We start from the raw sequence: 68,997 nt of genomic DNA on the forward strand, positions 1-68,997 counted from the left end.
TGAACAAGGCACACATCCTCAATTTTGGGCCTTTCACATGGGGATTCCATTCACTGTGGCTGGGGACTCAGGAAGAGCACCAGACTGGGTAGAAAAGCATGAGTTGCATTTTGGACATGTGAGTTGGACGCATCCAAGTGGAGATGTCTAGAATGCAGCTGGATAGAAGGGGCAGGAACTCTGAGGAGACGTCTGGGCTAGGGAAAGAGTGGGGCATTATGGAAAGCTCCAGGTGGCCCGGGGATGAGTCCACCTACAGACGTGTCTCACCTGCCCCTCCTCCCAAGTGTAGACATAGGCCTGGGGATGGGCCCCTAGTGGGAACAGGCAGTGGGGGGCGAGGTGCAGCTGGCTGCAGGTCGACCTCAGGCTGAGTAGCTGCCCTAGGCTGCTGGAAGGTGAGCCTCCCGTCCGCCAGGACACCTCGGAAAAGCTGGATAGCTCTCGCAGGTCCCTATGATTGGTGACCCTTCTGGCCACAGCCCCTGCTGCCCAAAGGAATGCCTGGAGACAGGACACTGCTGGCTGCTCTCCCAGCAGCCATTCGCCCTTACTTCTTTGCTCTGAGGACCCCTTTTTTGTTTAAGTGTCTGTCCCTCCCTCACACAGCTCAGGGCATGATAACCCCCAATCCCCAAATCCAGAAGCAGGTCTGATTGGTCCATGGCCAGCGGCGCATGGCATTCCTAGGGCAACTATTAGTGATCTGGGCAGCCCACCACCCAAAAGGCCCAGCAGGGTGGGAGGAGAGGACTCACATTCTGTGTGAAGAGGAGGGCTTCTCTTTCTTTGGGCAGGAAGCACGTGGTCCCAACTGCTGTTGACAGACCTTCCCCAGAGCACAGAGAGCAGCCTGACTCTGGAGCCAAGACTCGATGCTACAAGGAGGCTGGGTCGGGGCGCCTGGGGGGCTCAGTCGGTTGCGCGTCCGACTTCAGCTCAGGTCATGATCTTGTGGTTCACGAGTTTGAGCCCCGCGTCGGCCTCTGTGCTGACAGCTCGGAGCCTGGAGCCTGCTTCAGATTCTGTGTCTCATTCTCTCTCTGCCCCTCGCCCACTTGTGCTCTGTCTCCCTCTGTCTCTCAAAAATAAATAAATGCAAAAAAAAAAAAAAATTAAGAAGCAGGCTGGGTCTTGGGGCAGTGTAGCACCTAAGGACACAGAGTGGGGGGGGGGCATGAAGGGACAGTGGTAGGCACATTGGGAGGGTCAGTGAAGGGACGGGGTGGCCATACTGGAAGGGACAGTTGAGGGACAGTGGTGGCCACACTGAGGAAGGACAGCAAAGGAAAAGTGTTGGCTCCCCTCTGGGAGATTCAGCGGCCAGAGCAGCAATGCCATCATCGGCAAAGCCCCAGCTCCAGCCTGAGCTTCAAGCCCACAAAGGCCAAGGTGGGCTGTTTGGAAGGGAAGGTTTTGCTCCCTCCTGGCACCCAAGCCCGACGCCACTGCCCCCACCATCCTCGCTACGAGCGCCCCATCAAACCTCAGAGACCCCAAGGGTATGAGGACTGGCCCCCCCATGTGACATAACATCTCCCCCCGCACGAGCCACTCAGTGTTCTGACCCTCGCGCCGGGTAAGGAGCAGCCTCCGTGACCCGGCACACTGACTGCCACGCGCATTCCCAGCTACCGCACACCCCAGGGCCCCCGTCTCCCAGCAGGACGGTTTGGACCGCCCCCTCCTCTACCCGCAGGCTCCGCTCCATCCATGCCACCTTCACCACAGGGGTGCGCAGGTGCGGGGACCTGCCTAGAAACAGCTTGTGCTGTCCATCTGTCCACAAACCAACTCACCTCCCATGTCAATCCCGGGCTCTGTCTGTCACCCTCAGTTGGTGTCAAGGCTTCGCACGGGCCCCAGACCGCCCTCCTCCATGGGAGGAATGGGCTGGCAGAGCAGGTCGGCCACAGCGTAGGTGGCATGGGGGGCAGGGGCGGCGTCCTCCCGCAGGCACCACCCCAGGCCAGCCACCTGCGACTTTGTCCCACGGCCTTCTCGGGCCTGGCCTCCCTGCACCTGGCTCAGACCCCACCTTCCCCAGCGAGAGGTTCACTCACTTCCACTGATGACTTAGATTCCCCTGGACTCCTTCTTCAGTCCCCTTCCCCACTGGGGTCCCTGGGACCTGCTATCCTCAGGGCACCATCCCCTGCCTGCAGTGGGTGAGGCTGCCTCTCTCCAGGAAGGTTCACCCTCCTCCCACAATGAGGGGAGGCACATGGGAGGAGAGAGGGAGCAGGACGGCCCTGTGCCGGTCACTGTTGGAGCTGACCGGGGCGTCTACAGACTTTTGTCATATTACGCTCTCCGGGCTTGGCGTGTGTTTGAAACTCTTGGGAATAAAAAACTTGAAAAAAGGCTAGAAGGGAAATTTTCCTCCTGCTACGATGGTGGGCTTATCAGTTTCTCTTCGTAGGTCTATCACCTCTGCTTTAGGCATTCTGACGCTGTTCAGGCTAAGTGTATACTAATGCCACCACCACCGACGTGAGAAGCCCAAACAGTCGAACACAATGACACATCGTCCCTCTTTTCTTTGTTTTCACAGCCCTGTTACAACCATTCCACAGTGGGTGCTGGCACGCACTCCTAGAACCTGCTCCTGGCCTGCGGCTCTCACGCCCATCCTTCCATAAAGGTTGAATGTTCCAGGCCAAAGGGGCTACCTTCCCTGAGTCTGTCCCACCCTCTGCCATCCAATGACTACCAGCTGATGTGGGGCGGGAAGGCCCAGTCCCTTTCCCTCAGCAGGCTCAGCCCATTCCCTGGGATGTGGGTTTTCTGGGGCTGCTGCCGTGAGTTCCCACAAGCCAGGTGGCTTAAACCTCTAGGAGTGCACGCCCTCGTGGCTCTGGGGGCCAGAAGGCCAAACTTAAGGGTGTTAATAGGGCTGCGCTCCTTCCAAAAGCTGGGAGCAGGGGAGCGTCTTTCTCGCCTCTCCCGGTCTCGTGGGGCTCTCAGCATTCCTGGACTCGTGGCCGCACGCCTCCATCCTCTGTCTACGCCTCCGTGCGGGCTTCTCTCCGTGTGTCTCTTCTGTCTCTCACAAGGACCCGTGTCATTGGATTTAGGGCACACCTGCAGAACCCAGGATGACCTCCAGATTCTTAACCTCATCACACCTGCAAAGACCCTTTTTCCAAAAAAGGTCACAGTCACAGGTTCCAGGAGTTAGGATGTGACACATCTTTTCAGGGGCCACCGTACACCCAACTAGACCTCAAGAGCCCAGGCCCAGGCCTGCCCAGCCAGTCTCCCCGTGGGAGGGTCAGAGCCCGCAGCGAAGGACCACAGGGGACTCTTCTGCCTCTGTTCCGGAGAAGGGCCCCCAAAGCTGTGTTGCCCTTGGCCTCCTGCAAGGCCTGCTCCCTGCAGCCAGAAGTACCCTGAATGAGTGTCCCAGCTCTCCCCCTGAGCCAGGGGCAAGTAGCTGAAGGCCTCTGGCTGCATACCAAGGCTCTCCTGGCCAGGGCCTAGGGCCATTTGAAAACAAGAGATGCCCGAGCTCTGCTTTTGTGAGGAGGGGTACAGCTCAGAGGCGGAAAGGGTGCCCACCTCATACTCACTTCCCAGCCCCCCGCCCCGGCGGGGGGGTGAAGGGGGTGCTGGGTGGGTGAGACACGCAGTTCAGTTCGCCGGTTCTTCCTCGTTGCTTTTCTTTGCCAGCCTCTTTCATAGTCCTGACCTCAAGTAACCCATTATCAGTGGAGCAAGTGTCCCGAGTCAGCCCTGGATTCCAATCCTGGCTCTGCCACATGGACGGTGGTCTGTCGGAAAATGGAGACCCCGGTGCCCAACCTGCAGCCCAGCTCAATGGTCACGAAAAGGTCTGGGGGGCAGGGGCGGCAGATGGAAAACGGGTGCGGCTCTTTCCTTCATCTGTCTGCACACGGACTTCCCCAAGGTCCCGCCTCAGTGCACCCCCTTTTCTCCTCTTTGCCCTCCTGGCTTAAGTGCGTTGGTCTCTTACTGGATGCCCCACGGCGTCCCATGGATCCCCGATGGATGAACAGATGACTGGATGGACGCAAAACCCCTGCGGTCTGACCCACGGGAGGTGCTCGGCCAATGCCGCCCCTCCCCTGGCCCCTTGGGGTGGGGGGTGGGGGGACCACGGCGGGCGGGCCACTGCTACTCAAGTCCTGGAAGCAGCGCAGATGGGAAGCAGAAGTGCCCCTGGGTGCGCTGGCAATCAGGTCAGATCCCCCCGTGGGGAGCGCTGGGACCCGCGCGGGGCCCAGCCGCCCTCCCGCTGCGACGCGCATGCTCCATGCCCCCCACCCGCCGCGCCTGGTTCCCACGCCGCCCCGCCGCCCCGCCGCCGCCCCGGCCCCGGCCCCGCCCGCTCCCCGCCCGCCTCCCGGCCCTGCTCCTGGCTCTAGACAGAAGACGACGGACAGCCTCGCAGAACGCGCCTCCTGAGAGCGGCGCCCAGGGACCAGGTCGAGACCGGGCGGGGAATCCCGCCATCTCCTGGGGCCGCTGTCCCCGAGGGCTTCTCGGAGGCGGCAGCCTTGGCCTTGGGCCTGCCGGGGGCGGGGGGCGGGGGGGCAGGGGGTGGGGGTTGGGACCGACAGCCTGGCGGCGGCCCGCGGAGCCCAGGTACGCGGCCTGGCAGGACTGTGGCGGCCCAGAGCGGGACGGGGTGGAGGCGGGGCGGGGGGGGGGGCATCTCGGCAGGCAGGTGGCCATGGGGCGAGGGAGAGGGCCCCTGGAAAGCAGCCTATGTTTGTTGACTGCGATTCGCCTCTGATCCTGGAGCTGGCAAGGGAGCCCCCGACGGGTAAGTTTGGATTTTGCGCCCCTGTGTGTGGGTGCGCTGGGCAGGCTGGCAATGCGAGGTGGCGGCACTCCTGCTCAGGGGCACCTGGCGAACTCAGCAGGCACAGGCGGTAAGGGTCCCAGACGAGTCCTGGCCGCTAGCTATCAAGGGGGCAGGGGGGCGGTGGTGCTCCCCTTTGGTGAGACCGCTGGTGGTGAGGAGCTCCCCAGAAGAAGGTGTAAGAAGAGGAAGCCAGGGGTGGGATGGAGGGCCCGCAAGATCAAGAGAGGGAGGGAGCGAGCTGAGCAGGGAAGGAGCTCCAGCAGTCCTCCGGTCCCACAGATGTGTGCCTGGCAGCCCCTGCGGGCCAGGCCCCTGCAGGCGTTGGCGATATGGCAGGGAAGAAAATGGCAAAACTCGCCCCACGTGGGTCCAGGCCTAGTGGCAGGGCGCACACGACAGGACAGCAAACATCTTAAATGAAGGATGATAGAGTGTGTTCATCGGTGGTAAGTGCCCTGGGGAAACTAGAGCAGAGGGAAGGAGGTGAGGGGTTGGGTCGCAAGTCTGAGCAGATGAGGGTATTTCAGAAAACCTCGAAGGAGATGAGAGTGTGTACCGGGCAGAGGGAACAACCAGTGCAAAGGGCCTGAGGTATGAGTGGACTGATGTGTGGAAGGGAATGCTCAGAGGGTGGTGTGGCAGGAGCAGAGGGAGCAAGCAGGTGGGAGGGGGGCAGGGCGAGGCCAGGAGGGGCCACATGGGTCTACTCTGAGTCAGATGGGCACCCCGGGGAGGGCCGTGAGCAGGCAAGGACAGAACCCCATTAGGAGGTGGCCCTGTTTACCATCAGTTCAGCCTCTGCCCCTCCCCCACCCCCCACCGCCCAGGACAGGGGAGACCCCAGTTGCAAGGCTGATCCTTAGATGATCCTTAGAGGGCTTTGTTGGGTGGAGCAGCGTGGAAGGCCCTGGGGTGACCTGCGGCCTCCCTAGGCCCAGGGCCCTGGGGCCGACCCACCCAGAGGGCTGCAAGCGCTGCGGTCCCCAGGGAAGGCTGCCGGAGCCAGGAGGAGGCAGCCGGGGTCTCCAAGTGCCAGGCCTCAGAGGAAGTCCGCCAGGAAGGAAGAAGCCTGACTGCAAGAGGCCTGGAGCCACTCCTCCTCACAGATGAAGAAGCCCCAGTTCCTGATCCCGCCTGTATGGGGTCGCCTCCTGCCTTTCCTGGGGTTTGTGTTCTGTGTTCTTTTCCCGGGGAAATAGCCCCATCTCCTGGTCTTCTGTAGGCACCAGCACGAAGCCCACTCACTGGCTGCCTCCTTTTTTTTTTTTTTTTTTTTTTTTTTTTTTTCAATTTTGTTGAAATCTTTCTCTATTTTTGAGAGGGACAGAGAGCCACAGAGCGCAAGCAGGGGAGGGACACAGAGAGAGGGAGACACAGAATCCGAAGCAGGCTCCAGGCTCTGAGCTGTCAGCACAGAGCCCGATGCGGGGCTCGAACTCACGAACCGTGAGATCATGACCTGAGCCCAAGTCGGAGGCTTAACCGACTGAGCCACCCGGGTGCCCCTCCCTTTTCATTTTGAACACCGGCAAGCAAACAGACGAAATCGAGAGGACAGTCTAAGGCAGCGCAGGTGCCCACCCCCCGGGGCTAGCGGCGGCCTCCAGCTTGCCTTGTTTGCTTGTTTCTCTCTTTCTCAGTTTCTCCCTCCCTTTGTCCTTCTATCCTTCGCTCCCTGCTTTTCTCGCTCTCTCGCTCTCTCTTTCTCTCTCTCCTTTTCCCTTTCCTTTGTTTTTGCTGAAACAGTTTACAGGAAGCGTGCATACCATTTTCTCCCTACGTGCTTCAAGAAGGAAGGACATTTCCTCCCATGACCCAGTGCCGTTATCCATCCAACCCATGCCCAGCGCGGGCGCCTGCTGTCGTCTGAGAGCCGCTGCACAGTCACCCTCCAGGCCCCCACTGCCTTTGACTCCTCCTTCCTTCACACCAGCATCTCATCAAGGACTTCGTTACACTTGACCATTGGCCGTCTGGTTATCCTTTCATCTGAAGCAGCCTCTCTCCCCAGCCTCGTCTTTTCCCCCTGACGCTGAGACACGCAGGAGACCGGGAACAGCCCACCTTCTGGATTGGGCCGGTTGCTCCCTTGTAGCTAGTGTCTTGAAGTGGTCCCTCTGTCCCCAGTATCCTTTATAAACTGGGTGTGGGGGCACAAGGCTGCATTAGAATTGGGTCAAGCTTTGGCAAGAGCCTTCCTTGTGCCCTCCCTGGGGTGGCATCGTCACAGCAGGCGTGTCCGACCTCTGTCCAACAGCCATTCGCTTAGCTTTCTGTCTCGTGACCAGCGGTAAGCAGGGGAAGACATCTTGACATCGTGTGGCTATCCACGCCTCCTAGGTCTGTCACCCGGCGGTTTTCGTGTCCACTCCGCCTTAAGGGATTCTTTCTATCTGATTAATGTAAATGTCGCCATCAGACACATGAGTTTATTTCTTCTGGGCTAGTGTTGATTGACAGCTCGTCACTGGCGATAAGGGACCTTCTTGCGGCAATTTAAATGCTCCAGGACCCCGTCCCCCCATCCTCTCTCCTGTAGCGTGAGTAAGCTGTAGTCACCCACGCAGCAAAAGCATCCTGGGCCCGCTCCCCACCAGCCACTGCCTGGCTCTTCTGCTTCCCCACCGGGGAATTGAACATTCTGGCCTCCAGCTGGGTGCGGAGCACATCCTTGGAGCAAACTTTCTTTGGCCCCGCTGTTTCCTGGCACTGAGAACCGATGCGGAGGAACCAGACACTGCCCACTCTGTCCATGACATACTCTTCCTGCCCTTGGTGTGAGCCCCCGCTCCCTCCTGTCCCCAAGGCGCACACGTGGTCTCTCCCCTTTTGCACCCCCACCCCGGCCCCAGTCTCAGCCCCGGGACCGCCCGGCTTGGGCCCACCCAAGGGCCAGATATGAGCCATGCCCTTAGCCTGCTACTCTCTTTGCTCACCCGCAGCCTTCAGCTCTCAGCCTGAACGTGACTCCTTCAGAGAGCACCCCTCCCCTAGCTACTGTGGCTCCCTCCATAGTGCGTTTCACTAGCCTGGTCTTCCTCTTTTCCTTGACAGTGAGGCTGTTTACAGGTGGAATGGTATGTGTGTGTTGGGAGGTTTTCTGTAAGGACCCTGACCTGAGAGGAAAAGGGGTCAGCAGTGGAGCTTCCGGGGATGGCTGGAAAGTCGGGGTGCAGGGGTCCTGCCCCCATGGGAAGAAAGGAATGAGAAAGAGGAAGCCAAGGCTCGCCGGAGGTGGGCAGGACTCCCTGTCTGGCGGCCCACCGCCCAGGTGAGGGGAGAGGGCGGCAGCTCGGTCTGGGAAAGTGTTATGGGTTGGATTGTGTCCCCCAAGAAAGATGTGTTCGAGTCTTGCCCGCCAGCAGCTGTGACTGGGACCTAACCTGGATGAGGTGGTGCTGGACTAGGGCGGGCCTCATCTCGCACTTGGCTTTTGCCAATCCCCTTAGCTTGTTTGTACCCCCGCGGTGGCAGCCGTTCTCTTGAAGGCCGGACCCAAGGTGAGCGGGGCTCCCTGACCGTCTCCATCCGCCCCCTCATCATGCCCCAGCCTCACAAGTCTGGCAACCCCGAGTCTCCCCTTAGCTGCTGAGTTCTCTGAGTCCCCACCCCCACCCCCACCCCACGTTTGGTAGCCGCTCGCCCATCCTGCGACCCATGGGGGTGAATTCCCCTGCGGCCCCAGGAATTTCTCATTTTAGGTGCCGGTATCGTTTGAAGACGTGTCCATGTACTTCATCAAGACAGAATGGAAGCTTCTGGACCTCAGTCAAAGGATCCTCTACAAGAGAGTGTTGCTGGAGAACTACCGCCATTTGGTGTCACTGGGTAAGGACCTCACACCCACGTCCAGTCGCCGCTACTGGATCTCTGAACGGAATCGCTTGTTGGTTACTGTAAGCCCGAGAATACCTGCATTGACCCGTAAGTGGTAACCGCATGGGCCCCCATCATAGTACTTTTGCATAGAAAGTCGTGGGTTGACTAGACCTCTTCTACCCAAAAGGTGGACGCACGTTATCCTTGAATGTGTATGTGCGCTCTTTGAGACTTCATTTATTTTTATCAAGGCTGCACTGTACAGAGTTTAGCAGTTTCTGTTCCTTGAGCCAAGCCAGGCGAAGAGGCCCAGGAGAAGTGCGTTGGGTTTTGCAGCATGAATCAATCCAGAAAGGAGCTGGGGTGGGCCCCCCCCTCCCCGCACTGCGACTCACTGCAACTCACTGTGACTCACTGAGACCCACTGCCTGCGGGGCTGCAGGGGGCCTGTTTCCTCCATTTCTTCTCTCCAGATTTAAACTCTATAATCTAACCACACACAGGAGGACTACTTTCTTCCCCTTGGTTCCTTCTGACCCTCACTGGGCAGATGCAGGGTTCACAGCGCAGTTCTGGAATCGTCAGTCCATGCCACATGTCCCAGCAGCCTCCTGACCTCCCTGCAGGCCAAGGAATAACACCGTTATCCTGCTGGCCCCAATCACCACCTGCTTGGGGCTCCCCGGGGCCTGCCTGGCCCCCATGCATCCAAAGTCCTTTGCTTCCTTAAAGGGACTCTGCACTTTATCGGGACCTTCCCGGGGCAATCTCTAGAGAGTTCTTTGTTCTCTGTTCTTGAAGATGCTGACGCTGGGCTGAGTTCAGGAGTGACTGATCTGCTTCGTTTCCATGGACAGGACTTTTAGCCTCCAAGCCTCACCTGGTCTCCTGGCTGGAGCAAGGGGACGGGCCCCAGGCAGCAGACATCCACGGGACACGGGCTGCTGCGGGGGTGAGGACGGGTGAGTGAGGGCTGCGAGGCCGGCTCGCCTGAGCCTTTTGGCAAGAGTGGCCACCCGAGCAGGGCAGTGCGGCCACCTCGGGTGGGAAGTTCCCGTTTGTGCCAGACTTTACTCTCCCGAGGAGTCCCTGTTGAGGCGCCAGATGGAAGGAGCGCCTCCTGCTGCGTCACACCAGTTCTGGTACTTCCAGCTTGTTCCCACCACTTCCCCTCTTGCCCTCCTGTCCGCTGACGGTCGTCTTGCCTCTTCCCCCATGTCCTCGTCTCCCCCATTCATTCCTTCTCGGGTTTGGTGTGAGGGTGACAACAACAGACCCTAAACAGAGCTCCGGGGAGAGGGTGACACTGTTTGGTGTCTCTGTCTCTGTAGGTGACGGGATAGAGAACAGGACGTCGACTTCAAAGCAGAAGCATCGCCCCCAAGAGCTCCCGAGGACTGACCCTTGGGGCGGTAATAAGAGCCAGGTGGCCCGGCCAACAGGGGAGACCGCTAATCGCACAGGGAAACATGCTCGTTCCCCACAGACAGGTTCTGGCAGGGGTGACCAGCCTGGGGAGAGAGGTCAAGGCGGCTCCTCCGACGAGGGAAGAGCGATGAGCTAGAGAAGACAGGATGGTGTGAGGCGGGATTAGGGTCTCGGGCCGCGAGCTGCGCCGGGCGCCGACAAGCGGCACCTGTGTCCGCAGTGTGGGAAATCCTTCAGTCGCGGCTCCAACCTCCTCAAGCACCGGCGCACCCACAGTGGCCACAAGCCCTACACGTGCGGCTAGTGTCTCAAGGCCTTCAAGGGCGCGTCCCAGTTCATTCGCCGCCAGCGCGTCCACAGCGGGGAGAAGCCGTTCGCGTGCCAAGAGTGCGGGAAGGCGTTCCGGGGACGCTCTGGTGTCAGCCTGCACCGCCGGGCGCACGGCGGCGCGAGCGGCCCTACGCGCGCGGCGAGTGCGGGAAGGCCTTTGGAGGCGCTCCCCCCTCTTCAAGCGCCGGGCGACTCGCGGCGAGGGGCGGCCCTGTGGGCGTCCGCACTGCGGGAGGGTGTTCCGGAGCCGCTTGTCCCTCCCGGAGCACCGGCGCGCCCCGGGCGGCCAGCGCCGCCTAGCCTGTGAGGGGACGGTGTGGCGCGGCGGCCCCCACGACAGCCGCAGGGGTGGGAAGCCCTCGGAGAAGAGCGACGGGGGAAAGGCGCCGGCCTCTTTGGGTGCGAGGGCCAGAAAGTCCGGGGACACCGCGAACGCGCAGCCACTGGCAGTGCAGCCTGCTGGCCTGGGAGAGGGCCCGCTTTAAAGCCTGGGGCCTCCCGCTCCCCTCTGCCTTTGATCGCTGAGGACGCGACTGAAGCACAGAGACCTCAGGACAGATCCACGTTCTGTGCTGGAACTGCCCAGATGCCCCTCCCCGACGCGGGTCAGCGCCGCGCTCCAGCAGGGCCCTGTTGTGGGCACAGCCGCCTCCGATGAGGGACGAGCAGTCTCTCTCGTGTCGTGGGACCATCCGCTTCGCCCCAAGACTTCTTGGTGTTTCCAGGTAAAAGCACTAAAAGCACTTTAATCTTTTCAGAGCTCATAAACGGGGGGGACGTGACGGAATTCTACAACTAGACTGTGGCCGGCCCGTGACATCACCTCAAATGCATCAAGAAACCGTCCGAAAACGGCCTTGGGCGAACACATTCGTGGACAGCTCACGCCCAGGTGCCAGGCTGCGGGAAGCGGTGTCTCCTCTCTAAGCCCGCAGCTCCACGGGAAGAAACGGGACACGCTGCCATCATGCTGACTGGTGACCTGCTCTTTTTCCAGGCCCTCTGTCCCCGTGCCAGAGAGGCGCAGGCTTCTCCTTTGAGAAGCAGCCCCCTGGGCCCATATTCTCGGAGCCCTGGGGCGGGGCAGGGGAGTCGGGGGACACTCTGGTCCCTCGCAGGAGCGGGCTCCGGGCAAGACCCCGCACCAGCTGGCCTGCTGCTATCCGTCTCCTCCTGCCCGGTCTCCCGGGCTCACCCTACTCACTGCCGTCTGCCTCCCACACCCCAGCAGCAGAGACCAGCCTGGCCTCTCTGCCCCTCCTCCCCACCCTCAGTGCCTAAAGCTTCATACTTAGCTGCTCTTCCTCAAGCGGCCACCTCTTGTGGCTGGTGCCGATCAGGAACAAAACGAGACGGGCTACGAATTTGCACAGAGCATGCCCAGTGATGGCTCTCTCATCGGACCTTTCGTATGATATTTCTTACAATGCTGCACGTTCACTTGCTTTCAGCATTTTTGTATTCAGGAGTAACGTAAGCTAGAGATTTGGGCCATATAAGGAAGGGTGTTGGTGAATCGCTCCTGAAATAAGAATCCCGCCAACCCTCTGAGAAGACCTCAGGCAGGAGAAAGAGACACCCGATGGGTGTGGTGGTGAGCCTGGCCGCTCTTCTCCCTCCTCCCCCTGAGCCCCATGGAAACAGGGTGGCCCCTTCCAATGGCACTTTCCTGCAGCCTCCTGCTGGCCAGGGGGTGGCGGCTGCTGGCAGGCTCTGCCCTGTTCTGTCCGCACCGTCCCCAGAGCCAGGTTCAGGAGTTCGGCCCCTGGGTGCTCTCAGCCCAGCGTCCTGGTTGGCTTGCCTCCTCCTTCCAGCCCCCTCCACTGCCGGGACCTCTGGCGGGCAACTGGTAGGTATGCTGGGCACCCCCTATGGGCCTCCGAGGATCGTGTGTGCCTTCCCTGCCACACAGTGAGAGGCTCAAAGCACCCTCAGGACAGTGTGGGGAAGATCTGGAAATACAGGATTTCTTCCGAGCATGCTTGTTGGAGCTCCAGTCAGTAGGATGACTCCAGGAGCAAGAGATACAGATAGATAGATAGAAACACATTGACATAGAAGTTTTATATAGCTATATTAAAATGATTTTTAGACACGACTTACGGAAAGTTCTAGAGTTCTTGCAACTTGCTTTTATCTCAGAGCCCTTTCACAGGGCCTGTGTCCCCTTGTCCTTCTGCTCTTTGTGTCACGTTCATCTTTGTCGGCACTGCAGAAACAGGAAGTATTAAGGCCACTGTCTCTGAAGTCCACGGACAGGGCATGTGGAAGCGCGTGTTTTTATGAGGCGCTATCTTTGCCAGGGCTGGGGTGGATTCAGGAAGCCAATCCCCAGTGCAGAACAAGAGACAGTGGCAGGAGGCATTGGGGCGACAGCTGCCACGCGGTGGTGGGAACTAGAAAGAGATCAGATCCCGGGGCTCTGATGTCTGTTTCCATCACCATAGTAAGTGAGCCGTCTCAACTCTGCAGGCCAGTCAGTAACCGGCTTCACTAAAGAAGAGTCGTAGCCCCCCGTGGAATGTCATCCCATGGGTTCTACTGGATGAGCCACCTTGATTTTGTGGTTTTCTTTCTAATGTGCTCTGAAATTGGGCTCCCACAGAACTGGATGCAAAAGCTCACGCTACTGAAGGACATCCTGCCGGCTTTCCAGTCCCTTCCCCAAGAACTTCCCTGGACATCGGCCCCGTCGCGCTTCTCGACTGGTGTGCTTCAGGGATGGCCCCGTAAGACACGGTGCCAGCGCACAGTGTGTCTGACGTTGAGACCACTCGCCCTGTGAAACTGTGCAGACTTTCCAAGAGCCATTTAAATGCCGTGGCAGTGCCTCCACGTAACTGGTGAATTGCCCCGGCCGCATTCATTTACTTTGGGCGCGAGCAAATGAGGGTCTAAGAGTGCTGGCCTTAAAGGAGCCCTCTCGTGGTGTCAAGTAACCAGATGGCAGTTGGGCCAAAGGTCCCAGGAAAAACTCTAAGAGTGGAATCGTGGGGGGAAGCCAAGACAGTACGTTGGCGTGAAGGGAAGGCAGAAACCCTGGAGGGCGAGACACATGGGCATCCAGAGCTGCCACTCCCGGCCGGTGGGACACCGTGACTCAGATCAGGAAGGACAGAGTGGCGCATCAGTTCCCCGAGAGACCCAGCTGTGTCTTCCTCCCAGTTGCTTCTTCAGGCAACATGGCGGCACGCACACTCACTCAGGTGGGTGCCCCGTCCAGCCCCGTGCGGGCCTGTATAGAAGGTGGCTCCACCTTCACCCTTCCGTGGTTTGCTTCGTGGCCTCCCGCTGTGGGGGGACTCCAGGGTGGACACCTGTCTGTACTATAGGCCCTGCGACCTCTCCATCTCTGTCTTCCCCCAGCCATGTTTGAGGTCCTCGGCCCTTTCCTCTGTCCTTTATCTCTGATGGTCATTGAGCCACCAGATCCCATCCGCCCTCGATTATGGTTGCCCCAGCTGTGCCTGCCTGCATGCGGCCGTGTTTGAGTTGCAAGGGCGGTCCTGCAGTTGTCACCTGACTGACGGAAGCATCCTTGTCTGGGGCTTTACGTAGGCCCGGGAACATAGCTCTCTGCAAAACGGACCATGTCTACAACCTTGCTCGGATTGTAGCTCGCGAGACTAGCTCTGCTTTGCGAAGCTGGCAGGTGCTCCAAACAAAGAGATAGGGAAAGCTGTGTTCCCTGTGACTGTGTGGCTGTAATCCCAGACTTGCCCCCAAGGGACGGAAAAACAGGCCTGGAAAGGGGGCTCTCAGGATTGTGTTGCCATTGTCGCCAAACATCCGTAGCTTCTACATGTTTGCTTTGCTCTCGCTCCCGAGGTTGGTTCTGCTGGTGTTATGGCAGCAGGGGCGCAGCGGGATGCCTACGGCACGGCTGATTCTCCGTGAACGTCTCAGGACGGGCCAGGACCTTCACTCCTTTCCTCAGCCGGAGTTGCACAGCAGGCTTTCAGGTGGGGATGCTACATGTATGTCTTGTCAGGCGGCAGAGACAAGTGCGTCTTGAAGCCACGGCCAGAGCGAGCAGGAGGGGAGCTCTTGAAACGGGAAGGAGAGGTCGAGGGATTTCAGGCAGGGTAGGGGGAAGAAGAGGGGGCACATGGTGTGGTCAGGAACCCCCAAAGAGCAGAAGGACTTTGGTAGGACTGTTGGGGGGCAGATGGTCATGAGAAGCAGAGTGCAGAAAGCCTCGGATGCCAGACGAAGAACTTTCATCTCCACCTGCTTCCTGATGAGGAGCGATTTTTTTTTTAACATGAAAGAATTATTCTAACATTGAGGAGGGGACGTTAGTGTATATTATAACCGCTAGAGCGCGTGACTTTCAAGGCTGGCCACCAAGTATACACACGACAGTCAGCCAGATGCTTCTGATGTTCATTAGGTGTTGACCTGGGATGCTTTGACGTGAGCACCTCAAATGACGTTCCCAGAAATTGCCACTTGCTGTGGGCTCACTAGCTCATCCCCTCTCATGCTCCTACTGATGTGTCTATGACTTCACAACACAGGGACCCCCCCCCCCCAGGATTTGCAGGTCGCCGATTCATCTTTTTTTGACCGCCTCATGTAGAAGTATCATCCTGCGTGGGCGACAAGACCTGTTGAATGCTTGCTAGTGGACATTTGGGTTGTTTCCAGCCCGGGGCCATGACAAATAAAGCTGCTATGAGCACTTGAGTGCAGTTTGTGTGTGTGTGTGTGTGTGTGTGTGGATATGTCTTCATTTCTCCTGGGCGTATGGCTAGCAGTGGGGTAGGTCTCATGGTAACTCTACGTGTAACTTGCTGACGAGCCGCCAGACTAAGTTTTCCTAAACACCTGCCCCGTTTTACATCCCTACCAGCAGCGTCTGCGGGTTCCGGTTACGACACGTCGTCCTTAACGCTTATCTGTCCTCTTCATTCCAGCCATCCTGGGGGAGGGGTGGGCGGGGGCGATGAAATGGTATTTAATTGTAGTTTTGATTTTTATTTCTCTCGTGGCTAATGATGTTGAGCGTCTTTTCCTGTCCTTCTGAGCCACTCATATATCTTCTTTGGTAAACAGTCTGTTCAAATCTTTTGCCCATTTTTAATTGATTTATTTGTCTTATCATTTAGTTGTAAGAGTTCTAGATACAAGTCCTTTGTCAGGTATGGTTTGCAAATACTTTCTTCCAGACTGGGGCTTTGCATTTCTATTTTCATAACAGTGAGGGTTTGTTTTGTTTTTGTTTTTGTTTTTGTTTATTTTTTTTTGAAGAGCAGAAGTTGGTTTATTTGACGAAGCCCAATGTCTGGATTTCTTAAATTTTATAGTTTGCACAGTTAAGAAGTCTCTACAAAACTCAACTCCGTACAATTTGATCCTGTTTTCTTGTAGAAGTTGTAGGGTTTTTGCTCCTACATTTAGGACTATGATCCATTTTGAGGTAATTTTTGTGTGTAGTGTGAGGTGAATTCACAATTTATTTATTGTTTCTATACGGAGATCCAGTTTCTCTAGCCCTGTCTGTTGTAAAGATGATCTTTTCCCCAATTGAGTGGCCTTGACATCTTTTTAATTTTTTTATTTTTTTTTATTTTTTTAACATTTCTTTATTATTGAGAGAGAGACACAGAGCGTGAGCAGGGGAGGGGCAGAGAGAGGGGGAGACACAGAATCCGAAGCAGGCTCCAGTCTCCGAGCTGTCAGCACAGAGCCCGATGCGGGCCTCAAACTCACAAAGTGCGAGATCACGACCTGAGCCGAAGTCGGTCGCCCAACCAACTGAGCCACCCAGGCGCCCCAAATTGGACATCTTGCTTGAAAATCAATTGGCTGTGTGAAAGTCTACTTCTGGACTCATTGTGGTGCCCCATCAATTGGCTTGTCTATTTTTATGTTACTTTTTTTTTTTTTTTTTTTTGGTTACTGTCGCTTTATAAATAGTCTTGAAATCGGGTAATGTGAATCCTCTGATATGCTTCTTTTTCAGACTTGTTTTGTCTATCTAAAGTGTGTCTCACTTCTGCATGAGTTTTAGAATACCTTGTCCATTCCTGTGCGGGTGGGGGTGGGAAGCCTGCTGGGATTTTGATTGGGATTGCATCGAATGTATACATCCTTTTGGGGAGGACAGACATCTGAACACCCTGAGGCCTTCAGTCTGTGAACCTAACATAGCTCCTCATTCAGGGGCCTTCCCTCCTTCCTCTCGACAGCAGCTTGCGATTTCAGTGTCCAAGCCCTGCACACGTGTTAGCATTTCTTGATTCCCGTGTTGTTGCAAAGGCCCTTTTTGTAAATAAGGTCGCATTCTGAGGTACTGGGGGCTAGGACCCCAACATAGCTTTTGGGGGGACATGATCCACCTCATAGCATCACCCAGTATCCATTCCAGCCTTCTTCTCTGGGGATAAGATCCCAGTTTTGTTCAGGGCATCAGTAGGCTCAGCCTCAAGTGACAGGTCATGACAATCCTGTATCCAGCTTTCCCCAGCCTCTCTTCCAGCTAAGGGGGGCGGGGGGCATGTGATCCACTGTGACTGAGACTTAAGTGGAAGTCTGCTGGGAAAGTTTCTGGAAAAACTGTTGCTTTCTTGATACAAGAGGACAGGTGTGGTTATCCTTGCCCTTTCCCCCTTCTGTCCTTGAATGTATATGTGATGGCTGGAGCTTCAGCAGCCATTTTGTGATCATGAATCAGCACACATTTGTTCCTATGATGCCTTTGCGTAGCCCAGCCCATATTTGATAACAGCCTCAGCTATAATATGAAACAGAACTGTGCATCCCATGTTCGTGGTTCTGAGAACCCATTGTTCCAAGATTTAAAAAAAAAAAAAAAAACACCTTTCTGGCAAAGACTTCTAACAGGAAAACAAAATCAAATTGAAACAAGGAAGTAAGAATCAAATTAAGCTTTTGTCTTTTTTTTCTTTCAGTTAAAATATTCCTCGCTTAATATATAACTTACTTTCTCCCATATTCTGGCTAGTTCAGTGGGAACAAGGTGAAAGGAGGTGGAGAGAGAATGAGTCAGGCAGGCAGAGAAGAGGTGGGGAGAGAAAGAGACAGGAGGAAAGAGAAAAGCAAGGTTGAGGAGGAGAATAGAGGAGATCTCGGCTGTCTCCTCAGACTATGAGGGTGGAATAAAGAAACAAACAAATGCAGTGTATCAGGAAAGTGGCCACAAGTACAGGTGACCACTGTGTGTTAAATACAGATTTTCTCTGTGTTGAATACAATTCAGGACTGTAAATGTCCTTTCTCTTCCTTGCGATTTTCTTAATAACATTCTCTGTTCTCCAGCTTACTTTTTTGGAAGAATGCAGTATATAATACACGTAACATCCAAAATATATGTGTTCGCCGACTGTCTATGTTATTGGTGAGGCTTCTGGTCAACAGTCAGCTATTAGAAGTTAAGGTCTGAGGAGTCAAAGTTACACATGGATTTTCAGCTGTGCAGGCGGCCAGCACCCCTAACTCCCATGCTATTCGAGGATCATCTGTAATAGAAAACCTGACTGTGGTGATTAAATCCAAGTTTAATTTTCTTATGTAAGGAATCTGGAGGGTAGCTTGCTCGTTCAGCAGCAGGGCATTGGTGAGGCCCAGTATCTAATTAGCTTAGCTTTGCCTCGTGATCACAAAATGGCTGCTGAAGCTCCAGCCATCACATATACATTCAAGGACAGAAGGGGGAAAGGGCAAGGATAACCACACCTGTCCTCTTGTACCAAGAAAGCAACAGTTTTTCCAGAAACTTTCCCAGCAGACTTCCACTTAAGTCCCAGTCACAAGCAGATCACATCTCCCCCGCCCCCCTTAGCTGGAAGAGAGGCTGGGGAAAGCTGGATACAGGATTGTCATGACCTGTCACTTGAGGCTGAGCCTACTGATGCCCTGAACAAAACTGGGATCTTATCCCCAGAGAAGAAGGCTGGAATGGATACTGGGTGATGCTATGAGGTGGATCATGTCCCCCCAAAAGCTATGTTGGGGTCCTAGCCCCCAGTACCTCAGAATGCGACCTTATTTACAAAAAGGGCCTTTGCAGATATAACTAGTGAAGATGAGGCCATACTGGGAGAGGGTGGACCTTTCATTCAGTGTGACTGGTGTCCTGCGAGAGAACACCACGTGAAGACCCAGACACGGGGAGAAAATGGCCGCATGAGGATGGAGGTAGAGACTGGAGTGACACGGCCACAAGTCAAAGAATTTCTGGGGCCTCTGGCAGCTGGAAGAGCTGAGGACTGATCCTCCTCTAGAGCCTCTGGAGGGTATGCAGTCCTGCTGACCCCTTCCTTTGTGCCGGTCCTGCCTGAGTGCCCTCCCACGTGGCTGCTGCCGAGGTGGGTGCTATCCTGACCCCAGACCCCGGGACACCAGCACCACGGCTCTTTCCACTGTGGCCGACTCTGTTCTCGAAACTAGAGGGCACCCGGCTGGCCGCCTCGGTTTCCCAACTTTGCCCCCCTTGGGGATGGCTGCTCGCAGTTCCCTCCGTCACTAACAACCGGTCGTGTGTCGTGTGGCGGGCCGTGCGCCTAACTTTTCTTCCTGCGAAACTGAGGTTCTTTCACAGACGCAGGTTGTGATAAAGGGGAAGAGAGCCTGCGTACTTTCAGTCAACGGATCGACACTGAGGCCACGGTGAGCAAGAGAACATCCCTGCCCTTGTGGAGCCGGCCTTCTCTCCAGGGACTGGGCTGCTGTGTGCAGGGCGGGGGTGGGCTGGAATACGGCCGGGAGCAGGGGAGAGACAGTGAGAGGTGGTGGAAATGGCGGCTCGGGAGAGTGGACGTTGAAGCAGGGACCTGGTTGAGGGGGGTGTCTGGAAAAGCAGTCCGGGCGGAGGGCACAGCCAGTGCAAAGGTCCTGGGGCAGTGTGTTGGCCTCCTGGGGCTGCTGTAACCAGTACCACAAATCGGGTGGCTTAAAACAATAGATATTTAGTGTCTCACAGTCCTCACCTCTTCCGCCTGCTGCCGGTCCCCTGCATTCCTTGGCTTGTGGCTACATCATTCTAATCCTTGCCTCCGATGTCACCTGGCCTTCTCTGTGTCTGTGTCCCTCCCCTTCTGTCTCTTATAAGGGCACTTGCCATTGGATTTAGGACCTGGGCAGGTAAGTCTGGCTGATCGCATCTCAAAATCATCTCAAACGTAACTGTATCTGCAAAGACCAAATAAGGTCATATTCACAGGGTCCAGGGATTAGGACGCGGACGGACCTTGCGCATGGCCCCCATTCGGCCCACCACGGATGGGAACGTTTGTGTCGCATTGTTCCGTGTGGCTGGAGCTCAAGGAGCCGGAAGAAAGGATGACGGGGGCCGCGCCAAGAGTACGTGCTCAACACCTAATCACCTTCCGGCCACGCTGCGCTGTCGCCGTTTACAGACGAAGGAAGCTGAAGCCAACCTGTTAGGTGACCCCAGCTGGTCACAGAGTTGGGGAACAGGGAGCGGAGGGGCAGGACCCAGCACCCAGGCCCTGCCGCTGCACAGCCCACGCCGGGTCCCTTCTCACCGCCCCCCTGGGGCCCAGACCAGAGTAGGCACGTGGCGGGGGGGGGGGGCGGGGGGGGGGGGGGGGGGAGGTCAATGCCTCGTTGCTCTTTGTCGGTGAGCAGGCTCTCCAGGTTCTCAACCTCTCAGGCACCGGACGGTGCTCCATGTACCCCAGTTGCCGGGGTCTGAGAACAGGTTTCTAGCCGTCAACGGGAGAAGTGGCCAGAAAGTCTGCGCCCAGCCCCGTACCAGCCGGCCTCCTCCTGCCCTCCTGCCTGGTGGGCCACCAGCCCTTCCCTGCCGCCATCACACCCGTCATCCTGCGCCAGTGGCCCCACGCTTCCTGCCTTCTCTTCCCGGCCCGTGTGTCAGGCCCAGGGCAGCCAAACAAGCGCTTCCCCAGACTCCTCGTTTGGCCAAGTTGGTGGAGGTGAGAAGAGGCAGGGAGCCAGTAGGGGAGCTTGCCGGGGAGGGGACAACCCACCTAGGCATTTGAGAGGCCACGCGCCGAGTGTGCGGACAAGCTGACCCTGGCATCCGGCAGACAGCGGCCCTCACGAGCGTCTGAGCAGGGCCGTGCACTGAAGGGCACTCCGGACCTGCGGCCTACACCGCGGGGCTGCGCCCGGGGCGCCGCCTCGCTCAGCCTGGAAGCCTCGGCCTGCTGGAAAGGCCGATCAAATGCAAATGTGGCACGAGATTCCCCATTGGGAGACCTTTCTCTTGTCCCTTCCTCAGAGCACCTAGGTGAGAACCCTAAATAAGCCTCTGGCCAGCCTTTCAGCCCAGGAAAGTTCTTCTTAAGGGCCCCTTTGAAATGCAAACCCCGAGGAAAGTAGGCCCCTAGCGCCGGCTGCACTGAAAAAGCTGTCATTGTCCTTAGGATAAAGGGAATGCGAGGGCACAGAAGGCCCCCCTGACTACCAGGTGAACTGGCCGCCAGCTAGGACGGCGATCTTGAGAAGTGTGCAAGGTATTGTACACTAATTATACCCCAATAAAGCTGGGATGAAAAAATTTCATTTTAGGGGCGGCTGAGTGGCTCAGTCGGTTACGCATCCGACTTCGGCTCAGGTCATGATCTCACAGTCCGTGAGTTCGACCCCGTGTAGGGCTCTGTGCTGACAACTCAGAGCCTGGAGCCTGCTTCGGATTCCGTGTCTCCCTCTCGCTCTCTACCCCTCCCCCACTCGTGCTCTGTCTCTCTGTCTCTCGAAAATAATAAACACTTAAAAAATTAATGAAAACAAGTTTTTTCATTTTAAATTAAATTAAAAGAGACAAGCCCGGGGTGGCAGCTAGGAGACAAAAAATAAAGAGCAGGCTCCGAAAGGAAGCAAGGTAACACGTGAGTAAAGAAAACCTCGCTGAGGAGACCAAGGCCCCTCGGCTGCTCCAGCCCAGACCCGGGAAGCAGGTGGTGCCTGGTGAACGTTGCTGGGCTCCCCGGAGAATGGGAACATCTCAGAAGCCTCCAAACAAAAGGGAGCGGCCACAGCAGAAGCGGATATAGGTGGGCAGCTCCCCAGGCAACTCTAGAAGCTGGAGGCTGGGGAAGTGGCAGCAGCCAGGTGCACTGCAGCCTGCGAGCCCCACTCCCAGCCGAAGGCACTCACCGGGCAGGGGAAGGGGAGCAAAAATTTGGAAACTATGTCCTAGAGGCTGTTATGCCCAGAATTCGTGATCCCCAAAGACCACCAGGGAGCCGAGTCCGATGCAAAAGCAAAAGAGCCTTTATTCGAGCTAGCTCGAGCTCAATCCCCTACCTGCACTGACGCAGCGGTGAGATGCCGGGAGAGAGAGCGAGTTTCAAAAGCACAAAGGTTTTATTGGGGTCTATGGGCAGTTGGTGAGGTAATGGCTGTGGCCTCGGCCGATTGGCTGGGGAAGGGTCGGAGTCCTGTTATGCAGGCCGCCGGGCGTGTTTTGATCGGGAAGTTTGAACGGGTGAGCGGGAGGTTACTCAAGGGGAGGAGGCGTGGTCAAGGTGAAGGACACAGAACAAGATGGGGTCGGCCAGTGTAGGTCTGCCCTTTCAGAGGCCTCGGGAAGCAGTGGCGGGCCATCGAACTGGGCAGTGCTGTCTCAGTGAGTGACAGAAGGCCCAGGGAACAAAGCCCGGAGAACAGGCATTGCGCTGCTTTGTTCTCTGGGTCACCTTGGCTAGGCTAGGGTACCCACTTTTTGGACAAACGTGACTGTAAGCGTCACCGTGAAGGGACTGTTTCGGATGGATGGACACCGAAATCAGTAGACCCTGAGGAAAGCAGATCAGCCTCCATGGCTCTTTCCTGCGTCTCCAGCCCCCAAAACCGTGTGAGCCAGTTTCTTGTACTTATATCCCGCTGGTTCCATTTCTCAGGAGAATCCTGACGGATATGGTCCTCGAGCCATAAGCACGAACACACAGGAACTACACGCATAGAAACTGCAAGGCGGGCAGGCAGATGTCAATAGCATGCCATCATAACAGCATATTTTCATATAATGGCCTAGAACGGGATCGATGTCATAGTCCAAAACAAGTCAAAACGGAAAGGAGCCAAATAGCACAATTGTCGAACGAGATTCTGGAGGAATATAGATAAGTGCACATGTCTTAAGGAGACACACATTGTCACAATCTGTGCAACGTGTTTTCAAAGTTATTTATACACTTGGCCCCTGTTATGGGTTGAGTGGTGTCCCCTCCACGAAAACGACATGTCGGGGTCCTAACCGCCAACACCTGTGGAGCGGACCTTATTTGCAGACGGGGTCTGCACAGAGATGATCAAGTTACCGTGCGATCATTAGCACGGGCCCCAATCCCGTAGGACTGGGTCCTCACGAAAAGGGGTAGTTTGGACGCAGAGACACGCACACGGGGAGAAGGTCACGTGAAGATCAAGGCCGAGATCCGGGCGATGCTTCCACAGGCCGAGCGACGCCGCAGATGGCCGGGAAGAGCCAGAAACCGGAGGAGAGGCCCGGAGCGGACTCTCTCTCGGAGTCGCCGGAAGGAGCCAACCCGGCCCACGCCCGGACCTCAGACTCCTCGTAAGCCAAGGAGTTTCTCTTGTGTGAGCCACTCAGCGTGTGGTGCTGTTACAGCCGCCCTACGAAACTCACACAGCCCCCAACAACCTTAAGCAACACATCCTCAGACCACTATCCAATACAATTAGAAATACATAGTAAGAGATGGTCACAAAGTCTTGGCAACTCAGAAATTAAGCTAAATTCTATTCTGCAAGCATCAGCTCAGGGAAAAAAATGAAAGCGAAAGGAGAAACATTTGTAACACAAAGCAAAGAGGAATGTTTCATAGCAAACCATAGAGACACAGAAGATCTCACTGGCAGAAAAGTTAGTCTTTGGCCTTAGTTATTCGAGATAGAAGACAAGAAAGATATGAGTCTTCCCCTTAAGAAATTAGAAAAAAAAAAAAAAAAAAACAGAAGAAAAAGTAAACCCAAAGAAAATAGACAGATGGATTTAATAAAGATAGAAGTTGAAGCTAATGAAGCAGAAAACCAGAGGGAGAGAGAGAGAGAGGATGATCAAAATCCTGCGGTTTTTTTCTTTGAAAAGCCCAATGAAATGTACAAATGAGAAAGGAGAAATCGCTGCAAACGCTGAAGAAACAGGAAGAATTATGGTATCGCACCTGAACGCCTGGCAGAAAGTGACTTTATAGAAACAATGAAGACATGCTTGTGATATTTGTAAGCAGAATCTAATGAGATCCACTCATGCAGAATCATAAGCACGTGTGTGTGAATGGGGCGCATCTAAGTATGTGGGGGGGCGTCTTGAGGGGTGTGTCTGCACACCCGTGTGAGTCGGTGTGTGGGTGTGAACGGGGAGGAACGTGTGGTGGCGGGGTGCATGCGTGGGAGCTGAGGTGCAGAGAGCAGGGTCCCCACGATGCCGACACTGCTCTCAGGGACAGGGATCCACAATATGAATTTCTTTTCCACACACTCGTGTGCCCCGTATGGATCCCATACAAGGCCAAGCATCGTTTAGAGAAAACACAAACAGCGGGTACCTTCCCTGAAGAAACAATGGCAGGAGGGCCGGCCGTGTCCTGTCTCCAGCTTTCTGCTCGAGGCTCGAGGTTCGGCTCGTGGTGGCCCGCTTCACACTTTGCCCTCATCACCTTGTTTCCTGCACAAAGACAAGCTGAAAATGCTCCTGGCCTTGTTGTTTGGGTTCTCATCCCTCTGCATGGATAATTCCGTTTTCAGTTGGCTTGCGTCGTGTCCCCCAGGAATGCTCCTGGTCACAGACACATCCCTATTGGCAGACACTGATGTGGCTTCGAAGCCAGTGACACATCTTGACAACAGGCAGGTGGCTGGCCAGGGTGAGCTGGAGTAGTGGTGTTGTTTCTCTGGGTCTGTCCCCTTTCAAGCCGCGTAGTTACTGTGAGTGCCCCCCCCCCCACAACCTGCTGTGTCTCAAACGCTCGCTGTCACTGTTCAGTGGGGTGCCGTGGTACAGATGTGCTGCTGAGGGACACTTGGGTTCTTTCCAGTCTGGGACTGCTGTGAATAAAGCCGCCATGAACCGTCACGTGCAAGTCTCTGTGTGGACACATAAGGTCATCTCTGTTGGGTAAGTAAATACCTAGGAATGGAATCACTGGGGCATTATGGGAGGTGCACGTCTCACATTTTAAGACACGGCCAAACTGTTTTCCAAAGTGCTTGTATCATCTTACATTGCCACCAGTTCTGCCACATCCTCGTCAGCACTTGGGATGGGCAGTTTTATATTTTAGCCATTCTAATAAACGCTAAACGTTCAGGAATTTGGGGAGCTGATTGGGAAACACCACCATTATTAGAAATGAAATTATATGAACTCCCACTCACATTATATTACAAACAAAGGAGAGACTAAAACCCCATCACGTCTTATTTCGCTGCACTCTACTGTTATGGATGCATTGACGTCCATTTGGGAGGGACGTACATTAATCAGCATACACAACAAACCAGGGCTTGGTCCATTATTATTTGTTGATTGTGTAAACTCGAGCCTGTAGTCAGTACATTGTGACTAGCAAAAAAAAAAAAAAAAAAAAAAAAAAGAGGAAATACTCTTCCAATAGCAGAAACTATTATCCAATTCAGCTTTGGTGCTGTGTCTCTGTTTCACTTCCTCTTACTCATTGAGATAAATGAAAATAGCAACCGACATTTACGTGGGAACCACGCTCGTTCACCAGCTGCAATCACGGGTTGGGTGTAGATACAAAAGTTCAGCAAAAGTCAATGAAGGGATTTGGTAAGCATGTTGCAAGATTTGTAAGGGATTTTGCAAAACTTTGGCCATATGGAACTTATAAATAGCATATTGTGCATTTTATTGTATATTTTGCATGTGTGTAGTATTTTATTATTTGTAAATTGTGTGTTCACATTCTTCATATCGATAAAACTTATAATGAAGTTATTCATGTATGTACGTGTGTGTATACACACACACACACACACACACACACACATATATATATAGAGAGAGAGAGAGAGAGAGAGAGAGAAACAGATATACCTACGTACACAGATACACGCATTCATGGGTTTACATTTACTTCCCGGGAAAGCTGCTGTCACCCCCTTCTGAGCACATTGCTGCTTTCCAGCAGCAGCACGGCAGCCCTAGCCTGGCTGTGTGACACACAAGGCATGACGTTCGGCCTGGCCCGCCAAGCATGGGCCTAAGGAGGGTGCCTGAGGCCAGGCCACCAAGAGGTCAGGGGAGCCCAGAGTGCTGAGACAGACGCACCTGGGCCCAGAGACCACTCTGGCCACAGACCCTGCCCACCCGGGCCTGGACTCGAGCCCCTCCTGACTTGCCCGGCGAGTGAGAAGGGAGCCTCGTGGCATCACCGCCTCTGCGAGTCGGTGGCCTGGAGCCTGGCCAGCTAGATAATGGACACCTGGATCTGCTTGGGCACCAGAGGACCTGAGCGTCCCTGGCTGCCTCGAGCCTGGTGGCGTCCCCTACTCTTTCAGCTCCTGCCTGGTGAAGGCTCTTGGACTGAGGACCCACTCGGGCCCGGCCTCGGGGCATCCTTCCAGGTGGGTGCCCGCGGGGGCAGGGGGCCAACCAGCCTTCCTCGGGAAGTTCAATGGCGCACAGACCACACTCCGCAACTAGCCCCCTACAGGTCTTCCCCTTACCGCGTACCCTCCCCCACCCCCACCATTCTGTCCTTGGCCGGGCCAGTGGCGCTCCCTGCAATAGAGCCCCAACCCCACTGCTCCTCTCTCCCTCGGTTGCCAACCTCCCGGTCCGAGGCCTGCTTTAGTCCATCCTCCACAAAGGACCCCGACAGGCACTGTGAAAACTTAAACCGGATTTTGCCCCTCTCCTGCCGACAACTGTCTGTGCCTCCTCATCGCCCCCAGGGTCAGTGCAGATGCCCTGGCCCAGGCAATGGGAATGACCCGACGGGGCCACTGCCTGTGTTCTGATGTCACCATTCTTCTACCTTCCACGTTGCAGTGGCTCTAGTCACTCTGACCTAGTTAGAGTGTCCTGAATGGGCTCAAGGCTTCACTCAAGCGAGTCACGCGGGTGTGGCGCCCCACCCACCCCACCCCTTCTCACCTGCTCTGTCTCCCGGATGTCCCGCCCCTGCCTTGCCCCATCGTTTGGTCACACAGGTGGGGCTCCCGAGGCAGGTTAGCTGGCTCCTCAAAGCCCAGCAGAAGCAGCTGCTGAGAAGCTGTCCTCCCCACAGGGCAGCCTCCTGGCCCTCCTCAGGCCAAGCCACAGGGGCCCAGGACAACCTCCTTCCTAGGTATCACCCCCACTGCACCGGCCACCCCACCTCTGCTATGCACCCCCCCTGCTGCAGGCCCTCCTGGAGCTTGACCTGCACATATAAGGCCCCTTCTGCATACATGTCTGTGTGCGAATGGGGGCGCTTCCCATCTTGTTTCATCCTGTCGTCACCTTGCAGGGCAGGGACAGGGGCTCCAGGAGAGGAAGGAGATGCCCAGGGCCCACAGGGGCGAGGACTGGAGCTAGCCTTTGCACCATCTCCCTCCCCAGCACAGACTCGGGACCAAGGCACATGTTCCTGAGGCCCCGTGCACTCATTTCTTGGGCCTCCGGGGTGACAATGCAGGGAGGGGACGATAGGCCAGGCAGCAGCAGACCAGCCAGGGAGGAGGCCCACGGCCCCCACCTGACAGTCACCCACTGGGTTCTCAGCAAGGAACGGCCACAAGGAGGCGGCCCCAGGGGGCTCTGCTCCGGCCCCTGGCCTGGCTCCCTGCCTGCTCCCTCTGGGCAGGGTGGAGAGGGAAACTGGAGGTTCAACTGCTGAGTACTCGTCCATGTTTATTGAGAGGCCAGGTGAGGGGTGGCCGGCAGGGAGCTCTGGGGCTACAAGGCTGGGCAGGCCCGGGCAGGGAGAAGGCCCGGCAGGTGCGCAGGCCCAGGGCCAGCCAGCTCAGAGGATGGGGAGAGGGACAGTGGGACACCGGTCCGCTGTCGGCTCCGGGCCCCAGGGCCCGACTGAATGGTCAGAGCTGGCGCTGCCCACGGTGCTGGGGGCGGGCCTCACGCCCCTGGGCGGTGGCGTCACCGAGCCCCCCGGCATTCAGGCTTCAACGCTCGGACCATCGGGTGGCTCGTACATGGGCTCGATGCGGGCCCAGCTCCGGGCCTGCTCGTCTGCCCAGCTGAGCAGCTCAGCGGCGCGGTGCAGAAAGACCATGAGCAGGGTATGTACGTCGCCCTCGGCTGAGTGGGCGGCACTCGGCTCGGCGTGGAAGTAGCGGCGGAAGAGGCTGCCCAGGCTGTAACCCTTAAAGCCCTGGGCCCGGGTGCCATGGCTGTGGGCGCGGTCCAGGCCCCGAAGCGCAGGCAGTGTATCCAGGCAGATGGTGTCCGGGGGCAGGTGGGCGCCCAGGCGCCGCAGCTCTGTGCACAGCAGGGGGAAGTCGTAATCGAATCCATTATGGGCCACGAGGCAGACGGGGCCCTCCTGGCGGCTCAGGAAGGCCTGTAGAGTCCGCACGACGGAGCTGTCAAAGCCAGCCTTCCGGCACCGGGCCAGGCTGTCACTGCTCAAGCCGGTGATCTCGCTGGCCTTTGCGGTGAAAGGACGCTCTGGGCTCATGCACAGCGTGAGTTTGTCCAGGACCCGGGGCAGCACGGGGACACCAGACTCATCTCGGTCTGGGTTCTCCAGGGAGGAGCGGTGCACCGCGAACAGAGATATCTCGGCCACCTCGGGATCTATACTGGGGAGCCCAGTGGCTTCCAGGTCCAGGAAGACGAAAGTCTCAGCCCGGGGCACCTCGGACATGGTGATGTGCTCGCGGGGACAGCAAAGCCTAAAGCTGCCAGAGCAAAAGGCACAAAACCTGAGGGCCGAAGTGATGGGGATGCCTGGGCCCAGCCACACACAGCCGACCCCGTGGCCAATGCTCCAACCCCTTTGTCGACGGTGAGGCCTCCTAGGGCCGCGCCACCCTCTCCATTCTGTGCCCCAGTCCCTCCCTGGCCATCATCACCACCACCAGCTAGTCAACGGCAAAAGGCAGGCCTGATGTGCCCGGATCCCGGCCCAGAGGCCTCGGCTGCCTGCCTCCAGGTACAGGAGACACAAAGTGAGCCACATCCACGTCATCAGGGACCCGGGAGGTGCTAGCCCAGGATGGCATCTTCACTGAGACACCTTAGCGAGGAGCCTCAGGCACAGCACCCTGCGCCTGCAACCCTAGGGTCAGCTGTCGGGAGGCAGGCAGCCAAGCCTCCCTGGTTTGGCCTCCTCTGGCCTTCTCCCTTGCACACAGGTGCCTTCCCCGACCTGGTCACCTGCGTCTGGGCTCCCAGCAGCTGTCCTCACCAACCCTGCTGGCCGGCTTACCTGGGGCGGCTGCTGGCCGGCTTCCTGGGCTGCTGGGCACCTGTCTCCACACAGGCTGCTCCAGGCGGCCTTTAATCAGTGGCCACGGCCCGCCCCCAGCCGCCTGTTGGGCAACGAGGAGGCCTAAGGCCGCAGGACCTGTGCGGCCGGCTTGCCACCCCCTCGCTCACTCACAGCTGCTGAGACATACACCCCATGTTTACAGATTGGAAAGCAGGCTCCCGGGCCACACGCAAGGCTCCCCACAAGCTGGAAGAACGTGTCATCACAGGCACGAGGAGGAAACGCGAGTCTGAGCAGGGCCAGGACACGGCAGCCGAGCCGAGGCCCCTCCCGCCAAGGTGGCAAGCCTTCCCCTCCAGGGCACCGCTCCACCTGGGTCACAGGGGACCCAGCAGCCCCTCGTGAGGCTAAAGGGGGCCTAGGAGCAGCAAAGAGGTGCTTGCACAAGCCATGCTCGGCCAGTAAAGGGAAGGGTGCATTCAGGATGGGACCTCAGTGTCGCCCCAGTGATCTTGGGGCGGCTTCCGTGCTGCCTGGCCGTGGCTCGCACATCTCACAAGCTCGTCCCCACCGGGAAGGGGAGATACTATCCGTTTCACAGGTGCAATGACCCGTACTATCTAAGAGACCCTTAGCAGAGGCCGCCAGGAAGGAGGGAGAGAGGCGGAGCCTGACCTGGCAAGCCAGGTGGGCTCCAGCTGAGCCAATGTGGCTCCACCGAGTGATGAAGGACGGGCGACGCGAGAGGTGGGGGTACGAGGCGGCCTCGGCAGCGACCCCAGCCCCAGGACCATGGGAGGAGAAGTGAAGCCCAGCCCCTCCCGGCCCAGGCTCTGGGGCCCTCCCGGCCCACCTGGCTCAGTCAAGGACAAAAGGCACATTCAAGACAGGTAGAAAGCAAGAAGGCCCTCCGTGGCCAGAAAGTGGGTGGCACCGTCCCGAGTACCTCGTTCCAGAGCAAGCTATGCCAGCCCTTGGTTGGTGGGTGCCCGCGGGCCCAGCCTCCCACCAGGGGCACGGGGAGGCAACAAAGATGCCGGCTGTGGCCTGCCTGCCACAGGCCTTCGTGGGTCCCTTGGACCGTGAAGCTGCTGGCGCAGCTGGACAATGGTGACCCAGGCCCGCCCGTCCCCCTCCCTGCCTCAGCAGCCTTCCTGTCCGGAGCAGCCGCAGGGAAGTCGAGGAGGAGCGGGAGCAGGAGCAGGGGAGGCTCGCAGCCAGGGCAGGCCTGTGTGGTGGGCCAAGTGTTTAGAGGGAGGCCCCCTCCACAAGCCCCTTCCGGCCTGCCGCCGGGCTGAGGGAGGCAGAGGCCCCGCCAGTGGTGCCTGTTCCCATGCTCGGAGGGAGGGAGGTGGCCACGATGGGCGCACTGCTCAGGGAGATACTGGGTCACCCTGAGAAGCCCAGAGAGCAGCTTCCCGGACAACCAGTCAGGCCACTGGCAAGAATTTCCCAGGCGGGTGCAGGGAGGGAGGGAGGAAACGTGTGCCCGCCCACTCAATTCCAGATGCGATGGGTGCCGGGTGTCGGTGGCTGGGCCCGGGGTCTGCAGGGAGTCCTCACGTGGGACCCCAAGGCCAGTCACAGTGCAGACGGCAGTAGGGTGGTCAGGTCCCACGGCAAGGCGGAGACATCTGAGGCTTGGCGTCCCCAGGTTTCACCAGGCAGGGGCAGGAGCAGGAGCAGAAGCAGTGCCAAGGCCGCCTGGGACAGCAGGAAGCCCAGAGCCCGGGATGTGGGACACCACCACGGGGAGAACGGCAGACTGAGCAGTGGGGGAGCCATGGCCCCCTCAGCCCCAGGCAGACGGCAGAGGGGAGGAGGCAGTCAGGAGGCGGCTTCTTGGAACCCGAGCTTTCCTTTCTGTCCAGCTCAAGTCTGCCCTCTCCCTCCTTCTGTCCCAAGCCGCTGATGGGGCTGATGGGACTGCTCCCGCTGAGTGTGCGGCTGTAACTGCCTCTCCCGCCTCAGGGCTGGCCCTGCGCCCCACCCCCCCTCCGCCCCCTGCCCCCGCGGCCCTGGCTCCTCAGGGCAGAGCTTCCAGTCCCCAGACTACTCCATGTCTTTCAGACTGTCATTGAAGATCTTGTATTTCTCAGTTAGTTCTTCCATTTTGGTGGCTGCAGACAGAAAACAAAATACAAACAGCAAAGTGAGCCCTAGTGCTTCCCGGCCCAGAAGAGGCCACTCCGCACCCCCCTCCCCGCCAGCCAGGCCTACACTGTGGTTCGCTGGTTCTCCTCCGGCCCTGGGCCCACCTGCGCCTGGCGCTCAAAGGGCTTGCAGCCCGGGCGCCCGGCTCCCAGCGTGCCCCCAGACACCGCCGGGCCAGGAGCTGCCCCTGTGGGTGCCAGGCCGAGCCCCAGCTCAGGCTCCACTCACTGGGCCGCGTCCGTGCCCGTCCCCACCCTCGCTCCAGAGCCCAGGAGCTGGGGCTTCCTCTGATTCTGCCGGTGTGTTCGATCTCGGTCAGAACAGCAAGCTACGCACGCAAGCAAGGCAAATGCCACGCGCCTTAGCTGCCCTCCAGCCTGCAGGCGACTGCCACGGCCCGCTACCCGGCTCTCAGGGAAAGGGGATGCCACCATAATTCGCAACTGCCTCCTGAGGTACCAATTTCAGACAGTGACCCCTGGGCATGACATACAGGGACTTTCACTCACACCCCTCCCCCACCCTGGGGACTCGGGGCACCACTCTGGGCTCTGCCTTAACTTAAATAGACACCTTCTTCCTTCTTCCGTCTCCTGGCTGGCCCTCTGCCCTCCCACTTGGCAGGGTCTCTCACTGACATTTGGTCCTGCCTGTCTGGAGGGGGACCCTGAGGCTCAGGCATCACGGGCACCCACGGCCCGCCCCACTTGTCACCAGTGCTCCCACTGGGTGCAGTTTACCGCCCTGATCACACTTCTCCACCGATGGGCTTTTCCTAGGTCCCTCTGGGTGTAACCTGCCTCTCCAGAATCCTCAGGCCATCCCCACCTCGAGCCCCACTCCAGCTCCACTCCGCCCTCCGTGGGCCGCCTCAACCCCGGGTGCTCCACCAGTCCGCACCCCTCCCCTTTGTCCTGGGCTCGCGTGGCTCAGAGTTGTCTGGGCTCTGGGTTTAGGCCAGAAGCCCCCCGCCCTCCAAACGTGCAAGGCATTAGCTTCTGGAGGCCGCCGGCTTTGTGTCCGCAAGCCTGGACCCCAGCACTGGACCTAGGGGTGCGTATTTTCAGTTCTGTCCGCGGTGCACTTGGAATCCAGAGACGCCCCGTCAGCTCTGCGCTCACCGGTCCCCGCCCTCTATTCTCCTTCCTCGCCTTCTCTGGAGGGCCTGCTGGCCACGGGCCGCTGAGATTGCTTATGCTTGCTGTCACTTTGTTCGCCTCTTTTCTCTCTATTCTCACAGATTTGTTGCCTCTCCTGCTGCCCCACCCCCCACAGAGCTCTTTCCCTGTGATGTTTTTCAACACTGTTAACTTCTTTTTTTTTTTTTTTAAAGTAATCTTTTTTTTTTTTTTTTTTTAAACGTTTTTTATTTATTTTTGGGACAGAGAGAGACAGAGCATGAACGGGGGAGGGGCAGAGAGAGAGGGAGACACAGAATCGGAAACAGGCTCCAGGCTCCGAGCCATCAGCCCAGAGCCTGACGCGGGGCTCGAACTCACGGACTGCGAGATCGTGACCTGGCTGAAGTCGGACGCTTAACCGACTGCGCCACCCAGGCGCCCCTAACACTGTTAACTTCTAAGAGTGTGTGCTTGTTTTTCTCTTCGTTGGTGTTTCCTAGTTTTCTAGGTTAGGGTTTGCTGCAAAGTTCTCTTCTCTCCAAGACCCACGAGCCCTGCTGGTCCAGGTCTCTCTTCTCTCTTCTCTGGCGTTGGTCCAGGCTGGGGAGAGGGGGCCGCCCCCGCTCCACTCTGGGGGAGACACTCGTGCTCCCCAGCAGGAGCCCCGCGGGGCGCAAGGCAACGGAAGTGGCCTTCCTGCCGTGGGCCCTCGGGCCAGACAAAGGCGGGCTTCTCCTGTGCTGCCGGCCACACCGGGGGCCCGGGCTGCCGTTCACGTCAATCATTTTCTTTACGTGACAGCAGGCTAAGGCCTCACTGGCAGCACCGACCTGCCTCACTGGCCTGCTTTGCCTGCTCTCTCCCCTTCTGGCCCGCCCACCACTGCCCCTCCCCGGGGCCGCTGGCCGCAGGGCCCTGGGCCAGCGGCAGCTCTGGCAGACAGGCTCCCCCTTCTCCCTTGGGCCGTGGCTTTCTCCATCCACCGCATGCGACCGACTGCTACCATCCACCCCTCCACGCCGGTGCTGTCAGCTCCCCTCCGCTGCTCTCGGCACCGAGGCAAAGGGGGCTTCGGGTCCACCTGGTCGACATGGTGACTAGTGAATGACGACGGGGTGGGCTGCCCGCCCCACGTCACCGAAGCCCGCTCCGCGCACAGGACACAGGCCCGGCAGGCACTCCAGCCCCTCGCTTCGGGTTTCTTATACTGGGAAGGGAGGTGGCGCAGACACACAGACCTTCCCCCGCCGCAGAGCCTGAAGAGGTCACGGAGGCCGAAGCCCTCAGTTTGTCAGGTGGGAACAGGGAAGGCGGGAAGGCCGTTCCGACTGGTCCTGGCACGGAGGTGGCATTAACCGCTTCTCCGGGGTGCGTCTGCAGGCTAAGGACTCATGTCGAACAAAACCTAGGAGCTGCAGCGATGAGAGTCAAGCCCCGGCCCTGCGCCCCGGGCGCAGAGTTTTCCCTCACTACTGTCCAGACCTACAGGATGCCAGGCTCTCCAGGGAGAGCAGGCAGTCCTGTGCACCCAGCAGTCCTGCAGTCAGGTGAGACGGCACACGGCAAAGGGCAGTAATGACCGCTGTTCTATTAATGACAGCATGGTTCAGAAGCATTTTATTAACAGCAATTAAACACAGTGCAGGGGGGAAGTCACAGTGACAGTGGTGACCAGGAGGAACGTTACGACAGCTTTTCAAATGGACGATTTTGTGGGAGTCAGTCAGGAAGAAGAGAGACCTTTGAGTGCCCGGTATACACATGGCAAGTATTCATGCCAAGGCCAATGCCGGCTGCCTGAGGAGAGGGCTGGCTGGAGAGTCCGTGCAAAGGGATGACTCAGAAGATCTGTGACCTAGCGCCACTCCTTGGGGCTGTGCTGGGGGGGACACATTTATAGGCAAATGCATCCACTGCTACCACCTGAGGCAGTGGCTAAGAGCTGGAGCCTGGGAGGAGAGGCTGGGGAGCAAGGACTTCCGACAGTCCTGGCAGGGCCGCATGTGTGCCCACGGCTGTGCACGTACCCAGGAGAGACCCGACAAGGACCCGAGCAATCACCTCGGGCTGACCTCGAGGCTCGGAGCAAGCAGGAAGTGAAGGAGAAGGAAACGTCATGAACTATCTGGCTGAGTGTTGATGAAAAATGAAGCTACACATCCAAGAAGCTCAAAGAGCTCCAAAGGGGATAAAGCCAAAGCAGTTCACACCAAGACAGATGATAACGAAAGTGTTCCAAGCCAAAGACCAGGATGATCCTGAGACCAAGAGGAGAAGAGGGGCTATAAAAGGGTCTCCATGAGATCAGCAGCTGGTCTCACATCACAGGCTACGAAGGCCTGGACACAGACTGTGGCCCACACAGCCTGACCGTACAATCTGACTCTCTACAGACCGAGCTTGCCACCCTCAGCTCCATGGCGATGAAAATGAACCAATTACGGAGACCGACGTGGTAGATGCGTCTCACGAAGACGTAATCATCAGAGTCAGGATGGCAGTTAGCCGTAGACAAGAAGAGACACACGACCTGGGACAGGGCGGCACCTGAGCCCGGCAGGGGTGGAGGGTGCGACTATTTCGTATTTCCATCCCTATGAGTTCAGGTTCCTCCCTAAACACTGTGTTTTGTATTTAAAAAAAAAAAAAAAAGACCTTTTCTGAATGCACATTTCCATAATAAAACAATAAATGTACTCGGCCAAAACTTTAATTGAAACTAAATGCAGACACACTTTTGGCCCATCCAATAACAGAAATGCCAGAAGGGCCCGATCTAGCACTGATGAGGACGCAGGAAGACGGGTACCGCGTGGCCTCAGCGACAGAGATGGGCCTCGCTGCCGTGACGCCAAGAACCACATCCTAAGGACACGATCTAACATGGGAACACTGCATCTCCTGAGCAGACTGCCGGGGGGAGGGACGTGGAGCACATAAGTGAGCCGTGCTCATGATGCAGACTGTGAAGACTGGGGAGCAGGATGGACGAACCGCGTGTGAACTAGACTGCCCCTGACCCTGCTGCAGATGCTCGCCCTCTGCCAGGGGCTCATCCACATTATATTACTATTATATTATATTATATTATATTATATTATATTATATTATATATAATAGTAAAAAGCTGAAAATGACCTACAGGCTCAATAATAAAAAATGTTAAGCAAATTACAGCAAATACATGGATAGAATAGGGTTTCACAATTAAAGATATTATATTACTTCAAGGGGTGCCTGGGTGGCTCAGTCAGTTAAGTGTCCAGCTCTTGATTTTGGCTCAGATCATCATCTCATGGTTTGTGAGTTCAAGCCCCACATCAGGCTCTGTGCTGATGGTGCGGAGCCTGCTTGGGATTCTCTCTCTCCCTCTCTCTCTGCCCCTCCCTGGCTCATGAGCACGCTCTCTCTCTCTCAAAAATAATTAATAAACTTTAAAAAATGTTACTTCGAGATCATGGGAAAATGTTTATAACATTTTTAATGTGTTTTTTTAATTGCTTTTAATGTTTATTTATTTTTGAGAGAGAGAGAGAGAGAGAGAGACAGAACATGAGCAGGGGAGGGGCAGAGAGAGAGGGAGACACAGAATCTGAAGTAGGCTCCAGGTTCCGAGCTGTCAGCACAGAGCCCGATGCGGGGCTCAAACCCACAAACTGTGAGATCATGACCTGAGCAGAAGTCGGACACTTAACCAACCGAGCCACCCAGGCACTCCAATGATGCCTTTTTTTTTAAAGTAAGCTCTATGCCCACTGTGGGGCTTGAACTCACAACCCCAAAATCAAGACTTGTGTGCTCTAATCACTGAGCCAGCCAGGCATCCCAAGAAAATGCTTTATAAAATGGTCCCAGGGAAAGAACATAATATAAAAGTGTATATGTGGGGCGGCTGGGTGGTTCAGTCGGTTAAGTGTCTGACTTTGGCTCACGTCATGATCTCATGGTCTGTGGGTTTGAGCCCCGCATCGGGCTCTGTGCTGACAGCTCAGAGCCTGGGGCCTGCTTCAGATCCTGTGTCTCCCTTTCTCTCTGTGTCCCTCCCCCATTCATCCTCTGTGTGTCTCTGTCTCTCAAAAATGAATAAACGTTAAAATAAATAAATAAATAAATAAATAAATAAATAAGTAGAACTGTATATGTGCTGTGATTACTTACACAAAAAAGTAAAAAATGATGAGAGGAAAAAGAATAGAGATAAACAGACCAAAATACTAACATCAATCATCTCTGGGTCATCAGGTCATAAACTGTTTTTTTTTGTTTTTTGTTTGTTTTGGGGTTTTTTTGGGGGGGGGGAGGGGAGCACAAGCGGGGAAGGGGCAGAGAGAGGGGAATAGAGGATCTGAAGCAGGCTCTGCGCTGACAGGCTGACAGCAGTGAGCCCAATACGGGGCTTGAACTCACGAATCGCGAGATCGTGACCGGAGTCGAAGCCGGACACAACCGGGTGAGCCACCCAGGTGCCCCAACAAACTGTTTTTACCATACCTCCACACACCTCTGGGTTATCCCAATTTCCCACAATTAATTTTTTTTTATTTTATATCCATAGAAAGCATTTTTTTTCAAAGGAGGGAAAACCTTATGCATCCGAAGAAGAAGCGAGCAAGGGGCAGTCCCCAGCTACTCCCCAAATGCTGGTCGAGCAAGAAAGGGCCACACGTGAGGCGGGCGACCACATACCTAGACTCGTGAGAGGGTTGCTGCCGCCCCAACAGATGCGCTCGTCCTGCTGCTGCTTCACCATCTGCACGGCTTCTGCCGAGGTGTCGGCGACCTGCGTGACCGCTCTCAGCAGCTGTGAGGGAGGGGGAGTGGCACAGAGGCATCAAATGCTGCTGAGCCCACCTGCAGAAGCCATCCCCTGCTTCCCCCAAGGGCAGCTGGAGAGTCACCAATCAGAGTTCTCCGTCCTCACTCCTCTCTTCTGGGCCCAGTGGGGATGCTGCGCTATTACGTGCCCCATCCCACACTAGTGGCCCAGCAAAGCCAGGGCACGATGGGAAAACCCATGTCCCAAGATAACAGAAGGGCCTCTCCAGTGAGAAAGGGCTGTACCCCATGGGACCCTGTCGGCAGAACTGTGGAGGACAGGACGGACGGAGGTTTGGAAAGTCTAGGAGTCTTTGTCTTAAACCGACACGGTGCTCGCTTCGGCAGCACTTAAGCTAAAATTGCAAAAAAACAAGATAAATGCCATGGAAGCCCTGAGCCAATGTCAGAGTTCCACGTGTGGCAACTGCCCTCATAATCACAACCAACCCAGTGTTTTAGGTTGGACTCTAGGGATCTGAAATGTGAAACAACAAATGAGGAGGTAAATATTTATGTAGTCAGCTGAGCAGCGTGGGACCACTTTTTCCCATCTGTGTGAGCTGGGTCACAGGCAGGCAAACGTCTGGCTGTCTGGCTGTCTGGCTGGCATAGTTCCTGGTCATACACAAGAACGAACTGGCCACGATACACTTGGGTATATCATGAAGACAGAGTGACCCCAATACAGGGACAAAAAAGCTAGAGGCTGGGCTAAGGATCCCATATGGTCCACTAGGACCCAGCACAGGCAGTACACAAACCTCTTCTGGCCCCAGGGTCTCGGCTCACCTAACAGCCCCCTGAAATGCGGTAGGATTCTCAGGGAACATCCACATCAGCCCTCCCCCTTCCACGGCACCAGGAGAAGCGCCCTCCCCAACCTGTCCAAGCCCCAGGCTGAGGGCCAGAGCCCAGCCGTGCCAAGCCCGGCCCAGGCCCCTGCCCTCATGTGTGCGGCTGGGGGCTGCAGAGGCAGCCGGAAGGGAGGGGGGGAGCGGGGCAGGAAAGGGTGATTCTTACTTGGTTGCACGAAGTCAGGGTCTGGTGCACGGCCTGGACGATGAGGCCACACGGGTGGAGGTAGGGGCCCGGGCGCTGGCAGCACTCACCCAGCTCGTCGTCGTAGACTTGGAGGAAAGCCACAACGAGCTGGTGGAAGTCAGAGATGACCAGGCGCAGCTTCTGGTCCAGGGTGCTGGTGTCGGCCCCGCTCACAGCGCCCCCTTGCTTGTGCTGCTCAAAGCACAGCAAAGCCAGAGGTAGAGGGGTCCTCGAGGCCCTGCCTGCCCCTGGGGCACCAAGTCTCCTCCCGCGTCAGATACACAAGACCGGATGCAGAGAACAACTTGGTTTTGCACAAAGCCGCCCGGCTTCCAGCCTCAGCGCAGCCGCTGCCGCCTGTGTGGACCTCAGTCTCCTCCCCAGGAAGAAGAGGACAGGCCAAGGACTGGTGGGAAGGCCATGTGCAAGAGAGCCCGTGAAAGCCCAGACCTCAGGACCCGGTGCACAGCCTGCGTGAGGCCGATCTCTTTCATTCTTCCGAAAGCCTCTCCACATCTGCCCAGAGTCTGCCTGCCTCTCCCCTTCACATGGGCTGAGCACCCACAACATTCTAGAAGCCATGGAGCCCTGTGCACACACCACCTCACTTAACCCTCACAACACATTCGCTGTAAAGGTGGGGCCCCTGAGGCGGGGGAAGTCACGTTCCTTGCCCTGGGCACAAAGCGGGGCCCTTGCAGTCGGGCCCTCAGCCCCAAGCCCCATGGCCCCCGGGAGCCGACGCCCCTCACCTCCACCCTGAGCGCCTGCAGTTTGGCGGCGCTCTCCTGCAGCTGCCTGCCCAGCTCCACCACGTTCACGTCCTCCAACTCAACGCAGGGGCTGGCCCTGCAGGGAGAGGAAAGAGGACGTGCCCAGCTGTGTGCCACCGCAGTCATCGGAGCACCCGCCGGCCACACGGGGAAGGGTGTGTCCCGGCTAACGGGACCAAGTGGGACACGTACCTCTGCCAGGCACCGCTCTGCTGCCTAAGGAAGGGCTGAACGTCTAGGGACCATGGCTCACACTCGGGGCTCAGGAGCGTCTGCAGGTGGGGGCTGGAGAAGAGCTCCCCCAGAAGCACCTCGTTCTTCTCTCTGGTGTCCTCTAAGTGCTCCTTCACACTGCTGGGGCATCCCCAAGGCCACGCTGTCACTGGCCACAGCACAGCCTCCAGATCTGCTGAGGCCCCCGGCCGAGGAAGCCCTCAGTCCCCCAGGGGAGACCCCAGGGGCAAAACGAGACCAGGCAGAGAGGCCGGGAGACGATGTCTCCGCCAGTCCCTGCCCTGCTTTGGTGGCCATGAGACCAAGCCCCATTCCTGTGAGAGCCCGCCTGCCTGCAGGGACAGCGCGGGCACCCGTGTTCCTCCGCAGGCCAGCCTGTCTTCTCCGAGGCCTGCAGGGCACCTTCACACCGACAGCCCGGCACCGTGAGCGCTGTGCTGTGAGCACTGTCCTAGGGGGACGTCCTTCCCGGGCTCGCACCTCGCCGCGCGCCAGTGTGCAGCTGCCACCACCAGAGTGGCGAGTAAGACCCCAGCTGGAGACGTACGTGGTGGTGGGCCTGGGTGCCCAGTGGGCCCCCCAGCCCCACCACCTCCACGTGGAGCTCTAAGGTGCCTACCGGCCATTCTGTGGAGAGCCCGCCCTGAGCCTTTACCTGGAGCGGCTGCAGCATCCGGCAGTCAGGCTCTGGACCCCATCCAGCAGCTGGTTCATGAAGCGCAACTGCTTCTGGGCGCAGGCCCGGCCCTGGGCAGGGAAGGGCGCACCCACTCACTAGGCCAGACGCGCTGGGGGGTCCCCTGCCCCACACCTTGCCCTGCTGGGGCCAGTGGGAAGGAGTGGCCTGCACCAGCAACTCCCTGCGCCCGACCCGGCAGCATTTTGGAGCGGCTCGGGGCCCACGGCCTCAGGGGCTGCTGTCATTGAGTGCTCCCAGCCTCGGGTGGCGATGATGCCCGGGACCAGGCTCTGGGAAGTGCAGCAGAGATATACGGGAGCAGGGCCCCAGGGCAGGGGCTGGGGGCTCAGGCGGTGAAGCACAGGACTCTTGATTTTGGTTCAGGTCGTGGTCTTGCGGTTCGTGGCATCAAGCCCCGCGTCAGGCTCTATGCTGAGAGTGAGGAGCCTGCTTGGGACTCTCTGTCTCCCCCTCTCTCTGTCCCTCCCCTGCTCTCTTTCTCTCTCACTCTCACAAACACATACACCTTTGAAAAAAGAAAGGAAGATACACGAGCACGTGCCCATCACACAGCGCACAGCACAGCTTCTTGGGCGGCTGTGTGGAGCACGGCAGGGCCTGCCGAAGGCAGAACACGGCCCGCAGGGACTGAAGCCGCTCTGTTCCTCAGGAGCGCCCCCGGGCGGAGGCTTATTCTCCCTTCAGACTGACCTCTGCAGCCAGGAATGGCCTGTGATGACCCTTCTCCTCACAGGAAGAACAAGTGGCCAGACTTCACGGCTGACAGAGCCCCCCGGCCTGAAGGCAGCTGGGATTCCCAGCAGGGACCCGCCTGGCCAGGAGCTCAAGGCTTCAAGAAGGAGAGGAGACTCACAGGACCCAAACACTTACAAGCTGAGAGGCCCAGCCCACTCCAGACAGCCTGGTGTGAGCAACGGTATCAGAAAGAAAGCCGGGGCCTGCCTCTCCGTTTTAGATCTTTCCTGCCGCTGCCCTCACAGACCCACTATTCTGAGGGATGCCACAAAACGATTTGCTCAGCTGGCATCACTATAAAGCCCTCCAAGAAGCATCTGCACTTAAAGTGGGCATGGAAGGCACAGGCTGTGGTAGAAGGGCTGTGCGGTTCCTGGCGGCATTTCAAGCCAGGCAGCCCTGGCTTGGGGAGTAGATTTGGGGACAGGAACATGCTCTGCTACGTTTACAGCCCAGCTCCCTCTCCATGGGTGCCAGGCCTCATGCCTATGGCTGCCTGGCACTTTCCTACAAGCCTGGCTCCCGGCTGTGTAGCCACATCAACAGGATCAGTGGCTCTGCAAGCTTCTCAGTCTAAAACTGGGCGATTGGGCCCGGTCAGTACCTCCTGTTGACCCACTCTCCCAATCTGGCCAAGTGACACTGAGCCCGAGTAACATACCTGAGGGCAGCATGAAAGCAGAGGCAGAAGTTGGGACACTGTCTAGACAGGAGACAGCCCAGACAGAAACATGACAGCAACTATCACTCAGGACCTCACAAAGCCTTGACCAGTGGCCAGGGCTGGGCCACCCTGCCTGCTGTGCCCTCCTCGGCACAGCCCTGACTCTGGTAGCCCCCCGAATGCCCGGGAAGAGATTGGTATCCCTGCTCTGGGCTCTGCCAGCCCGGGTCAGGACCGGGACTGTAGTGCTGAGCCCACTGGGTGGTCCCAGCCTATGTGTCCTGCCCACTCCCTGGTCACGCTCCGGCAGCCTGGGGCACTCCTCTCCCAGAGGTGTTCCATTCCACTGAGCTGCGCTGGTGATTTGTATTTGAGATGTAACACACACACCATGAATTCACCCTTCTTAAGTACATAGTTCAGGGCTTGCTATGATAGTCACAGAGCTGCACAGCCCTTACCACTAGGTAAGCACAGGACATGACCATCACTCCCCAAAAGCAATCCAGTCCCCATGAGCAGTCACTCCCCATACCCCATCCCCCCCACCCCCGCCAGCCCTAGCCCCTAGCACCCACTGATCTCCTTTGGCTTCTATGCATTTGCCTCTTCTAGACACTTCCTATAAATGGAATCTTACATACGTAGTCTTTTGTGACTGGCTTCCTTCACTCAGCATAATGTTTTTAAGGTTCGTCCACGTAGTAGTTTATTCTTTATTATTACTTGTTTATCCACGCACCGATTAATGGAAATTTCAGGGTTTTTTCCTACTCTCTGTGTATCAAGTAATACTTCCTGTTCATGTACAAGTTTCTGCGTGGCCAGTCCTGTGGGGTCCGCAGCTGGCAGTGGAAGCACTGGCCGCGAGGCACTCTAAACTGTGAGGCACGGTTTAGAGGAACCAGCAGGACTGTCTGCCACGGTGACTGAACCATCTGACACTCCCAGCAGCAATGGATGAGGGCTCCAACCCATCCTCATCCTCACCAATGCTTGTTACTTTCCTTTTTGTTTGTTTTTTTAAATCCTGGCCCTCCCACAGCACATGAAGTGGGATCTCATCGAGGTTTTGGGAAAAATGTATTCAGCTCCTTTGCCCAGTTTTCTGTTGGCTTCCCTGTCTTATTATTATTGAGTTGTAAGAACTCTTTATGGATTCTGAATACCAGACCCTTATCAGATATGTGATTGACAAAGATTCTCTTTCATTCTATGGATTATCTTCAATTACCTTCAATTTCTTGATGTCCTTTGAAGCACCAGAGTAGCTCATTTTAATGAACTCTAATTGATCTATCTTTTTCTCTTGGTTTGTGCTTTTGGTACCAAAATGACTTTTTAAAACTATTATGAACCCATGGATTTGAAATAATGTTGACAGGCCTCAGTCTAGTGCGGTCATCATCCTTCCGATGCATTCATCATCTCACGATGTTCCCTCTCTGGCCAATGAGGGCTTCTATTGATAGCTGCCTGCTGAGTCCTTCAGATGTAACTGTAAATTCTTGGATGCCTGCCTTGTTCTCTTGTGTAACAAAGTGCTCCTGACTCAACTGGTACATTTGCTGCCCCAGGCTTTTGTTACAACTGGACTGTCATTGTTCTTGTCCTTTTAAGAGGATAAAGCAAGGAAACACACACATACACACACACACACACACACACACACACACACACCACACCACACACTCAGGTTTTAAGTTAAAATACATTAAGAGCTCATGCTGATATTCCCAATTCAAATTCCTACAGGGTTTGACCAAACCTAATTATCTTATACCCATATCTCCATATCTCCTTTCTCCCATGACCCCCACCAACTCCCAGCTCTCAACAATGCCAACATGAATTATTTTGTTTTTATTTTTTATTCCATAAAAAGGAATGAAGAACTGATCCATGTTCCAGCATAAATGGCCCTGAAAATATCGTGTTAAGTGAAGAAGTCATTACAAAAGGCCACATACCATAAGACTCCATTTATATGAGATAAAGACAGGAGAGTAGCGGGTACCAGGGCCTGTGAGTAACAGGGAGTGATGGCTTAATGGTCACGGGATCCCCTTTTAGGGTGATAAAAATGTTCTGGAACTAGACAGAGCATGCTATGGTTGCACGACAATGCGAACGTACTTAACGCTGATTGCACACTTAAAAGTAGTTCAGACGGTAAATTTTACGTTATGCGTATTTTACCACAATAAAAAATATTTTTTAAAACAGAATAGAACCCTTCAGAGCTTGCTGGGAAATTTTTTTAATGGTTAAAATGGTAAATGTTATGCTATGTGCATTTTACCACAATGAAAAAATCTTTAAAGATAAAAAGGAAGGGAGGGGTTCCAGTTCCAGGTAAGATGAAAAGACCAGCTTCCTCTCCCACTAAATACTCACCTCTCAGAGCAGGACAGAATGCATGTGGCAGGTGTCTATAGTCTCAGAAGGGCAAGTATCAGCAGGCATGTCAAGGACGCATGCCAGAATCCTAGGTGACCATCGAGGCTGGCGATGATCTAGCATGTTCTCTCCTCTGGTCTCTCTAGACCTGCACTCAGCCCAGCTCAAACCCAGAAGGGAACATAACAGTACAGACAGAGAACTCCAGAAAAGGAAAAGGAAACCCCTAACACTCAGAGAGAGGAGGGAAAATCTCCAGGCTTTTTTCTCTCCTTCTGCTCTGTGACCCCAGACCCCAGGCAATATCATGGCAGTGGTGGCCGCAGCAACAAAGGTGGTTACTAAAAGAAAACTGCAAAAGCCAATACTCTGGGAGCAGGGAATCTTCCTCTCCATTCAGTGTGGTGCAGTCACAGAAGTGGGTGCTTTATGGCTGCAGGGCAGCAACGGAGAGCCCTTTCCCCCAGGAACCAGATAGTATCAAAGAGAGGACAGGGAGTGACAAACTAGAGAAAGGGATCCCATAAATCTGTTTTGAATGTCTGGGCTCACCCCCACCCGTGCAGGGATAGATCTGATCTCCAGGAGCATACTGACAAATGATCACAGGGGAGAGACCGACACCAGATCCCAGGCTGACCGTCAGGCGGTCCACATGCAGGGAGGGCCTGAACAGTAGCACAAAGGCTGTGGAAAGCGGGCCAACCCTGGAAGCACAGCCCAGGGAAGGAGGCAGAACGTGCAGCTTACGCCTGACCAGGTCAAGTACCTGCTACAACACAAGTATCAACATTCTTCATAAAACTCAACAAGACCCAGAGTCAAAGTCAACGTGCGTGAGAAAAGACAATGAACAGACGCCAATCACAAGATGGCACTGATGTTGGAATTACCTGACAAATTTCAAGCAGTCATAAAAATGCCAAGTAAGTAATCATGAGTTCTCTTGAAACGAAAGTTAAAATAGAAAACATCAGCAAAGAACCAACTTTTTTAAAAATATTTTTTAATTTATTTTGAGATAGAGATAGAGACAGCATGAGCACAGAAGGGGCAGAGAGGCAAGGGGAGGGGGGAGAATCCTAAGAGAATTCCCAAGAGAATCCCAAGCTCTACACCATCAGCACACAGCCCAGTGCAGGGCTTGAACTCCTAAACTGTGAGATCATGACCTGAGCCGCATTCAGACCTTAACCAACTGAGCCACCCAGGCACCCTAAGAAACAATTTTTTTAAAAAGTATCTTTTTTAGAGCTGGAAAATAAGAATAACTGAAATAAAAAACTCAGTGATGAACACAATAGCAGAATTGAGGGTACAGAGGCAAGAGTCAGTGAGCTTGGAAACAGATTAACAGAAACTATCCAATGTGAGCAACAGAGAAGGGAAAAACATTTAAGAGCATCATGGACTTGTGGTACAATAATAAAAGGTCTAATATGTGTGTCGTAGGAGGCCCAAACGGAAAGGAGACAAATGTGTGCACTGATAAAATATTTGAAGGAACAATGGCTGCAAACTTGTCAAATTTGGGAAAAGACACAAACTTATAGATTTGAGAAGCTGAACGAATCCCAACAGGAAAGCCAAGGAAATATTCGCACAAACATAATCAAATTACTGAAGACTGATAACAAAGAGAAAGAAAAAAAAGTTTTACAGTAGCAAGAGAAAAACAATGCATGACCCACAGGAGAAAAATTACCCAAATGACTGCAGATTTCTCACTGGAACCCGTGGAGAGAAAGAACTGCCAGCCCAGTACCCAGTACCCACCAGGAATAAAGGGGAACACTAAGAGAATTTGGACCCAGCAGACCACTTCTAAAAGAATTGCTAGGGGTACCTGGGTGGCTCAGTCGGTTAAGTGTCCCACTTTGGCTCAGGTCATGATCTCATGGCTCATGAGTTCGAGCCCCGCATTGGGCTCTTGTGTTGACAGCTCAGAGCCTGAAGCCTGCTTTGGATTCTATGTCTCCCTCTCTCTCTCTATGCTCCTCCCCTACTCTCTCTCTCACTCTTGCATGCTCTCTCTCTCTCTCTCTCTCAAAAATAAACATTAAAAAATTAAAAAAAAAAAAAAAAAAAAGAATTGCTAAAGGCCATCCTTCAGACAGAGGTGAAAGGATACCAGAAGGAGACTTGGAACATCGCAAATAAAGGAAGAATAAAGGACAAAACCAGACAATCAACTCAGTAGATGCAAAGAAAGCATTTACAAAAATTCAACACCCTTTCATGACAAAAGCACTCAACAACTAGGAATAGAAGGGAGTATCCTCAACCTGAAAAAGGGCATCTATAAAAAATTCACAGTTAACATCATAGTCAAAGGTGAAGATCAAATGCTCTCCTCCTAAATCAGAAACTAGGCAAGTATGCCCACTCTTGCCACTTCTATTCAACATTGTGCTGGAAGTGCTAGCCAGAATAATTAGGTAAGAAACCGAAATTAAAAACACACAAATTGAAAAGGCAAACATAAAGCTATCTCTATTTGCAGATGACACAGTCTTTTATATAAAAAATCCTAAGGGAATCCACTAAAAAAACATTAGAACAAATAAACAAGTTCAGCAACGTGGCAGGATACAAGAGCAATGTGCAAAAAGCAATTGTATTTCCACAGACTAGCAATGAGCAATACAAAAATGAAATTAAGAAAACAACTCCATTTATAATAGCATCATAAAGAATAAAATACTTAGGAACAAATTTAGATGTATATACTGGAAGCTACAAAACAGCTTTTAAAGAAATTAAAGAAAACCTAAATAGGGATGCCTGGGTGGCTCAGTCAGTTAAGCATCTGACTTTGGCTCAGGTCATGACCTCACAGCTTGTGAGTTCAAGCCCCATGTCAGGCTCTGTGCTGACAGCTCAGAGCCTGGAGCCTGTTTTGGATTCTGTGTCTCCCTCTCTCTGCCCCTACCCTGTTCGCACTCTGTCTCTCTCTCAAAAATAAATAATAAAACATTTTTTAAAAAAAAATTTTTTTAATTAAAGAAAACCTAAATAAATGGAAAGACAGTCCATGTTCATGGATAGAAAGACTTAATATAGTTGATGGCAATACCTCCCAAAACAACCCACAGATTCGACACAAACTCCATCAAAATTCCACTTGGCTTTTTTGCAGAAATTGACAAGCTTATTGTAAAATGCATGGGGAAATTCAGTGGAATCACTAATAAAAGCCAAAGCAATCTTTAAAAAGAGCAAAACTGAAAGATTCACATGTTACAACTTACTACAAAGCTACACTAATGAAGACAGTGTGGCATAAAGTCAGACATAGATCAATGGAACAGAATGGAGAATCAAGAAATAAACCTTCACATTTATAGTTAACTGATTTTCATCAAGGATGCTAAGACAATTCAATGAGGTAAGAATGGTCTTTTCAATACATGGTGCTGGGAAAACTAAACAGCCACATGCAAAAGAATGAAGTTGGAGACACACTTTACACCATACATAACTAACTCAAAATGGATCAAAGACCTAAATGTAAGAAGTAAAAACTATAAAACTCTTAGAAGAGGGGCACCTGGGTGGCTCAGTCGGTTGAGCATCCGACCCTTGATTTTGGCTCAGGTCATGATCCCAGGGTCATGGGATCAAGCCCCGCGTCAGGCTCCACACTACTTAAGATTCTCCCTCTCCCTCTGCCCCTCTCCCCCACTCATTCTCATTCTCTCTCTTTAAAAATTTTTTAAAGACTCTTAGAAGAAAAGATAGGTATCTATCTTCATGACTTTGGATTTGGCAATGCATTGTTAGCTATAACGCCAAAAGAACAAGCAACAAAAGAAGAACATACATAAATCGGACTTCATCAAAACTAGAAAGTTTTGTGCTCTAAAGTATAATTCCGGAAAGTGAAGAGACAATCCACAGAATGGAAGAAAATATTTGTAAATCTGGTATCTGACATGGCTTGTATCCAGAACATATAAAGAATTCTTACAACTCAACAATAAAAGACAACCCAACTAAAAAGTGGGCAAGAGAACTGAACACAGACATTTCTCCAAAGAAGATATCCAAATGGCCAACAAGCCCATGAGAAGACGCTCAACATCATTAGCCACCAGGGAAATGCAAATCGAAACCCACACACCAAAATGGGCATGTCGAATGGTGCAGCCACTTTGGAAAACAGGTTGGCACAACATTCTTCAAACCGTTAAATGTACTACATTTACTACATTGACCTGTCACTACCACTCCTAGCTATGTACCCCCAAAAGAACTGAAAACGTGTCTTCAGTTAAAAACATATACACTGACATTCATCTTATTATTTAATAGCCAAAACGTGAAAATAATTATTTCAAGAGTTTGACAAGATTCTAAGGGTAGGGGTAGGGTTCCTTTGACTGATGCGGGTGTGGATCAGGGTCACTTCTGTTCAGAAAGTTGCAGGGGGCCAGCGAGTCAGGGAAAGTGCATGGGCTTGGACCAGAGGCCTGGGTTTGAGGCCAGGCTCTGTCACTGGGTGACCTAGAGCAAGTTGTCTGACACTTCCCCTGTGAAATGGGGCTAAGATAAGTACCTACTGCCAAGGGTGAGTGTGACAGCTACTGGCATATAAAGTACCCACCACAGTGCCAGTGCATATGAAGTCACTGACCGAGGACAGGATGTGCTCTGTCCCTTCAGTCACCATATCCAGAGATCTGCCTCGGGCCTCCTCAGTGGCCTTCCCCGCTTAGCCCTAGGGGTGGCTGGGGTGTGTGCAAGGGAATCCTACTGATTCCTGTCCCAGGGGGCTGAGGAACAGTGGCTGGGATGCTGGCTTCCTGAGGCCAGAGGAAAGATACCCTCCTACCCCTAACCCAGCCTCACCGAGGTCCCCAGCCTGTGGGGACGGAGAGGACCCTCTCTTACCTTTAGGAGCTCCTGGTCATCCAGCCCACACAGCATCAGCTCCTGGCCTAGTCTCACCATCTCTGTCAGAACACAAGGATCCTATTACCGCAGAGGCCCACCCAGGCAGGAGAGGACACCGTGCGCTCAGGGGCACGCTGACACGCAGAGTGCCGAGCGCCGCTCTGGGGACAGTGCTCCCGCTCCAGCATGGGTGGGCCGGTGTCCCAGAGGCCAGGCTAGGCCCAGAAGGCCTAGGTGGACAAGGAGGCGGGGACAGGATACCTAGGAATGCCTCTGGCTGTGTGACCCGCATCAGTTTCCTGGGCTGAAAATAGGGCGTCACATCTGACGTTCTTCCATGTAAGGAACACTGTCTGGCTTCTAGGAGAAGCAGCCAGCCTCCTGAGGAGCTGACAGAGGTCAGGGAACCTTCCTACAGGCCTTTATCATCATCGTCTCCTTTCACCTTGCCAGCAGCTCTAGGAGGCAGACCTCAGCTCCATGGTACAGATTGGGAAACTGAGTCACTACCTGGTGCCCAGCCACACCTTACAGGGTGCTCTGGGCATTTTCTGAGCAACCATCTGGTACAGAGAGAAAGGCCCGGACTTGGAGCTAGAAAGCCTGGGGCCAATGCCAGCTCTGAACCCCCGAAGTAGCTCTGTGGCAGTGCCCTTACTCCTTCATGGGCAAAGCCCATCTCCTATGCCGACATGGGTCAGTGATCCAACAGGCCTAACTCTGGCATCTGCTTTGGAAGGTTTGGTGCAAGAAACGAGCAGAGCATTTTTGTGAAAGCGCTAGTAATCCCGGAAACAGAGTACAAATACCAGTCATAGCCCCAAGCATGCCTACTCTACCCACAACCCTTAACCCCAAACCCTCGTGTCCTCCACAGCTCCTCTCCTGCTTAGGCCACGTCCAAGTCTCGGTGAGCCCGGCCAATCCCCGCTTCAGGATAAGCCCGGGATCCGGCCAACACTCTACCTCCACTGCCGCCCAGTCCCCATGTCTTGCCTGCATCACCGCAACATGCCTCCAGGGCTCTCCCGGCCTCCGCCCGGGCCTCCCGTTCTCAGCTCAGCGGCTGTAGGGCCCCTGCGACACCACAGCTTTAAGCTTAAGTCAGGCCACAGCTTTCCTGACAATAAAAACTGTCCTTCCATGGCCCACAGACCTAGCCTCATCCGGCCCTGTGGCCTCTCTCTCTGCCCTCGCCCCACCACTCTTCCCTTGCTCTCCACTCTGCAGTGGCCACCCCGGCCTCCTTGCTGCTCTTCACAGCTGCAAGACACAAGCAAGCCTACCTCAAGCCCTTTGCACTTGCTGTCGTGTTACCCTGAACACCATTCTTCCTGAGATCTGCCAGGCTCGCTTCTTCCCTTCCTGCAAGTCTGTGTTTAAAAGGGAGGCCTTGGGCACCTGGGTGGCTCGGTCGGTTAAGCGTCCAACTCTCGATTTTGGCTCGGGTCACAATCTCACGGTTTGTGAGATGGAGTCCCATCTCTGCGTTGACAGTGTGGAGCCTGCTTGGCATTCTCTCCCTCTCTTTCTCTGCCCCTCCCCCGCCCATACTCACTCTTTCTCTCTCTCAAAATAAGTAAATAAATATTTTAAAACGAAGAGAGAGAGGGAGGCTTTCCCCAACCATCTTATATCCACAGGAGCACCCTTCACCACCCATGCACCACTCTGCCCTCACCTGGCTTGCTTTATGGCACTTCTCACCATGCAACACAGAACTTTGCTGCCTCCATCTATCACCTGTTTCTCCCAGCTGGCACGTAAGGGCCGTGTGAGCAGCACCTAAAACAATGCCAGGTGCGTGGGAGACACTCCACAAATACCGGTCAAATGAATTCATGAATTGTCCGAATCCTCTTTGGAGGATTATACCCTTTGACAAGCACCCGTGTCCTACCACCTGCTCTGACACTTGGCACGCTTCCCCGGGTGGGCGAGGCCAAGGCTGTCACCCCAGCTCTACAGAAGAGGAAACTAGGCCGGGGATGGCGAGGTCGAGGCTTTGGCTGGACTAAGGGCACGGTTAGTACCTGTGGGTGGGTGGGTGTGAAAGAATTCAGATACAGGCTGATGGCCAGGCTCACCTGGCCTTGACGTTGTCCCATCAGTAGGAAAGTGCCGGCCATAACACACTGGGGAAAGGGCAGCACCGCTGTGCAGCCCAGGCCGGTCCTTCACGCTCCAAGACACGACACCCTGTTCTTCTGGGCCATTTCAGCCTCGGGGACAACTGTCCCTGGATAACTAATCTGGCAGTGACGGCCGGGGCCTGCACTGGAGCTCCAGGGTCCAGGTCACCCACCCTGGAGTAGATGGGCCAAACGCAGGCCCACGAAAATCTGACCTTCGGAGACACCATTGTGAGGACTGTTCCCTATCCCCTTTTGCCTAACGTTCATCACCAGATTAAGAACCGTTTCTGCCAACAAAAGATCGAAAAGAAGCAGTTACAAGACAAGCCCTATGGAGAGCTATCAAGCGTGCACACGGCAGAAAGATGGGGACGGAACCACCAGTGGCATCGGCAAGAACCAGTCCCCGCCTCTGGTGCCCTGGCGGGTGGGCTGGCAGGGTGACACATTCTTGGTCTCATTCGCATGCCCCTGTGAGAGGAACTCTCCCACTGGCCTACGCACAGGGTGTGAGTGTGCCCTGATTCTAGAAGGCTCTGGCAAGATCTCCAGGGTGTGCGCTGGCCAGCAGTAAACACCAATCCGATGGGAAATTCACTCCGTCTTGCTAAGGAGGCCACGCACAAGCTCAGAATCCACCCCCCAACTCCAAAGTCCTGTAACGCAGACTCACCTTGGATCTTCACCTCGACTGGGGCCCCCTTTAGTGAGCTGAACTTGTCCTGCCAGGAGGGGCAGACCCTGCAAGCAAAGAGCAAAACTGGTCAGTCCTGAGCGGGCCGCAGAGGCTCCTAGTGACCTCTCCCCGCACGTGCTCTAAAAAAGTGAATTACTTGTGCGTGAGCTAAACACCACTGAAATGTTCACTTTGAAATGGACGCTTTTATGTGATGTGAACGTCAACTCCATAAGTTACCAGGGGGAAAAAAACCACAAGATATTTCTGCAAGTGAACCTCAGAAATGTGGATTTGAATACTGAAATTTAAATTCTCATGATAAACAAAATGACCACCCAAGAGGAAAATCCTGATTTCCTCAGAGCTTGAAGCTCTTTCTCAGAAGGAACCGAGGGGCTGGCTTTTCTTTCAACCATGCTGCAGGTTCATTTGAAGGCTGTCCACCAAGGCCCTTCCTGCCCGGGCATCCTTGAAGCCCTGCCTGGGTGTCCCCTGGGAAGCTGGGGGAGGGCCAGGCCCACAGACATCCTGGCATCCCTCCATCACAGCAGGATCCGGGCACTGACCTCCCACTGAGCTCCCACCTCCCAGACCGCAGGCCCACTGAAGCCAGGAGCCAACTTTTCTTTTTATACATCTGGGCTCTAATGCCATGGCAGCCAGCACAGAAAAGGCAGCCAGTGTGTATTAACAAATGAATAATCAGGGCCTCTTGCCATGGAATAATGTGCCATTAGTAAATGCCCATGCTTAGCTCTTTCAACGGAAGGACGTTTTCTCTTTTTTGAAAATCTTAAATCAGCAGGACATTAGGCTACTCCAGTTCACACCTTTAAACCATTTGGGGGCTCCTAGTGTGATAGGTTCTGGGATCACAGCCCCAGCCCCTGGGTTGGGAGACAGCAATCCCAGCTGTCCCCCTAGGTCCAGCAGAGCCCCAGCCCTGATGATACCAGATAGATACATGGGACGGTGGCCACTCATAAGCATCTTGCCTTAAGACACCGAGCTGATGGGCAAAACCGTTTCCAGAGACCACATCCAAAGGCAAGCGTCATAAGCAACACACAGCTCAGGCCCCCCAGACTGGGTCTCCTCCATGATCACGAGACGGTCTGAACACTGCACCCCCAGCCCCTAGCACCAGGCCTAGCACAACACCAAGGCCGTGGGGACGTCGCTCCAGCTGCTGAGACTAACACCTGCCTGCCAGGGAGCCTCAGGAGCTGGCTGCCAGGGCAAGCCCCCCCTACAGAAAGATGAAGAGGCTCTTTCCACAGGACAGCAGGGACCGGGACTCCACTCTGCCATCATGGTGTAGTGGCCTGCCAGCCCTAGGGACCTGCTGACTTTGCATGGTAGAAAAGGGCAGGGCAGCTGTTCCACAAAGCAGGCTCACTTCTCCATCCCTGGGGCCACGCCTCCGAATGAATGCCTGCGTCCCAGGCCACACCTGCCCTGACAATACTGGGACCCTGGGAGCTGGTGGGGCCACCCTGCACCTGAGGCCCCGGGCCCCACGCCGCAGAAGTACAGCAGAGAGGGAGCCTCAGCTATATCGCCTGTCTTCAAGACTCACTGAGGCAGCCAACTTTTCTGCCAAAAAGGGGTGGGGCAAAAGGAGTGGGAGAAGGAGCCCCCCGCCGTGTGAAACGCTAGGAGGCTGGGCCCTGGGCCTGGTTGCTGGGCGACGCTCCCACTCATAAGGCGCCAAGGAGCAGAGAGCACTCAGCAATCCATCAGGCTGGACCACAGCAAACCACTTCAACACACTAAAGAACAAATCCACAAAAGCCTAAGCGACCTCACTTGGAAAGGGCTTTCATTAAAGTTGATTTTCCTGAAGCAGCAGGGAGCAGGGCAAAAAGGAACGGCACTCAAGGCCTTGAAAAGCAAGCACAGCTCTTCAGGAGCCAAGGAAAGCCAGGCGCCCTGAATTCAGCAACGCAGGGGACCCCGTGGCCCTGCTCCACCCCACGCTGCGGGCCAGCTCGGCACACGGGCCGGCCAGAGCCAGCACGCTGAGCCCCACGGCCAACACTGGCTACAGCTCCCAGGTTCCACCCGGAGTGGGGTGAACAGAGCGGCCGTAAGCAAGAGCTGAAACGCAGAAGCCACGTGCAAAGAAAGCCTACATGAAATATGGGAGAAACTGAATTCTATCCAATTCTCTTTTCGGGCCCTTGAAAGGCCCAGGGCACTTTTGCCAGGTTGCGATTGTAAGAAGCAATTATCCGTTCCCTGCCTATTCCTTCAGAGGATTCAGCTTCTTGTATTTATAAAAGTACTAAAAGCACTTCAGGAACGTACCCATACACTCCCACGCATCCCTCTCTGGGCAGCAGGTGACCCAGTCCCCAGCATCAGATTGGGCCAGGCAGATCTGGGCTCTGTCCACAAGAGCCTCTCCAAGACATGGCTGTGGCCTCCCTCGTTCTGGGAGAACGCTCGAGACCCCATTCCCACTACTGCCTCTCCTCCTGAATTCCTGGACCATGCACTGGTCCTTCCAGGGCTGGCAGTGACTGTCACATGAGCCATGTGTCATTCCAAGCCAGCCTCCTGCCATCCTGGGGCTGTTGCAACAGTCTACATCTTGGTCTCCCTGCCTCCAGCCTCTCCCCTCCAAACCCATCCACCACAGAACCCCCGAGTCACCTTGCCAAAGCTGCCAACTCCAGAAGGTTGCTCCACGCTGGCCCTGCCTAGAGCGTGAGGTACAAAGGCCTTCATGCGGCTTGCAAGGCTCTGCATGAGCTTCCCCGAAGCTGCTCTTCAGGACACTGCTGCCCAGCTCTCCCTCCTACACCTCAGTCCCTCACCCCTGTTGAAATGAGCACCTGCCATTATCTGTCCCCTCCCAGATCAAATGCCACCTCCTCCTTGCCAGCACCCATAACATTCAGAACACAGAGATATGCCCAAGTCTGGGGCTCATGCCTGAGCCCTTTGCAGCACTGGAGTCCCCGTTCCTTGAGGACACCCGTCCGAGCCTGAGGCGCCCAGAAGGACACACGGGTGCGCATGTGTCCATGCACCTGCTTGTCAGCCCACAGCCTGGACCACACGTGCGGCCTGGGGCTGATGCAGGAGTCCTACCTGCTACCTGCCCTCCAGCAGCTCCCAGTACTTTGCAGAGCCAGACAGGACAGCAGGCCAAGACAGAATTCATGGGCTGAGGGCTCTGGTAGCGGTATGCTCAAAAGGTTGTGGGTATCCAGCGGAAAGATGGATATGTTTTGCCCTGGGAGCTGGGGAGAGTTTTTTTTTTTTATTTTAGAAAGAGAGAGAAAGAGAGAGGGAGGGAGGGAGAGAGAGAGAGAGAGAGAGAGAGAGAGAGAGAGAAAGAGAGAGAGAGAGAGCGCATGTGAGCCAGGGAGAGGGGCAGAGGGAGAGGGAAAGGGAGAGAGAGAGGGAGAATCTTATGCACGCTCTAAGCTCAGCATGGAGCCGGGCTTGATCCCACAACCCTGGGATCATGAACTAAGCTGAAATCAAGAGTTGGATGCTCAAGTGACTAAGCAACCCAGGCGCCCTTGGGAGCTACTTTAAAAGGAGTCGGGCCATGTAAGAGAATGTGTAACATGCAGAGACCTGAAGGGTGTTTCCAGGAGGGAGAGAAAAGGTTATGAGAGTGCTCTGAGGCCTGGAAGACAGGACAGGCTGCTGGAAATGCAGAGGCCCTAACATGCAAACGCCTCCTCTTCCTCCCAGCCATTCATTAGACACCCAGCCCAGGGCGAGGCCTGCTGCCGTCCAGTGGCCTGGCAAGTACACCAGCTGGGTGCAGGCTGGATCCTTGCTGCTCCAGTACCGGGCGCCTGCCCGGGCATCTTCCTTAGCTGCAAGGGCAGACAGGCAAGGCTGAAGAAGAACAGGCCCACGCCTGGCCTCCTGAGAGACTCCCGTACCAACCGTGGCCACTCCAGAGAGGGCCCCGGGGTCACGCCCAACAGTACAGGAGGCTGTTCTCCATGAGGCTTGGTCAAGCCTTCCGCACTGCAGCCTTAAGACAGATGCTCAGCTCAGGGGCTGCTGCTCCTAAGGAACAGACTTCCCTTAAGACTTTCTGGATCTTTGCCCTTGCCATCTGGGCAGGCTTTGCTCCCCCTGCAGAGTGCCAGGCACACACAGCAGGGCACACCTTGACCTGAAGGACTGGGAAACAGGGTCTCGGCCCTGGTTGTCACTCCTCAGTGGCAAGACGTAAGACAGTTCACAACTCCAGACTGAGAATGAAGGGAGGGAGGCCCTGTCAAGTCTGAAACTAGTAGAGCGAGAAGAACACTCAGAAGCACCACGCAGCACTTCAGCAGGGCAGCAAATGGCCCAGCTAGAGCCCTGGTGTGGGGGTGCCAAGGCAAATTTGAGCCCGGCTTTCGTGGCTGGCACTTCTTTCCCAAACAGCTGCTCTCGTGATGTCCGGGGATAAGGTATGAAGCCCTCTGGGAGTACCACTGCTTGTAAAAATATCAACCCCTCCCCCTTCCCCAGGTGGCCCCCGGGGTACCCCAGGGACTGGGAGGAAGAAACAAAGATGTTACCGAATACACATCCACTCCAGGATTTCCAAGCGGTACTTCGAGGGACTACACAGCAGTTCCTGAATGGTCTTGGGTTCTGTGATATAAAGACCCTCCAGGACCGGGCAGTTGAGGTCCTAAGCAAGGAAAGGGAAAACCAGGAAGCTTTAGAAAGTCTGACCGAAGGGCAGAGATGCACTTCTGCTCTCATGCTCTCCATGCACCTTCCCTCACACCAGGCTGGTGAGCACACGCGCTCCCCACCCCCGCGGCCGGCACGCGGCCAGCAGCGCTGTCCCTCCCACTGTCCTTCCGTCTTGCCCAGAGTTCAATTCCCCTCGTTCTTAGCCCACCTGCAGTGGCCTGCCACCCCGCCTCCTCAAGTACGCCCCCTCCGCGCAGTGTAACCTAGTAGCAACTAGGGGCTCTGACGAGATTGCGAGATTCTGATCCCGGCTCCCGGCTAGGAGACCCAAGGAAAAGTCGAGTGAGAGCGCCCGTAGCGCCGGTCTGCAGGGGACGGGGAGGGGGACCGGCGAGGGGTGGGGCGGAGCAGAAGCAGGGCGTGCCGGACCCCGGCCGGCGGTCGGACCTGGTGGAGCGGGTCTCCTCCCCACGGGCACCTGACTCCCACTCGACAGGGTGACACGGACCCCGCCCGTCCGTCTCCCCCTAGACCCCGCGAGCTCCTGGAGGCCAGGGCCCGTGCCCTCCCCGCGTCTGCACTTGCTTCATGCGCCCAGCCAGGTCCCGCAGAATTCCTGCAACACAAGTTAAGGGGCAGCACCCGCGTGGCGCCAGCCCGAACTACCAGGCACGGACCACGCAGACGGCAAGCGTGGAGGCCCAAGGAGCAGAGACAGGTGCCCCCCCGAGCCGCCCCTGCAGCGGGACACAGGCCGCAGCCGGGAGCTAACACAAGGGCGGGCGCGTCGCGCCGCCGACTTCCGCTGTAGGCCCTGCCCTCCCCGCCGCCCGGCCGCCGCTGTCCGGGTGGCTCCCTGGGCCCGCGGCACCTTTAGCTTCGCGAACACCTCCACGGCCGCCTTGAGCACGCCGTCGTCACCCTCGTCCCGGTAGCCGTCGCTGTTGCCGCCAGCACCCAGTCCAGCCATGTTTCGCGCTCTGAATCGCGCCCCGCCCCCGCCCCAGGCTCACCGGCCGACCCGGCTGCCAATCACACCCAAAGCCCTGCGCCCGTCCCGCCCCCCTGCCTGTGCCCGCCCCCCGCCCCTCCCACCCTCTCCGCGCCCCCATTGGGCTGCCGCTCCACGCGCGCTGTGGCACCACCCAGGAGGCCGGCCTTGGGGAAGGGGCGGGGCGCGGGCTAGCGCGGCCTAGCTCTCTGGCCCCCTCCCTCACGTCGCCTCTGCTAGCTGTCTGGGCGGAGGAGGCGTCCGGGCGAGCCTTGTCCGGGAGAGGGCGCTCCTGCCTTGGGCGGGTTGTCCTCTCGAGGATGGAGAGGCGCCTTGTGGGTGGGACGTAACTGGGACTTGAGCATCCCGCTTCCCGCGCGGGGTTCTAGCTCCCGTTTCCCACGCTCACGGCTGCAGCTAGAGGGACGTTTCTTGTGCTCCAATCCGGCCCCACGACTCACTAGCTGGATCACTTTGGGCAGCCTACCCAATCTCTCCATGCCTCCTTGCCCTCACCTAATGGGAAATGACGAGAGCGCTTACCTCATTGGGTTGCAATGAGAGAATAATTCCTCTGACAATGCCTGGCACGTACAAAGCACTGTGTAAATGTTCACTATTATGCTGGGCCCTGCTACCTCCCCCACCTCCTCCCCGGCTCTCTTTCATCTTCCTGGAAGGTTCTGTGGCTCCTTCCCTCCCTGTCCACTTGTAAATTTCTTAGTATCTCTCACAGCCCTCAAACTCAATGAGTCTGGCATGAAATTTCACCACCCATCTGCCCCCAGACCTCCAACGCCCCCATCCCTGCGACCTGTTGTTCAGACGAGGCGGGCAGCTGCTGTCAGCTCCATCCTGTCCGGAGCCTCTCCCTCCTCTGTGCCCTGTCTGGCCACGTTCTGGAGACAGGGATCAAGAGGCAAGTCTAGAGACAGGGAGACCCAGGGCCCTGACAGGACACAACTGCAGTCATCTGAGTGACAGCCAAGGGCTCTCAGCTCTGTCCCAGGAGGCGGGGGGACGCAAGAGTGTAAGTTAACAGAAAAAGACCCCAGCCCGACTTTGTGGGGGCAGGGCCTGATTCCCTACTGAATGCTTTGGAATTGCAAGCTATTCTGAGGACCCAGCACCTTGGAACTGAGCTGAAGAGACACGCAGGGCACCACAAGGCCCCTTCCCCTGTCCAGCATGGCTGCTGCCTTGGGCCCTTCTGGCAGCTGAAGGCTATAGGGGCTTTGGGTGTTTTGGGTTTTTTTTTTTTTTTTTTTGGTCTTTTTGTTTTTGTTTTTCTTTCTTTTCTTTTTAAAAATTTCATTTCAATCACAGCTCCAGCTCAGACATTCAAATTCTTGTGGGTTTTTCTGTGGATCTTTCCTAGGACTGGGGAATTTGGCGGGAGAAACCACAGCAGTGTGGCGGCCTCCCCCACCCTCCCCATATCCTCTGCTCCTAAGGATCAGGAAGAAACCAGCTCCTGTGTATTCTGGAAGAAAATTCCCCTTCTCCACCCAGCCCGATGGAGCCAGTACTCCTCTAAGCAGCCCTTCCCCAAACTCAGCAGCTCTGTCCATGGCATGGGGTGGGATGTGGAGGGGTTGGCAGGGCCTCGAAGGAAGAAAACCATCTTGAGAGGTCAAGGGGTCCATCCCCCTCCATGAGGGACGTGCTGGCTGGCCCTCAGCTCGCGGAGATGGCTGCTGAAGACACAGCAGCAGGCCGCAGCCTCCCTGTGCACACCACCCCTAAATCATGGTGCCTCCCAAGCTTCCTCCACTGGAAAGGCTGGAGGCTGGGCTGGGAACAGAGGCTGCTGGGCCCCTCAGGGAGGGGGGAAAGAAGGGGCCAGCTGGTAGAAGCGTCTGGAAACTTGGACTCAAGCTCAACACAAGGAAGCACCTCTCCCAGAAGACACTGTCTAAACACTGGCTGGCTGCCTGGAAAGGGAGAGCACTCCCTGTCTTGGGAGGTGTGCAAGCCCAGAGAGGTGGGTAGGGATGTGAAAGGGTGGATAACTAGAGTAAAGAAGGAGAGTGCAGCCCTCTGAAGGGCACTCCTGCCCAAATCGCCTGTCTAGGAAGGAGGCTTTGGTGCATCAGGGGCCAAAAATGAGGCTGAAGGACGCATCCACCTAGGAGGGGGTTGGGTAGGGGTAGGGGGTCAGTGGAGAGTGCGGGTCCCCAGGCGGACCTAGGCACTTCGCGCAACAAGAGCCAATCTCCTGATCGTGGGGGAAACTTGGCCATGGGTCCCAGCGGGGCCTCAGCCATGTGTCAGTACTTGGAAAACAGGTTGGAAAATGAGGCCAGTTGACAGGCACTGGCCCCACTGTACCAGGGATGGGCTGGCGGGCAGTGGAGGCCAAGGCGGTCAGCCACGTGAGGCACCTCGCCTTGTGCAGTGGGCACAGAAACGTAAGCCAAGCAGATGCCCTCACCCACTGGCCTCCCTGCCCTGGGGCAGCAGCTGTTGGCGGGAGGTATGCAGGACATCCGGCAACAGGAGGGTCCGTGAGAGCATCTCCACTGCAATGTTCAAGCCGTCCTTAGCAACAGACCCCAGGGCTCAGGGGGAGCCTTAACCAAGGCCCCCCTCCCCCAGCAGACACCGCCAATCACAGGAAGCTGGAGTTCAAAGGTTTGCCTCTCCATCAAGGAAGAGAAAGCAGACTGGCTTCTGCTGCATCTGACAGGGGCCGAAGGCCTTGTTCCCTAGAAACTCCTGCCCCCGAAAGAGGGGTGCCTTTGAGGGACAGAGGCCCCCTCTAACTCCCTCTCTCCTCACCCCCCTCCTCCTCCCCAGTAGGAAGAGATGGAAAGACTCCTCGCCACGTCCCCTGGTGAGCACCAAAGGCAGGCTCTTGGAGAAAAGGCAAGTGACGAATGTGTGTGACATTTCGGAGGAAGAATTCAGTTCTTCTCCACCCCGTGGGAGAAGTAAGTGGCCGTTCCTGACTCTGGATTTGGGGGCGAAATGAGACAGGGTAACGAGGTCAGGCTGAGGATGGTCTGAGGTGCAGACTTTCCACAGGCGAGGCGAAGGCTGCCTTCTCTGCCCCTCCCTCTCCCCTTCCTCCTTCCCCAGCCTCATTCTTCTGCCCCTGACCGAGCTACCCCACCGCACTGGGCTGTGGGTCACCGCCCACCCTTGTGCCCAGGTCTCGAAGCCAGCCCACAACATGCATGCCAGCCGGGAGCCTGCTCAAAACGAGCCGTCTTCACAGGTGGGAGGGGGGCTGGAAAACCAGAAAGTAAGGGCTTTTGCAAATGAGACCCGGAGGAGCCACAAAGACTGCAGAGACCCCAAACTGCCACATGGGCAACGAGGCCTAAAGGGCTCCTGGAACAAGGGTGATGTTGACTCTCTTTCAGGTGGCTGTCATTCACCCACCTCAGGGCCCTGGGGACTCGCCTGGCCAAGCACACACACTACTGGAGTCTAGTAAGTCCAGAGGACTCCAGAGCTGCCACTACGGGCCCGACAGATGTGAGCCTGCCACAAGTACTGGGTGGATGAGGCTGTCAACCTAGGAGCTGACTGATGACCATCCATTCGAGAATGCTGTCATTCTACACCTCTGTGTGGACACCGAGAGTCTGGCACATGAGGGTGGGGAGGCTGTCCTGGGAACTTGGCATTCCTCTTCCTATCCTTTCTGGTCCCTGTGCTGGGGAAGGGACCATGGCAATAGAAAGAAGGCAGGGGCAGCTGGCTCCCTGCCCACAGGAACACTAAGGAAACCTCGGCCTGCCTTAGGCCTTCTGATTCAGAGCCTCGGCCTCACCTCCCGCTGCTGAGGGGCCCTCAGAGCCGAGGGGACGCTGGGACTTCCGAGGCCACAGCGTCCTGCAAGGGCACACTTCACATGCCTAGAACCCAGATCAGATCTCAGACTACTCCTAGGGTCTGTGAGGTCCGTCCCCTCTGCAGGCATTTCTGGGGGTGTAGACGGAGCCAGGCTGCGTATTTGGGGGTGGACCCATGACTCGTGAGGCTGATCCTAGCCCCCATAGATCCGGGGGTGAGAATGAACAACGTCGAGTGCGGGGGGGGGGGGGGGCCGTGGTCAGGGTCTTCACTTTCCTTCTTGAGCCAGGCTCTAAAAATGGGGTGGGGAGGGGGGCCCCTGGAGGCCTTTGGGATCCCAGCTCCAGGTCTCATGCTCCCCATCTGCAGCGGCCCAGGCCGCGATGCGATGTGCCGCCCTGGTGAGGGGTGGGGGGTGGCCGCGCTGTGCTGACGACAGTGCTCAGTGGAGGCAGGGGCGGAGGGGCGGGGGAGGGGGCGGCCCCACACGCGTGTGGGGGCTCAGTCGCCCCAGGCAGCAGAAGAGGAAATGGCGGGCGGGATGGCCCCCTCCGTAGGGAGACACTCGGGTCTAGACGGCTTGGCAAAGCCAGCAGGGCTGAGTCACATGCGTCTGGAGCTGGAGATGCAGGCGCCAGGACTGGAACACGACCGTGCCCACTCCGGAGGGCCAGGCGGGGGAGGGGCGCTCAGCCTCGTCTTCCCGGTGCCAGGCCTCCAGCTGGCACCCAGCCTTGCTCCCTGCCTGAGGCCCCTCAATGCCCACCTGGCAGTCGAGCGGGGCCCAAGTTATTGGTAGGAACCAACTGAGTTTTCGGCGTGGCCGTGCTCCCTCAACCCGGCCGCAGCAGCCTCCTGGGACCTTTGTGCCCCAAAGCCCCCCTTGTTGCACTCCACCCCCTCCGGCCCACCTTCTACAGGCACCTTCCCCCGGGGAAGCTGAAGGTGATGGCCCCTCTACCTGACTGCCAGTGCACCTCGCTCCCCACCACCCCATCCGCAGCCATCGTGGTCCTGCTCGGGGTTCTGTGTTCCCCTTCCCTCCTTCTCCTTTCTCTGTCTCTCTGCCTCTCTCTGTCTCTGTCTCTGTCTCTCTTGCCCTCCCCTTACCTCTTGTCCTCCCTCCTCCTTCACTCACTCAGGAACACCAGGTCTCTGGATGGGCTGATGTATTTAGTGCTCACAAAAGCATCTGCAAAAAAAGTTGTTTAATTGGGACCAGATCCTCTGAGGTTTTAATGGCATTAAAACAAGATGGGTTTTCTCTGGGGAAGAAACTGCTGGCAACAGGAAGAGGGCACAGAAAGTTTGGCTTTTTTTTCTTCTCAAAGCTTGAAGGGGAAAAAGGCCCCTGCACCTTTCTTTATATACTCTAGATGTGTGAGCGTGCACCCTGAGAGTGCGTGCCACACTTTCCCATCGACAGAGCCGGGCACCCACGTGTGTTTGCACCTGCACACAGGCACACACGTCAGCGCTGGTTTCCATGTTACTTGAACACGAAATGGAAGACTCAAGGACAGGGCTGTTCCCTTATTCCCACGGTCACCCCAAGGGTGTGTCTTTGGCTGCAGAGCCACTGTCCCTCCGTGGTTCCTTGCAGAAGGCCTGGTCTATAGTGGGGGCTTGACGCACTTATCAAATAACAGATAGAGGGAGGGCTGGACCAGCAGCCCAGATCTTGGCCCCGAGCTTCAGATTCATCTACGGAACTGCCTTCTAGATATCACCGCCTGGCTGTCTCCTCACCAACCTCACACCTGACCGGATCGTGAGGTAGATTCCTGAGCTTCTGCCCCAGGCTCACTCCCCCCTCAGCCCTTCCGCCACCGGCAGCGTCTACCTGGAGCCAGCCACCTTCCCCTCTCCCCCAGACTGCCTCCCCTAGCTGCCTCTGCCCTGCCTGCCTCTTCTCCCTCATGGCCCCACCAAGTCTGTGCTCCGGCCTGCAGCCTGTGAGATCCTTTTATAATGGAAGTCAGATCATGTGACTCCTCTGCTCAGAAGTCCACGGTGGCTCCCTGTTTCCTTCGAGGTTATAGGCGAGATCGGCCCGCCATCCATAGACTGCCCTATCAAGCTAGCCCTCCTGCCCTTCCCAGCCTCACCCCTCACTCGGCCTGCTGGTTCTCAACTTGGGCCACACCCCTTTCTGCCTCGCGGCCTTGCTCTGGCCATCCTTCCCGTGGGGAGGACTCTGCTGGAGCTCTGCTTGCGAGGCTTTCTGCTCTTCATTCACATCTCCGCCCAGATGTCACTGTCTCACAGTCCTCATCTGATCCCCTGTCCCTCCAGTCACCGCGGCCAGTCTCTTTCCTTCTGATGGGGGTCCCTGTGCTCCCCCACTACACGGCCAGCCGGGGGAGCACAGGGGAGGTGGCTGTGTGGCTCCCGCATGGGGCCCGGCCCACAGCAGGGGCTCAGGAATGTTCCCCGAGCGAAGAATCCATTTTCCAATCCTCCCTTGATGGGAGGAGAGCTCTCAGCTGTGCAGTTCTGAGGAGGCCTGAGAGATGAGGGGTGTTGCTTTGGCATCCTCCCGGCCACCGATTGGAGCCCCAACTGATGAAGGTATGTGTGCGCCTGGGTGTGCACGAGTGTGTGGACAGTGGGCCACGTGGAAGGTAAGGGCAGGAGGAGAAGAACCAGGAGTCCGTTCCTTGCCCTTAGAATCCCAGGGTTGTGCAGCTAGAAGCAACCTCAGATTCTAGAACTCTGTAAGGAGCCCACACCCACCACATTAAGACGGAAAGACCGAGGCCTTGAGCACAGAGACTCGCTCCCGACATCACATGGCCAGTCTGTCCAGGGCAGAGCTGTGAGCCCAAAACTCTTTCCAGCAACCCCCAGGCTGTATCCCTAGTTCCTGGAAAATCCCGACACCCCTCCCACCCCGCGCTCCAGACACTAGGCTCAGGGTTAGTGTTGGCCGGGGGCCCTGCCTGTCCCAGCCCAAGTCCACGAGTGAGCTCTGTGTGTAGGAGGGGTGGGCGTGGGAGAGCACCTCAGGTTCTGCTGAGCACCCCCCACCCCTGCAAGCTGGCTTTGCTCTCTGGGAGTTTTCTCAAGGTCCCCATGATGTCCAGGTGCCCCAAGACTGACCAGAATAGGTGGCCAGGTGGCCACTGGGTCCCCAGCGCAGGAAGGACAGCAGGACAGAACTCCACGGGAGCTGGGGAACTGAGAGGGCCCAGGCCTCGCCCCTTCCTGCCTAGGTGGGTAGAAGCGGGGTCCCTCCCTCCTCCAGACTGCTGTGCCAGAGAAACCTGGGAGCAGGCTTCCTCCCACCCCCAGCCCAGCTAATGGGAACCAGATGGCAGGATGTTTAGTCAGCGCCTGGGGAGCGGCACGAACAGGGGAAATGGGTTGGGGGCCAGGATTCCAGAATCTATCCCCAGGCAGGGGGAGGGTCAAAGCAAGGGATCCTGCCACAGTCCCGGTCAGACTCCAGGGGCCCACTTTGGGAAGGGTCCTACCCCTCCTCAGGCAATGCCTAGACCGGGAGACAGGAGGCCCAGCCTCCAGCATCTGACCTGGGCAAGCCCTACCCCCCTCTTGGTTCCTTCTCTGTACTGGGGAGGCTGGCAGCACTCAGACTTCCAGGATCCCCGCCACACCTGCAGCCTCCATTGCCTGAGTGCTCCTGCCCCCCAGAGCCTTAGCAGACCACCAGCTCAGGACATCCTGTGTCCCCCAGGGCCACACAGGCACACTGATGGCTTCATCTCTGGCTCCCAACGTAGTTGCTCATGCTCAGTCCACAGACAGTCTCTGTCTCTAGTCTGTGTGTGGCACAGTCCCAGATTCAGGCCATAAACCAGAGCCCTGGATGGGAGAAGGGAGAGGGTGCCAGCGGCCCCCGTGTGCTTCATATGGGACTGTGAGCTGGCACGGGGGCTCCTTGAGGGCAAAGGTGCAAGCGTGCGAATGCTGAGGAGCCCGGTGAAGACCCTCTTGCTGGAGACTTCCGCCCTGACCCACCCCCACCCCCTCCTGCATCTCACACCACCCCCAGCCCCGTAGCCCTGGACAGAGACCTGGAACCCCAGATGGTGGTGGGAAGCTCCTTCCAGATGGCCCTTCTTGGCCCTGCTCCCCCCTCCCTGCACCCTCCCCCAGTTTCCCCCTCTCCCCTCCACCCAAGCCTTGCCCACAATTAACTCATTTTTTCAGATTGCTTCCAAACATAAGTCAACGCTGGACAGAGCTGTAGGAAAAGCTTCCTCAAAGCTGGCCCCAAAAAGCCATGTGGTGAGACGGGGCCTCTTTGCCAGCTCCCACCCGCCCGCCCTCGGCTCTCATAGCGGGGCCTGGGGCTGGGGCCCTCTGAGGGTTGGCCCGGAGGCCTGTGGTCAGATACCCCCTTCTTCGGCTCACGCTCCGCCCCATGGCCCCTTCCCTCGGGCCCGGCTTCCTTTCCCCCTGGTCCACAGGTGTCCCTCTGACCAAGAGGGGAGGCGTGAGGCCTAGAGGCATCTTGGGAGTGCCCGATGACGGTGGTCACACTGGGACCCGGCAGCCCCTGGTTCACACGCAGTTTACAGTGGGGGTGGTGGCACAGCTAGGGAGGCTGCAGGACGGATAACTGTCCCCGCCACCGACTTTTTCCAGAGGAGAAAATGGAGGTCTGGAGGGAAGGGAGCTGCCTAGAGGTAGTCAGGGAGCTGGAAGGGGGACCAGCCTGAGGCGGGCCTTGTGCCCAGGTGGCACTGGAGCCCCAAGGGCTGGGGTCCATGCTCGCCACCCTAACTCTGCCCAAGTGTGGTTTCCTCCGGAATTGGGAGGCCTCAGCACTGGCGCCCATGGCAGAAGCCCACAGGCTTGGCAGGTTCCAGGCGGCCCTGGCACCTGCCCCCTATCCCGGGGACCCAGGAGGCCCTGAGGCCTGCTGCTTGCAAGGCCCGGCCCCTCTCCTTTCCCGGCCATGGACGGAGGACCTGGCAGCCTGGGGTGGGCGGCTTGCCCTGTGGTGGGCCTCACAGGCCCACTGTGTGTGCAGACAGAAACCCCATTCATGGGGGCCACTGGGCCTGGTCCAGTGGAGAATAAACGCGGGCCTTACAGCAAGAGACCAAGAACACTCAAGTCCAAGAAAAACTCAATCTCTCTTTCTCTTCAGGTGGGAAAAGAGGACGTTGGGGGAAGTTGGGGGCAAGGGTAGGAGGGTATTTGTTTGGGGGGGGCCTTCCTGGGGGAGGGCTGGGTCAGGGAGGCTCGGAGCACTGCCGCCAGGGCCAAGAACCTAGGGAGCGGGACTGCTCGTGTCCCATCCTGCTGTGGCTACCGCTTTCACCTCTCCCAGCTATTCACGCCCTCTCTGGGCCCAGGAGGCCTGCACGGCCCAAGCAAAGTGGCCATGAAGAGTATGATGTTCCAGTCCCGGCTCTTTGGGTGGGGTGCTGCCCTGGAGGGGTCCTGGCCAGGCAGGCACCGCCGACTCCCATGGGCATGCCGACCCTACAGCCGCCGCCGCCCAGCCAGCCAGGGCCCCCCAACGGTGAGTAGGTGGCACCAGCAGGAAAACTCTGGCAAGCGGGGAGCAGTCTGCCTTGTTATTAGAATTCCCCCCCCCCAACCCTGAGGCTGGTGCAGGAGAGAAAGCTGGTCACCCCAAGGCTGCCCGCCTGGTACTCACCTTGAGGGTTTCAGCAGGAGCTAGGAGGGACCCAGGGGCCTCAGGGAACCCTCTCTGGAGGGCAAGGAGGAGTTACAGACTCTGGGAGGCCTGGTACCTGTAGCCCAGGGTGAGGGCAGGGGGAGGAAAGACACCCCCCTAGGAGGGGCCCCAGCAGATGGGGCTGGAATAACGGATCCAGCTTTGCTGGTTGGGGAGCCAGCTGCCCCGAGTCCTACTGAGGAGACCTGGAGAAGTGTGGGAGGCTGAAAGTGGCGGACTCAGGGCTTGGGTGGGATGGCATAATGGGCCCCAGTAGACCAGCTATGGGTGTGACCTTCGTCCCATATGCCAACGGTTGGCACCGTACTTGGCCGCCCCACCCCAAGGCCTGAGGGCGGGATGAGAGAAGCAGTGGGTGGGCCCAGGCCCCCACCCCCCGCAGATAGCAGGATCTACAAGGGAGGCCCATGGTCAATGTCACCATGTGTTAGAGAGGAAGGAGGCAGGCAGGGTGACCCGCTGGCCACTGGCCTGCTTGTGACATTGAGCAGCACTGTTTCACTCTCTCTCTCTCTCTCTCTCTCTCTCTCTCTCTCTCTCTATTTCTCTCTCGTGCTTGGGGTCCCCCACTCTGGGGCTATGAAAAGGCGTGCGGGAGACCAAGGAGTCTCTGATACTTGGTAGCCTGGGAGCGGCAGGGGTGGGGGGTCTATGACAGAAGGCTGCAAAGTCCTGAGGGCAGGAGAGAGAGGCAGAAGTGAGGCCTAGGCAGAGAGAGGAGGGAGGTGGACCAGCCTGTGACTGGTCTCCCCACTAAGGAAGGAGGTGTGGCCTCAGCCACACAGGGGTCCCAGCCAACTGAGCCCACACTGGCTCCTTCTGCAGATCAGGTGCGACCCACCTTCGGGAACCGTGGCCTGGACCAGCCACAGGTGCAACCCACTTCCAAGGAAGGAGCCCACAAAGCCCCCGCCCAGCCCCCAGCACCCAGCTCGAAGGCCCCTGCAGGCCAAAGCTGGCTCAGAGGGAGGAGTCACCCCGAACAGCCTGGGAGCAGGAGTGGGGTCACAACAAGGGGCCCAGCAGCAAGCAGGCCCAGCCACAGGCCATAGCCAAAATGGGGGCTGAAGCAAGGCCCCAGGTCACCAAGCTCAGACCCTTTCAGGCCAGTGGGGCCTCCCGAGCCCAAGAAGGGACAGTGGCCAACACGGAGGGCCAGGGCAGGAAGGCAGGAGGCCAGGCACCCAGGCGATAGGGCCCAAAGCCCAGAAGGCCCCCCAAAGGTGAGAACCGGCCAGGACAGGTAGCCCCCAGATGGAGCCTGCAGGGGGTGATGGGGCTGGGCCTGAATCTCAAGTGGCTGAGGCTTGGTCACACATCTCCCAATCATACCAGCGTCACCAGCCTCTCGGGCCCCCACCCTGCTGTCAGTGTGCCCAAGCTGAGTGGCCCTGCGTACAGGGCCCCGGGCGAGCTCCTGTCCCTCAGCAGGCCCCTGTTGCTACATGACCAGGCTGGGGCTGTGCCTGTTGTCCTCTAGGGGCCTTCCATCAACCTGGCTCAGGGGGCCGGCATCGAAAGAAGGATCATGGCCAAGGCCAAGGTGGCCGCGGCACCAAGAAGACCACAGGCCACGGGCAAAAAAGGCGTAGAGGCAGGCACAAGCACGGGTTCACGGACCTGGGCACCTCACAGCAGGCCATGCCATCCCTGCTGGCCTCCTGCCTCCTGACCCAGGAGGCCATCACCCGCAGCAATGTCAAGATGAAACACGTCCCTGCCCTGACTGACCCTGGCCTAGCCATGCTCCACCTGGCAGGTCGGTGACCCCTTTCCTCCACACTCACCCTTGTGGCAGGAGTAAGAAGGCCACGCACTTGGGGTTCTCCTCTAGTGGGTCCTCGGCCACTGTGGCTGCAGCATCGCTATGCCTGGAAATGGCCCACCTACCTGTGCGTCCCGGTTAGCAGTGAGAAGATGCCCCGATGCCCAAGAGCCAGCTCCTCCGGTCCATGTTGGGGAGGCACCGAGTGGCAGAGGGGAGGGGGACAAGGGAGCGCGGAGTCCAGCTGCCCTGTGTCTGCACAGAGCATGAAATGGCCAAGATCCCATCCCGCACGTTCCCTGGGCTGCCAAATCTGCGGCGGCTGGACCTGAGTCAGAACAAGCTGGATGCCCAAGGCCTGCACCCCTGTGCCTTCAAGGTGTGCAGCACCCTTCCGCTTGTGCTCCCGGGAGGAGGGCCGGCAGGTCTGAGATGGCTCCAGGCGGCCACCGCGCCTCTCCCCACCCTGCCTGGGGGGATCAGGCCCGCAGGAGGCACTGCACAGACCACCCAGCATGGTGGGCTTCAGTGATTTGGGACAACACGGTCCACAACTGGGTGTGGAGAGCAGCGCGGATCCTCGGGCCCCCACAAGGAATCCTTGCGTCCCCACAAGAAGTTCTGGGAGAAACCGAGCAGCGATTCTCAAAACCCGCAGACAGACCTGCTCCAAGCCGCAGTGCAACCAGATAGGTGTCCCTCGGGCAGAATCAGCCCAAAGCCATGCCCAGAAGGCCTAGCCTGCCTAGTGGCACCGTGGTCCCCAGCCCCCTCTTCCCCCTGCCCCCCAGAATCTGACACGGCTGAAGCTGGATGGGAACTCTCTGTGCACAGTGCCAGCCCTGCAGCAGCTTTCAGAGTGTGGGGGTGGGCCCTGGGGGCAGGGGTTGACAAAGCCAGGCCTGGGAAGGGGGGCAGGGGGCGGGGGGGGGGGGCGGTTGGTGAGGCAGAGGAGAA

General features: G+C 56.6%; 2 protein-coding genes and 1 long non-coding RNA gene across 9 annotated transcripts; 1 reads left to right on the forward strand and 2 right to left on the reverse strand.

The window, feature by feature from the left end:
• The first annotated feature begins 4,579 nt into the window (after positions 1 to 4,579).
• LOC125932063 (uncharacterized) lies at positions 4,580 to 15,097 on the forward strand. Of its 6 annotated transcripts, XR_007460532.1 has the most exons (7): positions 4,580 to 5,277; positions 5,359 to 5,422; positions 5,764 to 5,996; positions 6,578 to 6,957; positions 7,901 to 8,659; positions 9,452 to 9,612; positions 9,982 to 15,097. It is a non-coding gene; the product is annotated as an uncharacterized LOC125932063 (long non-coding RNA). The 6 variants fall into 6 exon arrangements; XR_007460534.1 differs by having other exon boundaries at positions 4,580 to 5,996; positions 9,982 to 12,257; positions 13,014 to 15,097; XR_007460535.1 differs by having other exon boundaries at positions 4,580 to 5,996; positions 9,982 to 11,133; positions 13,014 to 15,097.
• Positions 15,098 to 27,009: 11,912 nt separating this feature from the next.
• TREX2 (three prime repair exonuclease 2) lies at positions 27,010 to 28,416 on the reverse strand. The gene has a single exon (XM_049644457.1). The coding sequence runs from the start codon at positions 28,216 to 28,218 to the stop codon at positions 27,508 to 27,510; it is 711 nt and encodes a 236-aa protein (XP_049500414.1). The 5' UTR covers positions 28,219 to 28,416; the 3' UTR covers positions 27,010 to 27,507.
• HAUS7 (HAUS augmin like complex subunit 7) lies at positions 28,367 to 56,781 on the reverse strand. 2 transcript variants are annotated; one of them, XM_049644456.1, is made up of 10 exons: positions 56,675 to 56,781; positions 55,680 to 55,795; positions 51,130 to 51,197; positions 48,319 to 48,380; positions 39,582 to 39,673; positions 38,885 to 39,046; positions 38,672 to 38,768; positions 37,899 to 38,111; positions 36,747 to 36,861; positions 28,367 to 30,905 (listed from the first exon to the last, which is right to left on the reverse strand). In XM_049644456.1, exons 1-10 carry the CDS (start codon positions 56,771 to 56,773, stop codon positions 30,838 to 30,840), a joined length of 1,092 nt encoding a protein of 363 aa, XP_049500413.1. In that variant the 5' UTR covers positions 56,774 to 56,781; the 3' UTR covers positions 28,367 to 30,837. The 2 variants fall into 2 exon arrangements, with proteins under 2 accessions (XP_049500413.1, XP_049500412.1); XM_049644455.1 differs by lacking the exon at positions 28,367 to 30,905 and having other exon boundaries at positions 36,359 to 36,861.
• Between the last annotated feature and the right edge of the window lie 12,216 nt (positions 56,782 to 68,997).

Source organism: Panthera uncia, chromosome X, assembly GCF_023721935.1.
Source record: "Panthera uncia isolate 11264 chromosome X, Puncia_PCG_1.0, whole genome shotgun sequence".
In the NCBI taxonomy this organism is placed as follows: domain Eukaryota; kingdom Metazoa; phylum Chordata; class Mammalia; order Carnivora; family Felidae; genus Panthera; species Panthera uncia.

What these genes read in the sequence shown, in the direction of transcription:
- TREX2 (XM_049644457.1), bottom strand. Translation starts at nt 28,218, where the DNA reads ATGTCCGAGGTGCCCCGGGCTGAGACTTTCGTCTTCCTGGACCTGGAA.
- HAUS7 (XM_049644455.1), bottom strand. Translation starts at nt 56,773, where the DNA reads ATGGCTGGACTGGGTGCTGGCGGCAACAGCGACGGCTACCGGGACGAG. An exon ending in AGGTGTTCGCGAAGCTAAAG is followed by an intron (nt 55,796 to 56,674) that starts GTGCCGCGGGCC and finishes TTCCTTGCTTAG; the next exon opens with GACCTCAACTGCCCGGTCCT. An exon ending in CCCTGACTTCGTGCAACCAA is followed by an intron (nt 36,862 to 37,898) that starts GTAAGAATCACC and finishes CCTCCCTCACAG; the next exon opens with CTGCTGAGAGCGGTCACGCA.